The sequence below is a fragment of the Cebidichthys violaceus genome, unplaced genomic scaffold (genome assembly GCF_023349555.1).
Source record: "Cebidichthys violaceus isolate CVI_PGR_0920_01 unplaced genomic scaffold, fCebVio1.0.p SCAF_10, whole genome shotgun sequence".
Lineage (NCBI taxonomy): Eukaryota > Metazoa > Chordata > Actinopteri > Perciformes > Stichaeidae > Cebidichthys > Cebidichthys violaceus.
Window position 1 is genome coordinate 13432660 of NW_027176263.1, and position 72089 is coordinate 13504748.

General features: G+C 44.6%; 1 protein-coding gene across 1 annotated transcript; it reads right to left on the reverse strand.

Moving 5' to 3' along the window:
* Positions 1-1079: 1079 nt before the first annotated feature.
* Positions 1080-54860, reverse strand: LOC137878470 (adhesion G protein-coupled receptor A2-like). The gene is made up of 13 exons (XM_068718792.1): positions 54523-54860; positions 40216-40287; positions 29872-29943; positions 27631-27702; positions 27383-27454; positions 26880-27043; positions 20484-20697; positions 10861-11025; positions 8020-8218; positions 6841-6990; positions 5679-5840; positions 5138-5377; positions 1080-1785 (listed from the first exon to the last, which is right to left on the reverse strand). Exons 1-13 carry the CDS (start codon positions 54741-54743, stop codon positions 1732-1734), a joined length of 1857 nt encoding a protein of 618 aa, XP_068574893.1. The 5' UTR covers positions 54744-54860; the 3' UTR covers positions 1080-1731.
* Positions 54861-72089: the final 17229 nt, after the last annotated feature.

The window sequence follows — 72089 nt, forward strand, 5'->3', positions numbered from 1 at the left end:
ATCCGTTGATCATTGAGTGCAAGTGGACGCTTGTGCCAAATTTTAAAAAAATGTGGCTCTTGGCGTTCCCGAGATATCGCGCCGACAGGAATGAGACGGCCGTGTGGTCACAGTGACGTTGACCTCTGACCTCCAAAATCTAAATCAGTTGATCCTCGAGTTTCCCTCAAGACGTTCGTGAGATATCGCGTCGGACAACCTGAAAATATGTCGCTTTCGTCCACGGCGGTCGTCGACGTGGAGGCATAAAAAAATAAATAAAAGAAAAGATTCATGATTATGTGATGACATCAAACTCTTCGCCCTTCTCTTCTGCCCGTCTGTATCTTTGTGCTATCTCCTTTGCTCAATAACAAGCGGTGGTGCTGTGTGTCGGCTGCAGCCTTCACAGTGTGCTGTTAAACTGAGCAGCGTCAGACAGACTGACTGATGAGTCATACGGGAGTGTGCGCGTGCGGAGTGTGCACGTGCGTGTGTGCGCATCATGTGCTCCTGATATACCAAATGTATTGAGTTTGAACTGAACACACATGCCTCCTCGATGGTGGGAGGAACGATGGCTCCTTTCACACAGCAGGTCTTCACCTCAGAATGGCTGCTGGTTTCATTTGAATCTCTGACGCGATATCTCCGACCAAGACATCTATACGCTTCGTTCCGGCTTTGAATCGGATGCATCCTTTTTGAAGGCCAGTTGGTGTATAAGCTCTCCTTCATCCCCAACTTAACACTGGCTTAGGCAGCCTGCTGCGAGAGCCACAATTATGAGATTTGTCTCAGCCGAATGATGTGCGCTTTACTTATTGTCATGGCAACACACACGCACTTGATGGTTTGAGCATTCAAATATATGATAAGGAAAAAAATGTGAGTCGAGACACCCTCAGCCAACGCTATTGTGAAGCATCAGAAGCAACTCACTATGGGGGTGAAAAACGTTTCCATCCTGACTTTCTTTACTCATTGTTTGAATTAATTGTCATTCAATTTCAATGAAAGGGATCCGATTTGTTTTGTCAAAAACTATATCAGAAGGACACACACACACACACACACACACACACACACACACACACACACACACACACACATAAATACAGACTGACAGAGACTCTTTGTCTTTCTAGTCAGATACAATTCAAAATCAGATATGAATTATTTCTTAAAACAAAGCCTTTCTGGTCACATTAGTCTCATGCAGGCCGTAGCCCATAAAGCAGGAAATATTCATAATATTTTTCTTTTAATATTGCATCCGGCACAGCTTGAGCCAGACGCTCACCGCCCAGTTGAATCTTGACTTTTGCATTATGCAATTAAAATGGATTATTCGTTTAATTTCAGTACGTCGCACCCACACCTACACTGTTTAACCTCTCGATTTGCTCAGTGTGTGGGAATAATAATAGAAAATGAATAATAAGTGCATTAGTGAAACAGAGGCGACCGCAGTTCTTGTGTCGACATGAAGCTGAGCAAACGTTCAATCGGCAAGATCTTCAAGTGTTAAAACCAGAACTTTCTCTGCTGCTTTTCGGTTATCTGGAACTCTGCTCCAGATTACATCCATCCAGATCTTCATCTGGGCCGTACATCGCTCCTTCGCCACCACCTGTTTCTCCTTCGCCACCACTCGTTTCTACGCTCAGCGGGGGGGGGGGGTATTTCGGTACGGGCCATCCTGCGGTGGATTGGGTCTCCTTACATATCCCTCCAACGTTTCCTCTCAAATCAAAGCACGACTCTTTTGTCTTTCCTGCTTTGAAATGGTTTCACAACACGCGGCTGTAAAAAGACACAAGAATATGTACTGAACATGTGACATCGGAAGTGAATGAGTGTCTTACAGTTACTTAGAAGGACTCCTGTTGAGCGACTATTTCCAGACCATTTGGTTAAAATATTATGTCAAAATATTGGGACTCTCAGCAGCACAAGTCGTCTGTGATTGAGACGGAGCATCTGCTAAAGGATTCGTCCTGAGAGACGTTTCTCGTATTATCAGTAATTGGCGAAGTCTGTCCCACATGCCCTGTGAACGGTAGAGAGAGAAGGGGGGGGGGGGGGGGGGAAGATACCTTGAATAGATTAGAGCCCTTTTATAGGCTGTTGAAGTCACTTTCGTGTCCCTCAACAATTACAATTAAAGTGCTCTCTCGCTCCTCACCCCACAACTGTTCCAGAGGGGCGGGAGCTGTGGAGGCTGGGCAGCTCGTAGGTGGGAGGGTGTGAATCGCCCCGGGAGGACGAGCTGTGTTCATTCTGCATGCTAAATGAGCTGGAAACAGTATTACACTTCTTCACCTTGCGCTTTTCATCAAAGCTGATGTTCATTTAGCGAACGACGGTCCCATTTAGAGTCAAATAGACCATAAAGCAGGGCATGCTTTAGGGCGGGGCTACCTTGTGATTGACAGGTTGCTGCCACTGCGTTTTTTGTCTTACAACTTTATCCCTTCCATAGTCCATAGTGTTTCCACTTCATCAAAGTTAACTGTAACCATTTGGTCATATAAAACTGTCTCATTCAACGATGTGTTGCACTCTCTCGTGTCACTACTGGTGGTAAAGAAAAACAAGATGGCGACGGCCAAAATGAAGAACTCAAGGCTTCAAACCCCGGTGACCGCGTCCCACCTCTTGTATACAATCCCTGGACTGTAACGAATGAAGGCTCGGCCGCTTTATGAGAAAGACTCTCCCTCGAGGTCAGGCAATGATTAGAAGCCTTGGAGAGCGTTCTCTCATATTTCCAGTTTGTGAAAAGACAAATCCATCGACAGTTTCAAACATTCTTCTCAAGGACCCGCGGTGCCAAGACGAGCACGACTGTAAGAGTGCAGAGAAACCTGTCAGAGCGGTGAAGTGCAACCCCGGAGATACGCTTTATTTTAGTGTGAACCAAGAAAAATGTTTTCTCCACATTTGCCTTTGCTATTTGACAAAGTCCATCTGGAAATCATTTAGTGATTTAGAGCTAATTTGCGCAGCGGCCTCTAGAAACAGCAGTGTGATGCAGCCGACAGCTCAGCTTCCAGAAACCCATACATACATGCATACATACACACAGTACATACATGCATACATACACACACACACACACACACAGTACACACATACATACACACAGTACATACATACATACACACAGTACACACATACACACAGTACATACATGCATACATACACAGTACACACATGCATACATACACACACACACACAGTACACACATACATACACACAGTACATACATACATACACACAGTACATGCATACATACACACAGTACACACATACATACACACAGTACATACATACACACACACAGTACACACATACATACACACAGTACATACATACATACACACAGTACATACATACATACACACAGTACATGCATGCATACACACAGTACATACATACATACACACAGTACATACATACATACACACAGTACATACATGCATACATACAGTACATACATGCATACATACAGTACATACATGCATACACACAGTACATGCATACATACACACAGTACATACATACATACACACAGTACATACATGCATACATACACACAGTACATACATACATACACACAGTACATGCATACATACACACAGTACATGCATGCATACACACAGTACATGCATGCATACACACAGTACATACATGCATACACACAGTACATGCATACATACACACAGTACATGCATGCATACACACAGTACATACATGCATACATACAGTACATACATGCATACACACAGTACATACATACATACACACAGTACATGCATACATACACACAGTACATGCATACATACACACAGTACATGCATACATACACACAGTACATACATGCATACATACAGTACATACATGCATACATACATACATGCATACACACAGTACATACATGCATACATACATACATGCATACATGCATACATACACACAGTACATACATGCATACATACAGTACATACATGCATACATACATACATGCATACACACAGTACATACATGCATACATACATACATACATACATGCATACATACAGTACATACATGCATACATACACACAGTACATACATGCATACATACAGTACATACATGCATACATACACACAGTACATACATGCATACATACATACAGTACATACATGCATACATACACACAGTACATACATGCATACATACAGTACATACATGCACGCACTCTACACACAGCTGGGAGCTGGAACTAAGGCTGCCATTGCTGACAAAAACCGCAGATACTTGACGCACGTCTCACCAGAGAAGAAGAAGATGAGGGAAATTAAATATGCGCTCAGACTGAAAGACAAAACACACACCAATGGACCCCCCTTCCCCCTCGATACGCATTAACATGCAGAGACGGGGTACGCTCACGTGCACGCTGATGAATTCATCAGCGGAGAGAATAGCTAGAGGGCGCAAACTGTTCACATGTTGCAGAACTATGCCACTTCAGTACCAGGGGAGCCGAATGTTTCGCCTGATGTCTGCAGATGAGACCCCCCCCGCCTGTCGCCGTGGCATTTGTCTTTTGGAACGGCCACAAACGGAGCCGCAGATGATTTAAAGTGACGGGGACGCAAGGCCATCTTATTCATCACAGTGGAGTGGGGGGGGGGGGGCTACTTTCATTGAAGGCCCTGCCCCCTCTACGACCCCGCCTATCGTCGGCTGATCCATGGCGTGCCAACAAAGCCAAACAAGGCGTCACCTTGCCGGGATAAATAGGCGGCAACAGACTCCGGTGCATTTGGTAATCCTTCCCGCATGCTTCAACCTGGAGAATTCATTTTACCGAGCCCACGAGCGGCTGTGTAAGCCGCTCTCCCCTCTCTCATATTTTATTTCTCTCTCTGTTAGAACATCTTGCCCCCTTTCTTCTCTCACTCCTGCATTTCAACACAGTGTCAGGAAATACAAAAGTGTGTGGTCTTTCAAACCCGCTGGGAGTGACAGAGAGAAGCAGTCAGAGAACGCTGTTTCCTGACCTCGGGCTGGATTCGGTGGATTTTCGCCAACAGAGCCCCGGCGAAAGAACGGAGCGGCACATTTTAGAAAGTTTCACACCATGTATTAAACCGGCGCCCTACCTTGCTGAGCTGGCCGGCCGGCGAGCCGCTGTTGTTGACAGTGTGGCATTTGAAGTTGAGCAACGACTCCCCCGCGGCGTCGCGCTCTCGTCTCGCGTCCTTGTCGGCGCGGGAGCGGCGGTCAGCGGGGGGGGGCGAGGTGGCGGACGAGGGGGAGGGCCGCTGGAGAGCCGTACAGGACAGGCCGAGGAAGTTAGACGGCCGGATCAGGAAGGCCTCCAGAGCGATGTTCGCAGATACCTGGGGGGGAGGAGGGGGGGGGAGGCCATAAATCAGGAGTTGGGCGGCGGCGGAAGAGATTTATATATCAGTCATTAAGCAGATGCTTTTATCCCAAGCGACAGCAGAGAGAGGGAAAATAATAGACAGGGGGAAGCGAGAAGAAACAAAGGAAGCAATTTATCTTTCTCTCGCCTTATTCGAAGCCAAATTAACTTCTCCTTATTCGAGGCTGCGAGAAAATAAAAAGAAGGCAAGGCTACGGGACATTTAGTCAGATAATCGACCTTCGGCCCCGACCGAGTGTGTGCCCGCCATGTACCTTGGAAATGACCTGGTTGTCTCTGCTCAGCGCCAGGTCGGCGATGCGCTCCACACACTGCACGATGCGGGTGCACGCTCGCGCCTCGTTCTGCGCCATCCACAGGATGTGCTCCTCCACCAGCATCATGTTGCTGGCTACGTCCGAGATGTAGTCCCCCAGCTGTGGAGACGCAAAGCAGACGTGTGTCGCAAAAGAAGCGGAGACAAACTGTACTGTACGAAGCCCACACACACACACACACACACACACACACACACAAACACACACACACACACACACACACACACACACACACACACAAACACACACACACACACACACACGCAGGAAGAGGCAGACTCATCATGCACATCAATCACATCCGCAACAACAGGCACATTTATAATCTCCAGTCAGAATTGGGAGGGAGGCAAATGGTGGCTTCATTCATTATGGGGAGATTTAATTTAGATTAGCGGCTCCGATGGGGCCTAATCGCTTCCCTGGGATGGCAGTTCGCTATTTACTTACTGTACTTCTCATTGTTGCTTCGTTCGACTGTTCTTTATTGGATGAATGAGGGTGGTCTCATCAGCATTGTCCCAGGAATGATAAAACATTAAGTATCTCCTCATAATATCTCCTCCCAGGTGACCCATGATGAGTAATTGGACAAGTGAGAGCTAATATTGATTCTCTTCACCGACTTGAGCTCAATGGCCTTCCCCTCGCACAGACGGCGTGACGTAAAGGGAGGGAGGTACGCTTGAGGTAAAACTTGCTCAAAAAGGGATGCGTCTTCATGACCGTGATCGGCATTCTGGTCCAACGCTGTGGTGGGCGGGAGGGAAAGGTTAGGAGGTGAAAAGTTAAGCCGTCTGGAATCGATTGAAGGATTGGAGCCAGAGCGGCAGCGTGTCGCTGCGTCTTGTTTTAACGCAGAGGTTCACTTAAGGGCCCTTTTCTGCTTTCGCTCAACCGAGGCTCTCGAGAAGCCGTCGTCACCTCGGGAAGGGATCAACAGTTTTCCCGATAAACCTCATCAAACTGCAAAGCATCGCATCAAAACAGGAGCGGCAGCTAACGATGTGAGTACAGTAAGTGTGCTGCAAAGGAAACATCTGTCTTTCATCCTGGTCGTGTCTGGATCTACGAGGCGTTTCTCTTTGCTCACACTCACGTCTCTGCGTTTCTCCACCAGCCTCGTCAGCCTCTCCACCAGGTGCGTGACGAAGATGACGTCCATGACGTCGGTGAAGTGCGCCGCCCTGCTGGTGAAGGCCACCAACTGCCGGCCTAAAGGCTGAGCGTTGGTCGCGTTGACGGTTATCTGGAATACAAAAGGCAAAATAACTCAGAGAGGGCGACGAGTGTTTCCCCTACATTCATTGTTAAATTCACACACACACACACACACACACACACACACACACACACACACACACACACACACACACACACACACACACACACCGTACTGGTTACAAACACTCTGATGTGCTGATGGATTTGATTTTTTTGTGTGTTTTTCTTGGTTGCCCTCTTTGATTTCCGTGATGTTTGCTAAGAGTGATGTAATGTAGCTCCGGTGCGTTTCATGTGAGCGCCGCGCCAGACTGAATTTCAGAAATTGCCTTTTAAACGCTACACTGCTCGTCAGCGATCGGTCACACGGTAACTTAGGAGGCAATTTGGCCTTGTGTGCTTTGATTAATTTGGCATGCAGTTAATACACCAGTCGCCCTGTAGTTTTTAATGAAAAGCCAACTCCTGTTGTTCCTCACCCTGTTTAGGAAAAAAGGAAATGACAGGAGTAACAGGCAAAGCAGCTTTAAAAGTGACCTATTTTTTAAGTCTAATTCATGCCGATGTGGAGAGTCGTTCAGATGGATTTTTGAAAAGGCAACTGAAGAAATTTGAGGCCAGATTTTGGTGCGGCGGTAGAATGAGCCGCCGCCATAAAGCAGTCCACTTAGAGAAACACGAGATGATCACACAGTCCGTCGTCACATAAAACAGCTTTGACAACATGATAAATTATAAATCACTCTCACTGTTATTTCATGTCATGCGTGTAGTTTTGAACTTGGAGGCTTTAATGTGGCGCTGTATTCCCACGAGTACCGCAGAACGAAACGGGCTCGCCGCCTGTCGGCTTGCATCATGTACATAAAGGCCGACGCGTACAGATGTGCAAATACCTGCAGGCTGCGGATGAATCGCTGGAGATGTTTGTTTCTGTGTTCTAGGAATACAAAGTTATCGAAACGCCGGCAAATATGTCAAAGTCGACATGCCGAACGTCGGTAAAAATTGGAACGGATTCACTGACAATGAAAACAAAGTGTGGATTAGATACCTGTGTGAGCTCGTGCAGCACGCGGGTCAGTTCACTGGCGTACGGGCACTGAGTGTAGTCCTCCTCGGCCCAACGTCCGGCGCGGTCGCAGCTCCGCCACGCCTTCTTCGCCTTCTGGCCGGAAGAGCGGGGGGCGGAGCCGGAGGCGGCGGGAGCGCAGGGCAGGAAGGCCAGGATGCCGGCCAAGGTCTTTGGCCACCTGCCACACAAGACATCAGTCAATGAAGCGAGTTTGGGAGTCTTCACTCGCAGCACCAGATGGCAATTTCATACTCCCTGTGCTTAGGAAATTATTAATTTGCATATTTGATTTACAGCTAGCTCTAATTACTTTTTTCTTTTTTTGCAGAAGACTGCAGATTCTGATACTTGATTGTGTAACAATGTGTTGTCTTGGTGATGCCTTCTGACTTAATTAACTTTAACAACTAACTTTAATAATCAACTCTGTTGTGTTTACACTTTGTGCACAATGGAACTTCAAAACGGGGAGTACTACTCAGCCCGTGAAAACAGCTGCATAATGTATTCTGTGGCTCTGAAGGAGCTCTCTAAAGAGTATTTCATTGGGGTCATTTTTTTGGTTATGGCATGGAATATTTTTTAACAAACTGGGGGCATGTAGGGTGAAAGACATGGGAACTCAACAGCCCGGGATCTAATTGAATCGTGGGAAACGTAGCTTTTGGTTTTGGAGCTCGAGTCCCACAGCTTTATGAAGGCGAGCTACCAAATTGCCACAGATGGAACAAGAGAGAGAGACAGAAGGAAAAGCTGCTCCTGCCTGTTCCTTCCTGAAGGGGAGAATTCAGCCTAAAAGAGTAATTACAAGTGGTGTTCGTATGGCCATGCGAAGTTCAATGAAGTCTCCTCTGAAGCAAGAAATGAGACTTTGTCAATAACGTCGTCAAGAGCCAAGTCCTGGAGCTGCTCCACTGACCAACCTGTGATGGGGGGGGACATTTTCATTTTCCGGGTGATGCCTGTTAGTGTTTCAATGAAATAAAGCTCATTTGAGTGTGAAAAGTCAACCAAACATTCGCACTCCACTACATTAGCCTCCATTTCCCAGATAATAAAAAAGAACTACAGGTTTTTTTGGTTTCTTTGGAGCTGGTGTAGATGCCTCTGCGGCCTGAAGGAAAGAGTTGTTTGTTCTCACACATATCGATCAATTTGTCTGCAATCAGAGGAGAAACATGCTTCCTGCGTTTTGTGTGATTTTCTCCTCAAGGCGTCGTCCATAACCCCACCGCAGAGACGTAGCTGAAGTGATGCTCATAGCGGCAACACTTTTGACTTCGTCTAAATGAAAATAAAGGAGCTCCGCACTCAGGAGGCAGGTAATCTGTTCTGAGGCGCTGCTCCTTTACCCATTCTCTCTCTCTCTCTCTCTCTTTTTTTCTCCCCTCCTCTCTCTCCATCCGTGTTGGTTCTGCAGCAGCGGCGGCAAGCAGCTACTTAGTAATAAATGGCGTTAATTTCGCCCCCCAACAAAGTAGGGGGCTCATTTTCCAGCCCATTACTCCAGTGCTCCGGCAGAAACAAAGCGCTGCGCTGGAAGTGGGCTGTAAAGTACGGCGGCTACAAAAGGAGTGTACGCGATAACGGCGAGCGGACAAGAGAGTGTTTTGTTACGACCACGAGGTTTCAAGGTGGTCACGAAGAGCGAAGGACAGGAAAACAGGAGGATAGATGGAGGGCGAGTCACAGGAACAAGTGACCTTCTTTTTTTCTTTTTTTTCTTTTTTTTTTACAGTCTTGCTATTAAGCCGAAATACATTGAGCCATAATGTTTGTGGGAGTTTTCATATCACATATCCAATTATTACTAAACCCTATGAACCGTCCAGGCTCTACTGTACGCACATAACTCCGGTCCTTTTTTTTTTTTTTTTACGATTAATGAGCCACATCTGGTGCGAGGCCGACCAGGTGTGGCAGATTTCTGTCAGGTGGAACAAAAAGCAGCAGCAAGAGGCAGACTCCTCGACTGCACTGTACATGTAGAGATAATGGCAGAGAGAGTGAGTGCGCTGATTACAGTCTTAATTTTTATACAGTACACTCCGTAATTAGGACTGGTGACTAAATTATAGGGCGCACTATTGCCTTATTTTGCTGGAGACCTCCTGGTCTCAGCTTTGAAAACCGGCGATTACTGTCCGTTACCACTAATTACACTGAACTAGTTGGTAAACGAAAGCTACACACTTCTGACTCAAGGATATGGTGTATTTATAGACAGATGGACAGACAGCTAGTTTAGCTATATACAAAAAAACTGAGGGAAACAGCTGGCCTGGTTCTCTTTGAGGTGGCACAATCTGCCAAACAACACCTTTAAACTCTCACTAATTAAAAGTGTGTATCTTGTTTTTGGCAGGTAGAGATGACACATTGTGGTTTGATGGGGAGTTTTGTGCTGTAGGGGGATTTTGTGACATTTGGACTGAGCCACGCTAGCTAGTTTGCACCTGTTTCCAGTCTTTGTGCTAACTTGGTAGTGCTGCAGGAATGAGTCCTAGAACCCGTACATGGGTTAGCATTTCCTGCACTTCCTGTTCCCTCGTCTCGAAATAAAGAGTTTTGTGGTTGGATGCCTGAAACAACATCTGTTAACGCAGGCTTAAGAGATTTTAGAGTTGTCTTCTACGACATTAAACACTTTCGGGTCGAGGGAACCAGTGCGATGCCGACTTCCGGGGTTGGCCTACGAAAATACGTCACCCTTTCAGTACTCTAATTACCGTACAAACATGAGAGTTTCATCAATCGGTTCATCGGACTCTTGCCAAGAAAGTGGATAAGCGCATTTCTCACGGGTCGAGTGTGACTCACCTGAAGTCCCCCTTGTTGTTGGCGACTCTGTCCGCGGGGCAGTACGGTGCCGACGTCTCCAGAACCACGATCTCCATTTCCTGAGAGGCGTTTCCACGGGAACTGGTCACCAGGCACTCCCAGATGCCAGCGATGCCCACGTCGATGTTGGAGAGGATGACCTCACTGGAGGAGAACAGAGGAGTGAAACTGAGCGTGAGCGTGTGGATTATGGTTCTACAGTACAGTGTGTGTGTGTGTGTGTGTGTGTGTGTGTGTGTGTGTGTGTGTGTGTGTGTGTGTGTGTGTGTGTGTGTGGGCGACCTTCTTCCTATGTGCTTTAAAAGGTTTGGACAAGGTGCTGGATTGGGATGTGGCCTTGAGTTTAGGGTTAAATGTAGGTTGAGGATTATCTATGTGTAAAGTCTTTAATTTAGGGTGGTTTGGATTATTATTATTTTTGATTAGGCTGAGGATTAGAGTTAGTCATGCATTGGTGAGGGCTAAGTAACAGTTTAAGGATTCTGCAGTCAGCGGAAGCTCCTCATCAGGATGGGACCACGAACATGTGTGTGCACGCTTCACAAATCAAGTTCCTACGGAGAGCCTCGTGCACAGGTCGTATGCAGAGGCTTCAGATGTTGCCCGTGACTCAAGACGATCATTACTCATGCTTATCTTTCCGACTTTGTCACAGCGATTCCTATCTCAATGGAAAATGCCTGATTAAACAACGGATGGTGAAACAGTGACAATGAGCCAAAGCAGGCCATTTGCCAAGGCGACTAATCTTTGAGGATTTTACTCCTTATGAAAAAAAAAAAAAGAAGATAAAAGCTGCCGGGGATTGCTAAGCAACGCGCATTATCACCATGGAAATATTACCTCCTTGAGAAATGCCAACTGTTTATTTTATAAAAAATATACTCTTTGCTTTGTGTGTACTTGTGATTTAATCAAGTTGTGTGTTTTCATGATTAAAAAAAAAACACAGTATACCCACACAATACCGTAAAAAGTACTTAAATGAGAGTAGGGGAAGAACGCTCGGAGGAAAAGGGAATGTAAGAGAGTTGATAAAGTGACAGGCCAGACGAGAATCTGCAATGGTTCAGAGTGAAGATGATAAGTGGCTGAGAGGCTCTCATGTGGAGAAGCTGTAATCTCAGAAAACCTTTTCTCAGAGGATGTGAAATATTATTCAAAAACATGAAATGACTTCATTTTGTCTGCTTCTCTCTCGCCTCCCGTCTCTGTCTCAATATGCTCATGACTACTACAACTATTTTAGACACGGGCCTGTCCCAGAATGCACTGGGGGAAAAGGCAGGGGAAACCCTCTAGCACATCACTGGACCGACACATGAGCACAAACACGTTCACACAGTTGTGAAGTCACCGGGCCGGCATGTGTTTGGACTATTGAAGAGAACTAACGCACATCGAGGTGGAGAGAGACAACCATGACTCAAAACATAATGTTACTTGAGACTGCATTGCATTCTGGTCTATTGAGTGCAAAACATTGGCATCTCTACCGTGGATTTCTCCCCGTGTGACTTTTGATCATCAGTCCCGAATAGCGCACTTAGACTAAAATAAAAACAAATTGAATTTTCGGACTGATGATGGCGCCAGATGAAATGTTTGTACAGTTCTTCCTGCGGGGATCATGGATGTCGGAGCCAGATTAAATGGCGATCTATTCGATAGTTCTTTAAATAAGTTCAGTTTGGATCAAAGTGGAGAAGCACATGACTGAAATTGCCATCCCCAGAGACACACTGCAAACGTGGCTAAAAATGAGAATATACGGTTATCAATATTCCCGTGTATCTTTACTGCTCCTACTGGGCTATCAGTCCTAGTGGGAGTGAGTTACATAACTACTGTAGTACAGCTAGTACAAGGAACTTTCATTTGTTGTTGACTTTGCTGGTCCCTGCGGACAAAAGGAGTTTCTGGTAAACCTGGAGGATTTCGTCCAATTTTCGCGCGCAATCCGACCCGATGATACTGATGACCAGCATTAGGAATAAGTACATAGAGACAGCCAGTCTTCTCTCTGATGGTCTGGTTTACTTACGTAGGTCATACAGAGGCATCAGTATTTAACTGACACTGTTCTAAAACCAGTTAAAAGTCCCTCACCGTAACCTGAAGTAATCACTTTGTAAACCTATGCACCAAACTAATCCAATATCAAATGTTCCAGAAATACAACAATCTAAATGCATTTATATATACTTGTATTTATTTAAGACAAAATAAGAGTCAAAAGTACATTTAATTCTTTAAGTAGTCCGTCAGTCAAATGCTTTCAGACTACAGTGTTCTGAATCTAACCTGTACCTGAAGTCACATTGCTCAGGTTTGAGGAGTGAACTCCACTGCTGCCTGTTTAGTCAGAGAAGACGAGCAGAAATCAGAACGCTGCTGACACCCCCGCCCTGCCCCGCCCCCCCGTACCGAGCGGACCCCGCGACTTTGCTCCAATGAATAAAATAAGTCCTGATTTCATCTTCTGTGTTCCTCTGAAGCTCTGTTTTCTGATTGCTTTTCTAAAAGGCCCTCGATCAGATTTTGAATGCTTGACTGAGATGATGACATTCTTGGCCACAGAACAAGTGTGTGTGTGTGTGTGTGTGTGTGTGTGTGTGTGTGTGTGTGTGTGTGTGTGTGTGTGTGTGTGTGTGTGTGTGTGTGTGTGTGTGTGACTGTCTGTGAACACATGTGAGGGTTATTGCGTGTGCGTATTGTCAGTTGTCCTCAAAAAAGATTTTTAAAAATCACTCGTTCTTTAAAAAAAAATTTGCACCAATGGTAGTTTGGACGGGAGCGTTTTTGATGTATTGTCATTAAGACGGATTTCCACAGAGTCTTGACACACAAAAGCAGAAATGAGTCACTCTCAAACTGTGACGATGTCCTTAACCCTTACCTCTCTTTCACACGTTTATTCGGCCTCACGCACACACACACACACACACACACACACACACACACACACAATACCTCACACTCTTTCTCCCCCTCCCTCTGTGAAACGGAGCACACGTTGAGTTGTGAAGTGTGGACGGGCTTTAAATTGAAAGCCTCTGGGCTCAGTGCAGCTGTCAGCATCTGTGCAGTGCAACAGTTATATAACGAACCCCGATGAGGACGTACGTCGTCTAATAAAACCTAATCTAAACGTGACATATTGCAGGGTTATTGTTAGTCATGCTCATCACACTCTTATTTGCTGGACTGCTATTCCACAGGGAGACCGCGGTAATTCATGGGATACCCCTCAAAGTGATTTTCATCGTCACGCAGGATAACGATAATGGTAGCACATCACTTCATGTCTGTGTTACAAATACTGCATGTAAAGCCAACACTTCCCACTTTGCTTACTGATTTAGCAAAGCGGAACTTGAGGGATTTCAGCATTCGAGACGTTCCTCTACAGACTCTGTTAGATTGAAAACAAAAAAAGAGCGGATCAGTTGCAGGGGATTATTCGTGAGAAACCCAAAGAATTGTGGGTATATAGGCAGCGCTGGGGCTTTTTATATATGAGAAAAGCCCCACTGTAACCCCACTAATGAATGACCAGGCGCTTGACCTTCCTGATTCTGTCTCTCTCATTCCGCAGATCATCTGGTTCAAGATCGTCCACATTTCTATTGTGACCTTCTATGTACAGGAATCACAAGGGTGAGTTCACGATGCTGACATCAGGCACGTTGTATTAACTTTAAAGGTGTTTTGAGGAGTTCTCTTGTACACAGTACTTAACAGTGTTAAGGCCTTTGAACACCAAGTACGTGTTTTTCGTACAAATATTTGGAATCCCTCATCCGAAGAAAATTGTTTAAAACTGAATAAATAATGGGTTCAATGGATAGCACTAGTCCTAATTGATGCTAATGAATGAATGACATTTGCTATTTTTTTTTACCAATAAAAAGCGAAATCATTGTCAGACGATAGCCGGTTGGTTCCCAGAATGCATTTCGGCCAATTCGTTTCACCTCTTTTGCTCTCCACACGTACGGTTCACCTGCGTTCAACCAAAGCCTGCTTGAACGTGATTGGTCCATACTACTCGGACTTCAGATGGGGAACCGGAACGCTTCCGATACCAACATCTTGTCCTGTTGCCTACGGTTTCTGCATATTAGTACATTTCCTTTCTCATAAAACATCAGAAAGCTGGCTATTTTTCAAATTTGTGAAATCTTTAAACGCATTTTCATCCATGTTGACTTAAAAATCCGTCTTCTTGCCTTTGCTGGAGCATTGCTGCATCACGGCCACCTGTAGATCAGCGGAATATTGAGAAACAATTAGCAGTGATGTGACAGTTGCACGTCATCGTGCACGAGACCCACATATTGGAAAAAGTGCTCCATAGCCCTTCCGGAAGTCAAAAACTCCAGAGCTCACACTAAACTGCTTTTCACTTTGCATTTCCACTTTGGTGTCCTGGCCTCATTCTACAAATGCGTCGCTTCATCATCCATCACCGAGGTACAAGAAAACTGGTGAAAATGAGAAAGTGGAGGCAGGCATCGAGAACAATGGGGAGAGGCCACCTGTGACGTGCTACAGTAATAAGCCCCTCTGGTGCTGCTCACTGCTGGCAGGGCTGTTAGCGTTGGGGGGGGGGGGGCTGGTTAACTGGAGTGGTTATGAGCAGGACTCACTAAAGATGCTACTTTTACATTTACTGAAGGATGGTGTCTGTCTGTGTTGCCTGTTTGTAGAGATAGGATCTGCCGTTTTCTTGTTTTTTTTTGGCTATGCTCTCTATAATTTCTCATTCTGTCAAAGTTGACTGTTATCTATTTCTGCGTCTAGCTGTTTTCCGTCGGCATTTGATGTTATAGTTACAGTCTGTAATTTTTCATTGTTGTGTTTGCAGAGGGCAAATGATAATACGCTCAATGACACTACACATACAATCAAAATGTCCACATGATGATGATGATGCTGATGGTGGTGATGATGACGATGCTGATGGTGGTGATGATGATGATGATGATGGTGATGCTGATGATGATGGTGGCGGTGGTGGCGGTGGTGGTGGTGCGGGTGGTGGTTTGCATTTGTACTTGCCACTGTGTGATTCAGGCGTGTACGACAGAGCTGCTGCACTTGTCTCTTCTCAACCATGAACGGGCTGCAGAGAGGACAGTTACATCATCGCTGAACATGGGCCAACTGTCTGAATGCTGGGAAACACACAGGGAAATACCCCCCCCACCCCAACACACACACAACTCTCCTCTCCTACTCCCCCCCCCGGCTGCCTCGCGAAGGAAAACTTCACTACAGGAGGCGAATCCTGCTGCAGCCTGATCACAAACGGCCCTGGTCGAACCGCTGCACCCAGACAAAACAAGGAGGGCGGAGGGAAAAGCGCTCCAACAGCCGGTCCGGTTTACAGAAGAAAAAAAAAAAGGGTCATCCTCACGTAAATAACCGTATGAGGGAAGAAGGCCCCGGTATGTGGAGCGCGGTGGGGCAGGGCCACACAAAGCACTGACCTACATCCACAGCAACACTGCACCATTGTAGGAGCGGCTCCCCGAGGACTCATTAGGGAGCGCTTACGCTCGCACGCCGATATTCAACAATTTGTTTCCATAATGTCGCTTACATTTTCACGCACAAGCTCGCTGATCGCGGTTGGTTGAATGCGTGGTCCGTCACAGTTTGGGGACGACGACGTGTTAACCTACGCTAAAACTGATTCCTTGAACATTTAGATGAGGAATGCATTCTGCATCGACGTGCACACAGACGTACACATTTGGGTAGAATTCACTCCGATATAATGACTCTTCGGGTCCATATCAAATCATCTCCTCGTCTTAACCCCCTCTCTCTACTACTCTGCTCAGCACATTCTCCTAAAGACTGTTAAATCATTCACATCTCGCTGTGTCCTTTGTTAAACTTCAACCTGTGCAACTGAGCGCTTTTATTTGTCTTCACTGACTGAAACAGGCATGCAATAAAAAAAAGGATGAACCCGGAAAGGTAAAATTGCATATATGTGGACATAATCAAATTTGGTCTCCTTGGCAACTGGTGTTGCACAGAAGCTTGTAAACCGACCGCTAAACTCATGACAGAAAAGGAGGGGAAAAAAAACAGAGGCATGGATTTTAAGAAAACATAGTAGAATGCAATAACAGCGGAAAGATATGTGGGTAGAGTTTAATGAAATTACAGTTCATGTTTGTAAGCAGGAGCAGAGATTAAAGCTTCAGAAAGATCACCAGCAGAGACACGGAGGAAGTGGGCAGAGAGAGAGAGAGACATTTCCCTTTTTCCTCTGCCTTCAGTGATACTTCCAAAACCAGGTTCATCGTTTTGTGCAAGATTAGCCTGATTAAAAATGGAGAGGATTAAGTAAGATACATCCAAAGTGTCCTCCGTAGCTAGCTACAGGGCTCTGAAATGTTTGATTAATGAAACATGAATCACAGGCTGGTCCCACGGCTGCCGCTAGCATAGCTAATACCGGGGGTTTGGCTTTGACACCATTACTCAGCAGGAGTCTGGCCCGCGTCGCGGAGCCATCGGGCCTCCTGGGGCCCCCCCCCCCTCCTCCTCTGCTTCTCACTGTGAGCAATGTCAACGGATCAGCTTATCGGCCCACCTGCGCCAGCGAATAAGAGGCTATGATGAGAGAATACAGTACAGTACGACAAGCTGCAAACGAACAGAAGAAAAAAATGTATTCCACAGCATCGGTAAGCGAGGATCACGTGATGTTTTTGAGTGTCTAAACTGGCCGTTTGCCCGACGCAGCCTGAAGCGGGATGAGCGGGATTCGGCCGAGAAAAACAGTCGCAGAGCATTTTCGGGTTCACCTTCACAGAGGTCACTCCGCCGAGGCTTTTGGCATCTCCGCTCGCGTTGCTGCAACGCCGCGCTGCAAATCCAGACGAGGGCTTTAAGCCGCGCGCTAAATCCTGTGTGTTCAGTCTCTTCCCTCCGGCGGGGCGTGCGGGGCGAGGCTGACTGACTCGGAGGACACCCGTCCAAGGTGAACGACACCTTGGACCACGCTAATGGCTCATGCGATGTCCACTGTGGACTAAATAAGCACCGACGTCGTCTGGCACGTCAAAGGCCAAAACATTTGTTACTTTTTTTGTCTGATCGAGCGTTGGGCCAGTGAGATCGCAGGGCTTTAATCCCCCCCTCCCCCCCTGCACGTCTCTGTCAACGCTGCAATTTAAGACAGAGCTCAGGGTTGAAGGGTGAAGTTCAGAGTGTTGTTGTTGGACCGAGCTCTGTTGCACACTCATCAGCTATGGAAATGATGTCTGCTCTTTGCTCGCTCTCTCTCTCCTGGAGGGAGACATTTCAGGCGCCAAGAGCAACATGACCTGATCAGGTTCTACATGGGGGGGGGGGGGGGGCTGCGAGGAGAGCGGCAGGTGATTGCTATGCGGGGGCCCCTAATCAGAATGTGAGCAATGAGAAATTCATCAAGTTCCGTTGGGACGCTGAGCTGGAGAAGCAGAGTCAACATTATAGGTGACTGTTTTTTTTAGGGGGGGGGGGGGGCGCAGTGCAGCTTGTGCTGATGGCACCGAGGAAGCAGAGCGGCTGGAACGGGAGCCGACAGTCTCTACGCAGCCGACACAGAGGGCCCGTTGCATAAGGAGTTCTACTTACAGTACAATGATACCAACAATAGGGCTTCATCTCCACAGTCAGTATCAAGCCAGTGACTTCACACCCAAATGACCCGACTGTTGTACGACGTTATGTTTGATATTAGTGAGTGTTATTGTCTACTGTCTAATGTCTGCTAATAGGCTGTGTTGAGAGTGATATTCAGAATCTCTATGTGGTTATAGCGATGATGAATATTATATGCAGTCATAGATTTTCACATTCTACAATCTATACATTCCTTTATGTATAGCAGCTATAACCCAGTATAAAAACGCTGCATTACAAATAATAGTCCTGCGTTTGAAATGTCATTTAAACTCGCATTCATTTATCATATTACATATATCAATATCTATAACATATTATCGTCACGATGTATGCAAACTCTTCTTTTTGGTCTCCGCCAACTCATCAGGAGAAATCTCGGGCTCCTTAGGAGTTAAATGTTCAGCTAGTCGCTAACATCGTCATGTAGAGTTATTGAGCTTAGTTGCTCAAACAGCTGATGCTGTTGCGAGCCAGAAGACCAAAACAATTAGCTGAAAGACGCTAAAAAGAGCAATATTTCAGTTTGTAATGTAGTGAGGTAATTAAGTGTAAGATAGCAAAGTGGTGAATATTCAAGTAAAGTAAAAGTACCTCAAAATTGTACTGTGAGTGTAGTAATCCAGTCTCCAGTTGTTTTTAAATCTTTTGCCTTATGTTTTGATGCTTTTAATGCTTTTATGTGAAGCACTTTGAATTACCTTGTTGTTGAAATGTGCTATACAAATAAACTTGCCTTGCCTTCAGCACTGTTGATAATGGTAAGCAATAATAAGTACTGAATGACAAAGTTTTGCACCGACCCCAGTTGATGAATTCATCAATAAAATTGCCAAGGAGCATCACTGCTGACATACTGAAACCTCACTTAAAGTTCTCTCTCTAGCCTGTAATCTCATTATTCAAGGCAGTGCTTTCACGAGGGGGGGGGGGGGGGGGGATCACCGAGAATGTCAAACAGTGAGCTGGTACATAATGAAAAGAAGAAGGAAATATTGATATCGGTGGCGTACGGGTATACCTTCCCCAGAAACGGAGCCGAGTAGTAGCTGGCATTCTTGTTGCCGAATAAACAACAAGAGGCGTTGTGGCCCTGTTGACACGGAGATACATATTTCTGTCAGCGCTCCAGCAATATTTATGTTAGCGAGGCCGAGTCAGAGCAGGCACCAGTTAAACTAATCAACAGCAATGTGCTGCCGCGTCTGAGCCCTGTTGCCACAGTGTTACGTCAAATGCATTTACTATAACACACACACACACACACACACACACACACACACACACACACACACACACACACACACACACACACACACACACACACACACACACACACACACACACACGCACGCTCCTACGCGCCACGGACCACCACGAAAACAAAGACAGGAAGAGAATGGAGGCTTGCGGCTTCTGTCAAAAAAAGAAAAGAAAAAAAAGAAATGTGCCGAACCAGTGTTGCCAGTCTACTTTATCACCGCAATTATGATTCAGCATCTGTTCCCCTTAGCGTGTGATCAGCCAGCGCCAGCGCTCGGGGAGCGGCTAACCTCTGGAGACAAGCCGCAGATTGCTCTGAGGTGTTGGCCCGCCGCCAAGCCAATTCTGTCCTGTCCTCTCAGATCCTTATCAAGGGCGCCGATACCAAATAAGGTAAATCACAGCCCCTATGGGTGAGTGAGGGATAGACAGGAGGACGTCTCTGTGTGTGTGTGTGTGTGTGAGTGTTACATATGTGTCTGTATGTGTCACGATGAGACTGCAGGTTGTGTTTATTTCTGCCTCCATCTGCATGGGAGGACTTACAAACACCCTTGGACGTATGCTTGTCAGCGCAACCGTCCAGCAAAAACAGCTCATCAGCTCTCAGCTCACATCCCCCTCCTCTGTCCCCCCTGAGCGTATACCTGGTGAGCAGGCAGCAGTCGTGGAGCAGGGTCTCCTCCACGTAGACGCCCCGGTCCTCCTGCGTGGTCACGCCGCCGCCGTTGTGACGCCAGTGCAGCTCCACCGACGGGTCCAGGCGGGAGGCGGTGCACTGCAGGGGAAGCCGGTCTCCGTGGAAGACCAGCTGTCTCTGGGAGGGGATGAGCTGGAAGAGGGGCATCTCCAGAGGTCCGTCTGGAAGGAGGAGGAGAGGATGAAAGAGGGGAAAGGTCAGCTTGTAAACGTTCACGTCCACCCAGCCAGCAGGAGGGAAGGGCGGAGGAACAAATCAGAAAAAAAAAAAAAGACGAGAGGCAGGATGGAGGGTTTTAGGGGGTCGCTATTGGCTGGGATCTCGCAATTGGTGTTAAAATCTACAAAAGCAGAATTACACGCATGGATTGAAATCAGACTCGTATCAAGCCTGCAACGCATTCTTACACCGTGCACCTACACACACACACACACACACACACACACACACACACACACACACACATTCTGTCAAGGTCACCCTCCTCCCCCGTCGTTCCCACACGTTGTTGCCGCTGATGTGCGAGATGAACAGCGGCAGATAAAGACGAACAGCCTTGAGCTCTCCCCTGGACTCTCCTTGACTCCTTACATGTTCACAATAGAGGCCAGTGATAGGATTACTTACCGAGCAGCTGGCTAAGTCCTCAAGCCTGTTTTTTTGCCAGAGAATACGGCTGCGATAAGGATTGAGATTAGAAAACAGGGGAGAGTGTTTAGTCCGCTGGCAGAATATGGAAAACGGTTGTTGTTTTTTTGTGAAAACCCCTCAGGACCTGACTGACCTAATCATACTGCAGATGTAATACATATGTAAGACAATGCGATGTCTCTAATCATGAGGAACCTGTGGAGATGTTGTATGTTGCCTGGTCTGGCCGTGTTTTTATTTTTTTGATCCAGGATTAGGCCGGTGCCTCTCCGGCTCACAGTCCCACCTCGGGAATTAACTTTCGGAGCACCTTTTCGTTCATACGAGACATTTCCTTGGACGCGCTCCAAAGAGCAGCGTAAGCAAGCGCTTTGCCTTCGCTTGTATTCCAATCAATTATGGGATGTTGCCGCTGACAGGCAATTCGATACATGGCTCATAAAGTTTTTTTATTGCTCTGTGCATCGGTTTGGGAAGAAAAAAAGAAAAAGAAAGAAAAAAAAAAGACTGAAAGATCCATGTCAGGTGCTTGAACGTCTCCAGCCCACAACTCAACACGGGAAAAGAGAGGCGAGCGCGACTGTTTATGGTAGCACATAACCCCGACTCCACAATCACGGCTATTAACACATGCAGAGCTGCGGCCTCAATTTTCTACATAAGTAATTCATAATCATAGGTGCGTGATCAAAAGGCCCCACTTTGGAGAGCAACGTTAAAAAGCTGTCACTACCAGCGGAGCTTCCACGACGACAGCTCTGTGTAATTACTCGAGCTGACGCGGTGCAAAGGCTCTGTGATAGTCTTCTGCGACAGTAAACCTCCTGCGGGTGAAACACCACGGGGGGGGGGGGCATTGACTGTTGACTTGGCTGATGCTGATACTGTTGAAACAACACTTTGAGCCAAGGATCAGAGCGTGGCTGCTCGCCTTCGGCCGTTGTCCACTGCCAGAGCAAAATGCAATTATTGGTTGTTTGTGTGTTGTGTGTGTGTGTGTGTGTGTGTGTGTGTGTGTGGTGTGTGTGTGTGGGAGAAAGGAGAGGAAGAGAGACGGAGGCATAATGATATGTGTGAGTGCATTAGCAGCGTGGCTCAGTATGTGGAACAAACATTGATGCTCCCTGACGACCGGGCCTTTGTTAGGATGGAACATATTCTCAACGGAGCCTGCAGCGTGATAATTAGACTTTCTTTCTTTTAGTGTTCGATCCAACTAGAAAATTCTTGAAAATCCTTCGATGTCGGATGAATCGATTTTTCAGACCGCCTTTGTACCGCCTGCATCTGGTGCATTTTCATCTCGTCGATAACGGCCTCACGGTTTGCCGTCTTCACAGCATGTCAGAGCTAAGTCAGGTTACCGCTGACGCACATTGAGCGTCCGACGAAACGGAACGGCTCTTATTGTGAAGCAGCCCACAGGAAACGTAGCGGCTTTGGTACCGCGGTTAACACCGACCGCGTTCGTTCATCCAAAATGTGTCGACAGAACAAAACTTTTTGAAATTTTTTAAACAAAAAACTTACACAACCTACGTTTTGCCAAGCAATACGTATATTTATCTATTCTATTCTCTTTAAATTATGAATTGTGATTGAGAATAGAAATGTTTGCAGGATTTTTGCTTTGTGTTATTTGATTTACTCAATTGTACGCCTATCACACACCAGCTCACGTTCATACACATATCGTACTCATCTTCATTTGTTTCTTGCTTCAATGTTTAAACTCTTTACCATTATATGTATGGATGAGTGTGACCTGAAAATGTAAAGCTTTGATTGGCCAGCTGTTTCAGCAGGAATCATGTGTGGTTTGAGGCCAATCCTTTAAATACAAATTAAATTCTTCAATCTTTAAAAGCATTTTAAATCTACCAATTTATTAATTAAAAGCAATCATAACGGTCTACAATTATTCACAAGCCAGGCTCCATAATGAGTTACAATTAGGGTAACCATCACAATTATGAAGACCTCTAAAAAAAGAAGATTATAGAGGAGTTATTTAGATTTTGATCAATAAAGAAACTAAAACAGCAGACATTCTCATTCACAGACTGACTACTGTGTCTGTTTTTATCGTCTTCATAGACTTCATTATCCCTTTCTCAAAGCAACTGGTTTGAAAAGAAAAAAAAAGGTGTGTGACTGAACTTCAAAGAGCCATATGACAGACTTACCTTAAGTAATATTTCATGATGTTTTTATATCATTAAATCACCGGAGGCGCACCACGGTCTTAAAGACATGGGCCTGCATGTGAAATTTAATTTAATGACACAACGCCCATAAAGGGCAATTGCACTGCTGTGTCATCATGCAATAAATCCTCCGCTACAGAGAGCAGAGGCTTGTCCTGCAGTGAACGACGTGTTGGCTCCGGGCTCTGTTGTCTGCGCTGTGGCTCTCGACCCAGCGGTGTTAAAGAACCGGAGGGGCCGTGGCTAGACGAGCCGAACAGACGGCCGCCCTGACCTCGACACAGGAAGCACCTGATCATGACAGGAAGCTGCACGCGCTCCTCCGTTCCCCCTCATTTGCGGGCGGTACCCGACCCATATCAGCTTTAGGGACACGGGCTCCCTGCTGGAATGCACGGCGCAGACATCTGCTACCCATCAAGCTGCAGCCGCTGCAGGAAGTAACAGATGCATCTCTTATGACACGTCTTCATAAAAAACTATGGGACGGGGGGGGGTATCTCAGCGGAGAAATATTAATATTTCAGATGTCATGCGGGTGTGGAAGAGGGATATTTTCACCCTGTTCCATCATTTTTCTTGATTACGAGAATCTGGCATCAGGTGCTGAGCAACATTCCATCCGCAGCAGCCTTAACAAGGTCCTGGCTTGCGCGCGCCGCTGTACGACACTCCCTTACAAAATGAAGCCACGTGAAAATAGCAAACATCGAATGACATTTAAAAAATACGGCTGTTGGAGCACCACGCCGCAGCCAATTGAAAAGTGCTGGTTGCCATGTGAATGAGTGAGGTATTGCAAGACGGAGTGGAGCTGCGTAGAGGCGCACGGCGAGAACGTTGTAATCCCACAGAGGTTGCTTTAGGGTCTGAAAAGAAGCGCTCCTCGCCCCGCCACTGGATTCCCCTCGGGGGCTCAGAATTAGCCTGTAATTGCTTTGGATTGTTCCGCGCAAATTAAATAATAACACATACAACTAGGATTACATAGAATGACTCTAAAATGTCTGTGTGTCAGGACGGTGGTGTCTGTGTGTACGCGCAAAACCGCAGAGGAGAGCATGCACAGGCCGCAGACTGGGACACACTTCTTATCCTAGCTAGTCCTCTGCACACTGTGTCACATCTTCATATAATGTGTCCCCCCCCCCCCCCCCCCCCCCACGATTCACACATTCCCACGTGTGCACAAACACACCCCGATGATTTTCTCATTCTGGAGCAATATCCCCAGCGTGAACCAGATGTAAGGAGAAGAAGAGGATGATTCTATCACATATGAGATACAATTCCCCCGTGGGCCGCAGCACGGAGCGGGGAGATAGAGCATCGGAGGGGAGACGGAGAGGGAGGCAGGGGGGAGATTGCTTGTCTGTAACAAATCTGTCAGAGAAAGAGAGAGACAGAGAGAGAGAGGGAGGGAGGAGAGGAAAGACTCTTGGATTCCTATTTACTGACACCACTCTGTTTTACTTAAAAACTCTGTTTGATGCACCCACTGCTGATGGACACCATACTGCAACAAAGTCCTCAGACTCATTTAGTCTAAAAGTGGCCAATTGAGAAGGTTTCTGCTGAGCATACCGGATTTTGTCCACCAACGTCTTGCTGCACATTCAGACACTTCCACGACTGCCCTCCTCATAGATAGCCTTCTACCACCGGCCACTGAGCAACGTCAGTACAGCAGCTACCAGCTCAAGTGTTATGCGCTTTACTGAATGCGCTTTGACAGGAATCCGAGAGGCAGGAGAGAGCATCGCTCATTTATTTTCACGGCACGGATTTCTGTGATCCGACGTTTTTGAAAGAGCAGCTTCTGCAGAGCGAGCTCCCTTCCTCTGGCTTTTAAACACGGGTGGCACGTAGGACATAATAGGGCGAACACCGCACAAAAACTGTATCATGAGACCTTTTTTTTTTTTTGCCTGGGGCTTTCTCTCTGAGCAATTTTGCTCTAAATCATTCCCTTATATTAGGATTGTCAAACAGTTCACGGCAAGTGGAGAGATAACAGTGGAGAGGGAAACCTATTATCAGAAGAGATCTACTTAATCATGTTCTCATTGTGCTAACCACTTGAAAATGCAATGTTGGTGAAATGCTAATGAAGAAGTCTCAGGAGGTATTCCTCAAGTGTAAAGATATTCCTTTGTGTTATCGGTTACTTTTGGCTCAGCAAAATGTATTTGAAGAAACAATTGGATCTGGATGGGATATTTGCTCCTTCACTGCAAACACGTCAAATTTAAGTGAAAATATTTTAAGATATTTGCTTAATTTTGCTTGAAAAAAAAAAAATCTAATTTGTCAGTCAGCGCATTAAGTGATTTTCACTTGATAAGATTTATTAAAATAAGTCAAAAGTCTCAGCAACATCAAATGACTTAAAGTAAGAACAGTGCTATTATAACTGAATGTTACACAGAGCCTTGCATACTCACGCAAACAAAAGTCTAAACCTTTACATTATATATTTACATACAGAGTTGAGTCGTGTCCCAGCATACCCGGGGTCCTGTAACAGACATGTCCCTGGTATCTATGCTCCATCTCTATCTGAATTGCTTCTCTTTGAGGGAAAATCCTTAAATCTCATGGAAATCGAGTCACATCACGTGCAATATTCACATGTTAAGTAGGTAAGTAAACACTGATATAATTACACAGCCCAGGCATCATTCTCTCAAATACAATGATCCACTTCAAAACCTGTTACAAGTAATGTTAATTTCTCCCTGAGCTCAATTCCTTCAGGAGTCGTAATAGCTTACAGCTATTTTTTTTCCTTACAATTGCAGTTTGCTTATCTTCAAAAATCAAGATAAATGTACCCAAAATGTATTGATTTATAGGCTGTATTTTGCTACAAATTCAGTCTGATGAAGAAAAAATGAAGTACTATTATTATTATTATTATGTTAATTTAAGTTTCCATTAGACATAACACGACTTAGGAATAATAAGAATAACACTGGATATGTAAATAACATAACATTTACTCTCGTTGTAGCCCACATTGTTTTATTTAATCGAATAAGTGAGTATCAATGACGTGTTTTGAGCTACATGCTATAAGTAAATGGGTAGGCTAAATCAAACTTTAGCTAAAGTGGTATGTTTTTAGTTAGTACTATTAGTAAAACAGCTAACCCTACAGCTACTAGTTAGCTAGTGTTAGCTAGCTGGGTGTAAAGCTAGCTATGTGTAAAACTAGTGACTAACAAAAAGGCTAACCCTACAGCTATTGATGTCTAGCTAATGCACAAGCTAGTGCTAGCTAGCTAGGTGTGAAGCTACCAACAAAATGCAATTAACTGCAGGAATGTTAATGAATAATGTGGAATAACTATTTTAATTGTTTTCCGTATCATATGTTGGACACTTGAGCATTGTCAATGCTACGCTTTCTTAACACATGTTTCCTTTTTAAGAGCGCCCACTCTATGTTTACCTCACACCGTTATGGTGCTCTAGGTCCTTACCACAGCTGAGCTGCTGTTCGCGGAGGTTGCGTAGCTCCAGCCCGTGGAGGTGGGTGGGGAACACGCACGCCGTGTCGTTGCCAATCCTCACCGAGTTGCTCCGGGCCCAGAGGAGCAGCCACTTCAGCTGACAGTCGCAGAACAAAGTCTCGGTGCCAAAGTGCCTGGCGGGAGAGAGAAACCGGCACACGGTTACAACCTGTGTTCTTGTGTCACTGGATTTGAACGCCTTTCATTCATCCATTAGGCGGACAGCAGGCTTTTTGGACATGTCATAACAGGAGAAAAAAAAACACAGGTGTAATTGATTGAATTAGTGTGGCAGCTCCGGGGCACAGGTATTGTGCATGCTGACTCACTCACACGGAACGGAGCCAGCGTTAATGTCATTAGTCGCACCTGTGCCTTTCCTGCTATAATAAGTCCAAAAATTGAAATGATTTAATTCTCAACCACAACTGAATGAATTGTGTACATGGTATAAATGTGTGGGTTTGCCTTACAGCACTCTGAGAGCCACGAGGTGCGTGAAGAGTCCCGCGGTCAGAGTGGAGAAGATGTTCCCGGATATGTTCCTGTCAGACAGACGCAGACATTCATCCAGAAACGGGTCACTACACACACACGCATCAAAGCCAAAACCACTGTAGACATTACTAAATCCATATCAAATGCCGTGTTTCTGTAGAGACTGTGCAAGTTGGGCACAAAGCTGTGCAAACGCATGTTTTCAATTTAGGGGATTACTCACAATTTTGAGAGGCTGCCCAGATCGAGAAACATTTCAGGCGAGAGACAGCCAATCCGGTTGTTGGACAGGTCTCTATGAGGACCAAAAACAAAGTAAAGAAAGAAGAACATTTGAGTTCTGAACATCCATTCTACGGACGTTATAGTCAGAACCCGAGGCACAACTTGCAATATGTTTCTGCATTAGTATCTGTGTTCTTGCATGCTCGCCTTGTTAAAACACAGAGAACTTAAACAGCTGTGAAAGGTGTTAGAAAAGCATGTTCATTCATCGGCTCCACTTCCTGGAATAGCTCTCCTGACCTTCTGTAACCTTTCACTCCTCATATAACCATCGCTGGCACACACACACACACAAACACACACACGCAAATACAGCGGGCTTCCGCATGCGGAGTGGCTGAGCGCTGTTGCGTCCGTGGCTCCATGCCCTCGCACTCTGTAATTAAAGAGCTGCTTTGCTGGAGCAGCTGTGGGAAAATAAGCAGAGCACTCGAGTAATCACCAGTTGGGGAGCACTTAAATTAGCACTCTGCTGCTCCCCGAGCTTGGCGCACACGCGCCCCGAATCAGCGCGGCTAACTCACCGCCTGCATCCCTGCCAGCCCACATCCCGCTAACTATCAGGCTGCAATCATGTCACTCACTCTGGAGGCTATATGTAGAACGCCCGGATGAGAGTAATGGACGGGAAAATGACTTGAGTAGAAAAAAAACAAAAGAAAGCAAATAACCCTCATACGTTTTTGTGCATGTTTATATTGCAAGTAGGATCATGGGACATTTCAAGTTTTATGTCATTTTATAGTCAAAGTTTGTTTATAGTTCATAAAAACCAGAAGATATAAAGAAGCCAAATCAAGGGTGTCGTGATGTACTGGTTTTGACAATAAACGTGATATAAAAAATTTTTTATATCGATATCATGTTAATAATACACGTATGAATTATTTATGTAAGTAATCCAACACCTCTAAATACATGTATGTATTCCGTAGTTGAAACTTTCTCTCTACACCTCCCTACACTCATATTTTGGGTGAAAGCTATTTGTCAAAAAAGCAAATAAAAGCACAATAAACAAAAGTCAAGATTAATTTGACTGAAAGAATTATTTTCAGTATTTCATTTCAAATTTTCTTTCATGATAATATCATCTCATGAAATCTTTTGGCCTAGTATATCTACATAAGAAGCAGGTTGTCTTCCACGGAGTCCGCCATCTTGCACCGCCATGTTTCTACAGCAGGCTAGAACGGACATTCGCGTTTTACGTTATCTGAAGGTAGTGATGCGTTCCGAAACCCGGTATTAAACGGCCCCGAAGCTAAATTATTCAAAATCGTAGTATTGATAAGCCCGGAGCTTACTGGTGTTTCTTATTAGTACTTTTTTATGATTTGGTATCATTTATTATCTCTCTGCAGCTCGCATTTGCTCTGCTCTTTCTGTTGGGCTGAGCTCTTCCAACTACACACACACACACACACACACACACACACACACACACACACGCAGACATAAACACACACACACGCGCACGAAGCGTGAGCAGAGCGGCCGCTGTGGTGAAGTGAACCAGGTGAAGTGAAGATACTCGAGTTGTCGGCAACTACGCTTGTTACTGTAAGTGCAATAAAATATTTGCGAGTAAAAAGTTAATACTTGTTTAATACATCTGTGAACATGTAAACAAAAGTGAAACCTAATTCAATCGGCCACCGCCGCTATGTTTACACAAGCACAGCACGCTTGATCGGCCAAAAGCATTTTTTTAGCACGTTTGGCACCTTTAAAGCGACCGATTTAAGGATGATGGGAGGTGGAAAAAAACCCCAATGTACCTTTAGCAAAGGTTACCTAGTCGTGCTCTAACACATAACCTGTCAGAAGATCAGTGGGTCTAATCCCTAAAATCCCAGAGGAGTAAGTGAATGACAAATGCTATCCCCTTCCTTAACACCTGCTGATGTGCCCTCTAGCAAAATCCTGCAGACTGTGGTCACACCAGGAAGCTCCCGCTGGCAAATGTGTCTCTATTAACGTGAAGGAAGGCCATTGTGCCTTCACTAAGCATTGCCTCAGAAAAGGCTGAAATAGTAGTTTTAGTACTTTCGCCTCAGCTAAACCTTTCAGTCCTCGCTTCACTCTGTACTTTAGACTCTCCTAGTTGTCTCTAAAGCCAGAGGACTTGTCCCCGTGTCCCTTGGAGAAGGCTATTAGAGGGCTTCATCATACTTACAGTCTTCTTAGAGCCAGCAGACCACGGAAGGCCCCGGGCTCCACTGTACTTATTAAATTATTCCTCAGGTCCCTGGAGGAGAGAGACAGAGAGAGACAGACAGAGAGAGACAGAGTCAGAGACGACAGTTAAGTCAGTGATTACTATCTATTTACATATATATATATATATATATATATATATATATATACACATCTGTCTGTCTAATGCTCAAGCATTTGTTTTGAAAGCCTTCCGAGGAAACATGACTAATTTGAATGGGGACGAGGATGTTTATGTTGTTCACACAGCAGAGCGTAGTTCACAGGATGAGGGTTTGCTAGTTGGGAAAAAAGGGAAGAATGTCACATGTAAACAAAAGCATTCCAGGTGACAACTGAAGTTTAAATCTTAAATTGTCCTATTTCTAAATGATAATTGGGAAATACTCATTCATTGCATAACTTGCACCTGTTAGCCGGACAGCACTGACCATTTCCTGTGTGCTCAAGACCCAGAGACCACATCCAGCCAAGAGGCAGAAAAACACACACATGTTGCGGTTTTCAGCCAGGCCCTCCTTTGTCCAACCCGACCGCTCACCCCAAAACCTCTGACGCTACTAAAAATGGAATCGCAGAAAACTCTCCTCTCTGGTTTTCTCTGCGGGCCAAAGAAAACTTCCTGAAATTGTGTCCCTGGTTTCCTTTAACTTTGTACTGCAAGTCTAGTGTGATGTGAATGAGAAGAAGGGTAGTGCCTTTTTTTTTTCTCCCAAATGTGAGCAACAATGTAGCTCGACTCCCAAATTTTTGTTCCCCCAAATAAACAGCCTCACAGTACAGACAAGGGTCAGCCAAAAGAAACTAAACAAGACCAATAGGACTATCAAAGACACAGCCGTTGTCCCGAAGGGAAAATAAAAGTCATGCTAAAACTCTTTTTATTTGACACGTGTGGCAGTTTTGCTAGCAAAAAGCTCCCGTCTACCTAATCAAAGCCTCAGCTAAAGAAGTCACCATACTACATCCAGTACAGAATAAAAGATTTAAAGGAGCCATGCAGTACTTCAGCTGTATAGTACACAAATACTACTGGAGTAGATGTTCTGCATGAAAAGCCTCAAACTCTTGTTTTACAGTAGCTGTTGTTCATTTGGCCAATGTAAAGCATTAGTTACACATGTGGTAGACAAGACATCATTAGCAGCAGAAAAATGACTCCCATCTGGGGTTAATGATCTGTATCTGGTGCTAAATGGTTCGACCCATGCTGAAAACACACTGTGTCTGCACCATTAGGAGTCCCCAACAGGCCACCAGCCAGGTTGTGGCCAGACGTCTTCTTGCAAAGAACGATGTGAAAATGGCAGGCAGCAACCTCCAGCTCTGGAAGGTGAAGCCTTTCAATGCATTCTCTCTACCGGCCATCAGGGGGCGCCTCCTCTGGTTGCAATAAGAAGTCTATGAGAAAATGACTCTACTTCTCACTTGATTTATTACCTCAGTAAACATTGTAAACATGAGTTCATGGTCTCAAGCTCTAGTTTCAAGTCTTCTTCAATTCAGTATGATGTTCATTTAGTAAATTATGGTCCCATTAAAATAGACCATAAAGCTAGGGTATGCTTTAGGACGGAGCTTCTGTGTGATTGACAGGTCGCTAACACAGCGTTGTCCGTTCTGGAAGTTGTCTTAGAACTTTTTACCCTTTTTAACAGTTTTGTTCGCCTAAAAATGTCTTCCTCCACCCTCTCGTGTCACTTCTGGTTGCTAGGAAACCAAGATGGCGACGGCCAAAAAACAAGATGGAGACAGGCAAAATGCCAAACTCGCGGCTTCAAAACACAAGTCCACAAACCAACGGGTGCTGCATGGTGACTACGTCCACGTCTTATACACAGTCTATGGTAAATACTTAATTGATGCTTAATCACGTCTTTTTCTTACAGTGATCTGACTCGGTTTTTACCTCAACACCTTGATATACACCAGCTCTCTATTTCTGCTGACTCTTCACAATCAGAATTACTAATGAGGCTTTCTGCAGACACCCTGTGGTCGTTCGCACGGCAGCAAGGTGCAGCAGGTCTTAGGAGGGGCGCTGAAGTTGCCTTCCTGACAGACTAACCTCCTGCTCCGGTCCAGGGCCGCCTCTCATCTCCGCTCTCCTCCGAAGCGCTCTTTGATCGTGTACAATGTGCTACAAAAGAGCGGGCGGAGGGTGGAGGTCAGAAGGCCGTCCGTTGCGCCCGCAGCCTCTCCTTTTATCCTGCACCGTCTCGCAGGTCCCTGCTCTGACCCGCTCTGAATTTGCTGAATGCTCAGAACTTTATCGACTGACTGCTTTATCAAGGGTCAAAGGTCGCTGCCGAGGGTGAGTCTACGTACAGGAAATAAACGAATGTACAAAGAATATCAAGGAACGCCGTATCCAGTTCAATAATGTGCGTAAAACAATCAACAGGGACACCTTTAGAAGAACTCCAATGGCCTGAACGATCAGCCTAAACTAAGAACATCAATAAACAAGACATTTACATTGAAATATTAAAAACAGAGATGCACACACACACACACACACACACACACACACACACACACAAACAAGGGCACTGCCATGAGTTCCCGACTGGGATCCATACTTCTCCTCAGTCATTAAGACAAAATCCACACATAAGCCACTTTAACACACATTCAGATTTATTCTCATCCAGCCCGTTGAGGATCACAAGGAGCCGGAGTCCGACACACAGACCTGCAGGGTCGTTCGAACCTGCTTGTGTTTGGACTGTGGGAGGAGGACTCCGCAGAGACTACTTCAGGGGGCTGGTTGAACCAAATCCAGAACCACTAAGGTAAGTGATTCACACACAAACAGGATTCTATAACTGCTTTTACCAAAAAACCCTGTAAATAAGACTGCTGCAGGGATGACGTGTTTTTGTCGGCAATTTTGTATTGTTTTTATTTATTTGCTAAAAGACACTTTCTCTGTTTTTACCTTCCACAATAAAAGCCCTCGACATATGTAAATAATAATATATGTAATAAAAGGCCTTTCCGAGGAAGAGAGGAGGTTCTGCCACCTGAGGCTTTTAATGCTAAACAAATACCAAAAGCATTGCACTTGCAGTAACAGAAAAGCGCAACAGGGAGTCTTCTAAATACAGTGTATTAAATATAGAACAGGGGAAGTAATATCTAAGTACTGCCTCTGATAACAGTCTGTCTCAAACAAAGACCTGTGTCTCTCTTCGGCCGAGGTAAAAAAAAGCCCTGGCCACTAATTGAGAATGTATGGCGCACACACACACACACACACACACACACACACACACACACACACACACACACACACACGCTAACAAATGATAACTACCTTTGGGGAGACTCGCCCCACATATCCACTGTAGATACAGCTGGAGCAGCTCAAATGAGGCTAATGTTTAAACAATAACCATTTTCTACTCCCCCAGCCCTGCATGTTTGAAGAGCCGGAGCAGCCCTGACTATAAAACTCACGACGTTGGCGGTAGATGTTTGAAAAGCCACTGAAGTGCTTCCCAATTAATCTGAACTGCACTGTATATTCCAGCCTGCTCAATTTCTCTCGAGCCGCGCGACCCCGAGGATATCGGCCCGCTCGCTGTGTGACACTAATGGGCAGAATCCTTACAGAATCTGGATGATTACCACATCGCACAGCCGCACTGACCACACACACACACACACACACACACACACACACGTCTGCAGGCACTGCTTGGAGACAGAGCACTGCTTTCTCTTTGACAGCAAACACGACTTAATCACGCAGAGTCTCATTCAACAGATCTTGGTGTTGATGTAATTATCAAAATCAGATTTCCCAAAAAGGTCAAACTCTACACGAAGTGCATGAGCGAATAAGACTGTCGCTGCATGCTGCAAGGCCACTTGGGCACTCGTCCAAATGGAAAGTGATGCTGCGTGATGTGTCCCATTGCACGCGCACACTTAATGAAATGAGACGATGACATGCGTTCATTAGTGTAACTTGGATCATATTTCTCAGCGGCGTGTCGGTGTCTCCAGTGGGTGAGGAGCACGTAAAGGCACCTTGTTTTCAGTAAAGTAGGAATCTCTAATAATCAGGTCAGAGCATTAAGGACATACACACTCAAACAAACTACATCCAAACAAATTATTGATTAGTTGTTTGAGTCCAGGAAAAATGCTAAATATTTGCTGGTTCTATCTCCTTTAAATATGAGGATGTGCTGCTTTCTTCTCTTTTTTCGCATCAAATTTCTATGACATTTTGTCCAGACATTCATGGTTACCAGAGGATGAATACTGTACTTGATTCCCTGCCACCATGAAGTTGACATTTGTGGGGGTTTTTTCGTGAAATATCTCAACAACTACTGGGTGGATTGCCATGGGATTTTACACATGCATTCATGGTTACCAGACGATGAATCCTCTTGACCTTGGGGATCTTCTGACTTTTCATGTAGCGCCACTGTGAAGTTGACATTTTTCTGGGTTTTTGTGAAATATCTCAACTATTGGATCGATAGCCATGGACTTTTATACATATATTCATGGTTATCAGAGGATGAATTCTCTAAACTTTTGTGATCTTCTGACTTTTCTTCTAGCGCCACAAGTTGACGGTTTCATGTATCCGGTGAAATATCTTGATATTTAGTTAATTGATTGGCACAGACATTTTGCATTTACATTCATTGTTTCCAGATGATGAATCCTACTGACATCCGGGATTCCTTGACTTTACCTTTAGCACCACCTCCTCAGAATAAATTGCATCAACTTTTGTGATTTCTTAACTTTTCAAACAGCGCCATTATCAGGTTGAAATCTGAATTTGTCCAATTGTTTAGTTTATGACTAAATAAATGCAGATCTAATAACATTCCCATCAGCCTCAGCTGTACTTTGTGTTTGGGGCTAATTAGTACATGTTAGAAGTCTAACAAGTTAAACTACGATGGTGAACATGATGATCACTGTACCTGCTAAACTATAGAATGTTAACACTAACTGTGAGCATGTTAGCAAGAGGATGTTAGCATTTAGCCCTAAGGACAGCCACACCGAGCCGCTAGCATTAGCATGACTGTAGACTCTTTGTTGTGTGTGGAGCTCTTTGTGGACAAAAACTAAATCATGAATCAAAAACCTAATTCAGAGATGAACTGAATGAAATGAATACTTGCAGCCTGAGTGGAGATACTAAGTTAGAGGCAGATACAGTATCCACTTCATATTTTTGTTTTTCCCAGCAATGCAACTGAAAAGCGTGCAGCAAGTCCTTTCCTTCCACACCATAAAAGACTCTAATTGACTCTGTCATTAACAGGGCTAAGTGTAACATATATTGGCACCAACCTTGATGCTAATGTGGAATCTGTTTATTAAAACCATTTATTCACGCGTTAAATATTCATGGGTCAGTTTGCAGATGCTTTGAGGGGAGGCCTGGCCGCACACTCTGAATTAAAGCAAACACTCAGCGAGACAGACAACCACCTACTTGTAAATTAATACGTGTTGAAAGCTCACGGAGGAAGGGGGGGGGGGGGGGGGGGGGTGGACACTCGGACAGTTCGGTCCAATTAAACAGACTCAATGTGTACGTATAGTGACAGGCTTGTAGCTACTGCTGCCAGAGCCTCAAATCGCTTTCCCTGTGTGTGTGAATGCATTATGGAAATATTACTTACAGTAGGGCCTGAAGGCCTACGGCACAGATTCATTATTCAACCTTCTTGGCAAGACATACAGCCCAATCAAATCTGTTTTTGAAACAGTCAACGCATATCAATGAAAAACTGGTCATATTTTGCTAACAGTTTACAATCCATTGAAAATCACACAGGTTTTTCAATAAAACAAAAGGGCCTTTGCCACTTAAACGTCTCCACAGCCTGAACCCGGTAGGGACGACGATTAACATTTCTCAAACACAGCTGGAGTGCAATTTATTCCTAGTGGGTGGATGAGCAGTGCTTATGGGATATGTGGAGCCATTTTCTCAGATTTCAGAGATTACAGAAAGGAGTGGAAAAAAAAAAGGAAAAGAAAAGCTAATAGCTTTGGTAGAGACGACTTCACTTCAGCCAAACGCGCAAAATTAAAACATGAAACCAACAGCAGCATTTTACCAACAGATGGAGGGGTAAAAACAAGCTCTGAGAGACCCTGAACTGTGAAGAAGACGCCGTCTTGGTTAACGGCGCCGCAACAACTGTGTCCTATTTTGGAACTGCTGTTCTCATCAGTGTGAGATATTTCTATCAGAACAAAGCACAAGTTCAAGGAGAGTGTGAGGCGAATTCTTCCAAGAGACGCTTTTGATGCACGGCCTCTTGCTCTCTTGCTATTTTTTTTTTTTAAATAGCATAACAAAACAAAACAAGAAATAACTCCCAATGCTCCCCAGATGGAAGTAAATATCATAAGTCTTTCTATTAAATTACCAGGTTTCCAGCATCCATCTGCTACTTGTTTTGTGTGTGTGTGTAACTGTACGAGACAATCTGTGATAAACAGCCGAGAGAAGTGAAACACAGGGGAGACGAAGAAGAAGAATCTGTCCTCTCCGTCTCACCAAACTTGGTCAGACAACCCGGTACACCCATGGTGCTCGCATGTTTTTCGTCCTCGACTGCGACCCAGCAACGGTCTCCTGTGAAATAACAACAAAAGCATTCACATTTCAAGACTGCGCTTTGATCCATTTAAGGCTTCATCTTACTTCATGTTCTCTCAAGTAAACAGATACAAGTAAATGTACGTAGCAAAGTGATATCTAGATACTTCACCATTTGTGAGATAACTGCTGTCCCAACACCAGAATCTACAGTGGAGCATGCTTAAGCACAATAACAATATGAATGGAAATATGACCTAACGCTCTGATACAGACGACATGACCGTCTTTAAGACTGTAGCGTCCCATTTTTAAAGTCTGGAGCCGTTTCGACCAGCTGCTACAATCAAACAATATCTGCCAATATGGATCATCAATGATCGTAATTAGTATCAGCAGGAAAAAAAAACATGATCAGGGATCTGTAAAAGTTATATTTGCTCCCTTTTTTCTTTTGTGCAGATGCGATCCGTGATCCGATCCGTGTGTTTTATGATCCGTAGCGCCACCGTTAATATACATTGAGCGGTCTGCTTTAATCAAGTGTTATCGACTCCGCCGGGTCAATGATACTCTCGTTTTTCTTGCCGTCCCTGTTAATAACCTCTGACCTTTGACCCGCTGAGGATTACCTCAGGGTCAGTTCTGGTTCATGATCACGTGACCTTTTCTGCTCCGTGACACATTCTCATGCCCAACAAGCCAAAAGGACGCGTCCTCCAGCTCATCGATCACCTCCAGAGGAGACACATTCACTGGGATAGAGGGACTAAACGTCCCGCCTCCAACGACGGGACCAACAGGAGCGGCTAACCTTTTTAAAGGGACGACGCAACGCTCGCACCTCTCACATCTGCTTTTCAGACTGAGCAATCGCAGACGCCTGTCTGAATTCTGATGCCGTCGCTGCCTCGAGCTGAAGGTCCACTCTGTCTGTTCAGTAAATTCCTCTGGCTGGATGAATAACGTTTGGTCAAATAGACCCGCTGCACTCGATAAAAAAACCCATTTAGACAGTCTAGTGAGAATAAATCTCCTGTCACATCCACGGCCACAACAATAAAAAGAACCACTACTGTAAAGACACCAATAGGAGTTTGCTTGTTTCAAGAGCAGTGCATCGGACAATCTCAAAACACTTATTGTTGTATCAATACATAATTCGGAGCTGTGGTTTTAATCACATAACACTAAAATTAATCTTCGATTTTATGCGATTTTATCCTGAGTGTGCAAGTTGCCGACGGCAGCACATCTTGGTCTGACTCTATCATTCTACATGATGTATGTCTACTGAGAGATAATCTTCAACCAAATGTATATTCAATCCAACATGTCGATGACAACGTCATCGCACCACTGTGGTAAATTGGATGGACAAAAAATAAAAAAGTGGCAGTGTCATCCGGTTCACACACTTGGTGCGGTGGGAACCGATGATGAAGCGTCAAAAGCTACATTCAGGGCGCTGACCAGGAGAACAGTGACGGGCTTTGTTCCCGCTCTGCTCCCGTGGGACCCAGTTTGGCTGATGGTAATGGGCCCGTGTCCATATGTGGGGGGGATCCAGGCCATCTTGCAACATACAGGGACCCTTCATTAACACCAGGACCCCCAAGACGGTCTGACAAGCTGCATCTTTACATGTTTGATGGTGTCTGAAGCCCACAACGTACTGAGATAAAAAAAAAGTGAATTTCCAATGTAAATTGGCACGGAACATGTGATCCGTGTTATTTTATGTATTTCCCAAAATTTCTACTAGCTTCATCAAACAAATGCTTTTTTGAAGTGCTTGTGAACATCGTGATAAATGAAGTCGCTCAAGTGCTTTTGACTTGAACGCCACGGTGATGGTAAGTTATAGGATGGAGGACCTAGTGATTTTTGATAAGTTATAATACTTAAAATAAAATGATGACATATCATGGAGGGCTTCCAGCTTTACAACCTTATGTAAAATTCCCCCATTACCCATAGTGCTATTTAAACATGCGAGATATCCAGCAATGAAATCCATAGTAGTGAATAATAGTAATAATAGTAAATAAGAAAATTTGTTGTGGAATTTAAAGATGGGGTCGGTAATCTTGAGAAACTAGCACGCGAGTAAAACCCATCCCAAAGTAGCTAGCAGCAACGACAAATCGCTAAATCTAGCATGAAAGTCACCAAGTCAGAAACACTGATGGCCTCCGAAGCCAATCCCTTATTATTTAAGAATGAACGCAAACAACAAGCATGACTACGAGAGCTCACAGCTGTCAAGATAGAAGCTTGTAGAAGATAGCGTTTTTTTAATTCTTCTTTTTTTTTGTCAGATTATTTGATTCCTTGATTGCTGTCAGGATGTAGTGAGAATAAAAAAATAAATTTAAAAAAAATAAAAACATTTTGAAGACGATTACCAACCCTACCTTTGAATGAACAGAACCTAATTCAATTTCCATTTCATACTAAGAAAAATCTGGGATCGCCACGTTTCCAAGCACGTAGTGCAAACAAACAAACAAACACAGAAGCGTTATTAAGCTTGTCAATCAGCTGACATTTCACCATAACCCTCACAGCCAGTCAAATCAGGCAGGCCGGGCAGGCGGTCGGTGTGCCGGGGCCAGACGAGGGAACAGCTGGACCGCCACTTTTCCAACTCGCTGAGGCTACCTGGCTTTGGCATCCACCACCTAGCGTCTCTCTCTGCCAAATGCTCGCATGCGGCAGGACGGATGGACAGGCTGCACCAGGAGAGGGAGGAGAAGGAAAGGGAAAGGGGGCTCGCCAAACGCTCCGAGAGGTCAGCCTCGACCTGACCTTTGGCTGAGTGTCCTTGAAAGCCTCGCAATCATCTCTCCGTCACCTCTGGAGCCCTGAGGGATGGCTGCAGAGCGCTTCAATGATCACTAATAAGGCCTTGGGGAGACATGCGACACAGCCGACCCCAAAAAAAGGAGCGGTAGAGGTGGTGGGAATGACTCCTCTGACATTACAATCTGAATTTAACTGTCGGGCCGTCAGGGAGACGGTAATAATATTCAGAGCAGTCACTGATCTAGCTGGTGTGTGTGTGTGTGTGTGTGTGTGTGTGTGTGTGTGTGTGTGTGTGTGTGTGTGTGTGTGTGTGTGTGTGAGCTTAATACGTGTGCTTCTCAGTACATCTGAGGGTGATTGACTGAAAGGGAGAGAGAGTCGTTAAGCCGTCCTCTCTGTGTGATTTCAGCCACTCGCTGATTTCCTCCTCATCAGCCAATGTCAGCGTCGCCGTCAGGTAGAGAGGTGCCGAACGCTGGACGGAGGTGAAGGCAATCAATAGTTTGGCTTCAGAGGGGGGGGGGGGGGGGGGGGGGGGTGTTAGGGTTAGGGGGGGAGACAGCCATCATGGAGCTCATCATCAGGCTTTGGGGACATTGTATGTGACGCGGGGACAAGGCGCAGTCTGTCCATCCGTCAAAGCGCACTGCATTAGGCCTTTATCTGATGCTATATATTACCCCCTTTAGGACACTTACTGTGGCAATTGAGGTGAAGCACGAGGTCTGAAAGGTTGGAAAAACTACCGGCGAGCTTTGTGCCGACAAGGATCTCCTAATTCCCACCACGTCCCAAACCTTTTTTTTTTGCCTTTTCTCATGCTACGGAGCGATACGACAGCTATTAGGACTCTGTGGAGGACAATACCGTAAAAGAGAGCTTGATTTAAACACTCACAGTTTCTCCAGGGCAGCCAAGCCATAGAAGGAGCCGTTCCTCAGCAGGGAGATCTTGTTGTTACTCAGGTTTCTGTGGAGGGGATAGAAGACGTGGACGGTGAGAGGACGAGGTGAGCGATGCGACAACGAGTGAAGGGTGGAACGTTTGTAAATGTCACGACAGTAGGGCCGCGGGACCCAACTAGAATTACCGCCTTGCGGTTGTATGCACTTTAACATCCATGTCTGTCCAAAATGTCATCGCTTCATCGATTTATCCTCTTAGACACGCGTGTGAAATTGTCAGAATTAGCAAACTAATTCTTAAGTTATGGCCAAAAACGTGTTTTGTGAGGTCACAGTGTGGATGTCTGTGAAGCCAATGCTGAAGTGCCTTAAAGCTGCATTCCTTCTAATGGCCAGCAGGGGGAGGCGGCTCTGCAAAAAAGAAGTCTGATTGTATAGAAGTCTGGTCTAAAATGACTCTACTTCTCACTTGATTTATTACCTCAATAAACATTGTAAACATGAGTTTATGGTTTCGGACTCTAGTGTCAAGTCTTCTTCATTACAGCATGATGCTCATTTAGTAAATTATGGTCCATTAAAATAGACCATAAAGCTAGGGTGTGCTTTAGGGCGTGGCTACCTTGTGATTGACAGGTCGCTGCCACGGCGTTGTCACAAACACAAGATGGTGACGGCCAAAATAGCAAACTCAGGCTTCAAAGCAGCAGTCCACAAACCAATGGGTGACCACTAGTTATTTACAGTCTATGTGACCCATGGACGGCCATAGCTGTAGCCGGTGTTACTTATTGGAATGTCTGATAAATTGCTTATCCTCTGACTGTCAATATGTTGGCCAAAGCTAAGGATTTACGTGCAAGGAGATTGCGTTGTGAATTACCCATCCCGGCCACGTCTCTGTCTTGTTTATGGCCGTCTGTGCTCAAGATGGGTAATGATCCAACCCCCCTCCCATCCTCCGCTCTTCCACGTCAAAATATCAGCCTAATTGCATAGCTAAAAAAAACAAAAAAAAAACGCCGGTTCAGCACAATTCTATCATCCGTTTGCTCACATTACAACAGCAAACAAATCAATGAAACGCACCGCGGGGATCTTTAAGTGATGAATAAATATTCAGAGGCGATGCAGCGCCTCCGATTTTGAAGATTTCAGTAACAGACGTCGCCGTGTTTCCTTTTACTTCTCTTTTTAAAAAAATATTCAGTTGAATTATGTCCGCGCTGAACTGTAAAAACTATATGTCGCTCAAGTGATGCATTTGTCTAGCGAGAAAGGAAAAGTGCTTGCACGGGACTTCCTACTGAGTGTGTTACTGGCAGGCAAACACACACACACACACACACACACACACACAAAGTCGTGTCCCATTATTCAGCACGTTGGGCCTTGAGCTTTCCCTCAAATCGCACCAGAGTGAAAACACAGACAAGAATACAATCACGTAGAAACACACTTTACTACTCTTGTGAGGTCTTTCTGTTGAAACAGTGGTATTTGTTCCCTAACCCCGACTACCTTAATTCTCAGCTCTCTATTGGTTCATTTGAGCCTAACTCCAAATAAACAAACTTAATCTTGTAGGTATGAGAATGATAAAAAAAGGTCCTTAACAGGAAGTGTAACAACACTAAAAAACACACACTGGAGTGCAAACAGTGCAGTCCGGTGTTATGATCCCACGGTGACTCGTTAGAGCACATCAGGCCAGCTGTGTTACCTGCTGCTCGAGTGCAAGAGACATTTCAGACGCTGGACCAAGTCTACTAATAACGTGCACTCCGTTTGGCCGAACACGGTGGTCCGACAGGACGTTACAGGTGGTGAAGAAATGTTTTTTCTGTGAGGTTATTAGAGGCAAGGGAAGCGACATTTGTGTAAATCCTTTCAAACAAATAATAATAAGGATAAAAACTAAAGGACATGGAAACAAGGAGTGAAGTTAGATTGCAGTCATGAATTAGTTTAAGGATGATGAAATATATTTCCTAAGTCGGCCTCACACTACGGGTGGCGGGGTCCTCCGTGAACACAATATTTTCTGCCGAAGTTGGACCAGTTTCTCTCTAGAGGTTTCTTTCTGTGCTTGTTTGTCGGAGCTCATCTCACTGGTTTGGGTTCAGTTAGACAGAGGCACCAATCGGTATTCAAATCGGTATTCAGATATAAATAAAACATTATTTTCAGTCAAAATGTCATGACAGTTGTGAGGTTGCTTCTTACGCCTTCAGTCCACTGTCAATCAAGTGTAATCAAACCACGGCGACACAGTCCTGATAATGCAAATGACCTGAGTCTGGGGGTTTCCAATTCTTAAAAAAAAGCCTACCTTTTAATTATGTATTTAAATGTTTTATTTATTTGAACACGTTGTCATTCATTTTCCAGAGCAGGTGCCTTTGTGATATTTAGGAGGTTAGGAGCTAAATGTTTCTCTTGTATAGAGAAATATGGTGGGTTGATATATGGTGTTAACTAATGCGTACACAAAGTTACAAACTTGTTAGAAATAAAAAAAAAGTGAAATGGCCTCCATTGTATGTTGATTTATTTTGACTGTGTGACTATGAAGAGAACATATATCAATGAAAAAAAAACTTAAAAAGTGTGTATTTTTTTATACAATCATATTTCTTTTAAAAATTAAAAAAATATATAATTTGTTTTTATTTCTTTAAATTCGAGCAATTCCATCTTTACAAAAATTACTTATTTTGATTATTAATTTACTGTTCATTCTCAAACCAAAATATTCTGCCTTTTCTCCAAAGCTTGGCAAATCAAAGCTGCTAGAAAAAAAATTAACAAATCGGCCTGCCTAAACTTTGAAGCTGTACTAATCTATACTTTTATATCAACAATGGATCAGCTGACTATGAGTAATGAGAAAGAACTGTACCCGACCCGACTGCAGTTCCCCTCAGTTTACGGAGCGTTTTAGCATCTTTTTACACTTGTGGTTTTACGACCGTTATTCTTCAAAGAAGCTACTAAACCCACTTTAGGTGGCCGAGCGTTCAAACAGCACACAGACAAAGTTAGAGACTAGCTGGGAAACACCAGGAGCACTCAGAAACAGAGCAACACTCCTTCAAATGCATGCTAGTGTTGAAACTGTTGGTCTGTGTAATAACGCATTCACCATCTCAACTTTATAAGGTAATAATATGTCAGTGAAATGGTTGCACTGCCACCAAGTGGACAAAAAACATAAATTAATGCAGGTCCAACTGAGTAAATAGGCAGGAATATTCATATGCTTGATATAAAACCAACTTTTCAGGAGCTTTAATCAATTTAAATAAGGCTTGGATCAAAGTAGCTTAGTAGTAATAGTACTAGTAGCAGTATTAATAGTAGTAGCAACACTAAACATTTCAAAAGAGTTTCAAAACTTCAAAACAACAAGGAGAAACGTTGAGCAGATATGAAACTATTGGTCTTGATATTTGTTGTTGAAAAGTTCAACTTGGCAAAATCTTGCATTCCCTCTTCTCACACACACATACACACAATTGAATACAACGCCGTGAGCTACAGTACAACAGGGCGAGCGACTAATGATTTATATTGCGCTTGTTCTGCGGCCCAGATCCACATCACTTTAAATACACCTCGGACGGCGTTTCCAGATTTCATATCTGCTAAGATATCGATCGCTTCAGCCGGCTCTTAAATCATCCACTGCAGGGCTGCTCCTGCTCCTCGACGCTCCGGATCTTCTCTGCATGCCTGATAGATGCGTATCTCCTGTCAGCCCACGACCACACACACACACACACACACACACACACACACACACACACACACACACACACACACACTCACACAAGGTCAGATCCCTCCTTCGCCCCTCCCCCACCACCTTCCCACCTCCTCTGGGAGCGACTGGTCGGGGTTCAGGAGAGAGGGAGTCATTGGGATGCGTCGCCGGTCTCCTCCGTGACGAGAGGGCGCTTGTTATGGCTGCGGAACGCACACTCAATTTCAACCCTCGGATTAAGGAGAGGGATCCCACAATGCATTGTGCTGAACGGGGCTGGGCAAACTGCTCGTGTGCGCACTGAAAATGCCGACTCGTGCGCTGCACAAACAGACACACAAGCTATGACCTCACGGGAAAAAGAACACAATATTTGGACACGAGACTGTATGAATATTTTGTATTTTTCCGGAATATTGTCTTACTTTAACAAGCCTGCTGGTGCGTTCTCCTCGGGGAAAGTCCCCGTCTCTCCCTGGAGCGACAGCAGTTGTCTTGGCACAAGAAGCAGGACTGAAAATGAGGAAGTCCCCTCTCAGCGAAAAGGCCAGGAAAGACACAAACGTTTCAGCAAAATTCATGTCAACATCCAAGACCGTATTTACATTTGGGTTGACTCTTAAAAGCCGACATGTGAAAACGTCACGACTCCATCACGTCAGGATTAAACGTATTTACAGAGAACTAGTGGCCACATTTGTCAGAGTGCAAAAAGACCAAATCAGCAGAGCCTGAACAAGATACATAGAATACACAGGAGATACATATAATAGTATCAGAGGAGACAATTTGCTGACAGTGCAATTTACAGTGATAATACGGGAAGATTCACCACTCAAAATTAGCAAACAACAGCAACAGCCGACGGCTTCACCAGACTGTGTTCAGCTGATTTGTTTTAGTAGAAAACAGGTAAAAGCTGTATTAAATAAGCATGATAGCTAACTGCTGGATCAGGCTGTTCTCATTCACCGTTTGTACTTATACCTTCACAAAAAGTAACGCAGTATAATTAGTAACTGTGAGACAGGAAGTCAGGTGACGTAGAATAAAGATAGTCCGCGTGGGGGAGGAGGTCGGGGGGGATATTTGGGTCAAACAAACACGGGACCCTCACCTGGGCCGTAACCACTTTTGTGCCTACTTAACTTCAAGACATACAAACAACGTAAGTTACGCAACAAGTAGTACTTATTTTAAGCCAAACCACTTTCACTTAAACCTGACCAAGTAGTTCAAACATAATTATTTAAACCCTAAAGAAAAGAGTTTTCTCACCTAAACAAGTTCTGCGCTGCAGTTCGTGTTGCTGGACATTCGTAGGTGAACGCACACAAAAAAGAAATCAGAAAATAACCTTTCGTAAGATATTATACAAAGCGTTGTAATAGGATACTTGACTTGGATAATATGCTAAGAGACAGAGGCTAAAGCTACGTGGCCAAAAGTCATCCTCACTAGATGGTGATCCGTGTAAAAGACGTGAATTAAAGAGAACCGTTAAGCTGTTAAAGGACGAGCAACATGGTGGTTAGAACTACGCTTTGATGTTCTTCATTTGAAATGGCTTCAGTTTAATGAGAGAAAAGTGGAGGTGCTGGACAAAAGAAAAACGATTGCTACCCTAACAATACACAAATAACCCTTTAACCTCATAATAACATAGTTTGTCTTTGGCTACACTGTTAGTAAGAAACAGCGGGCAGGAATCAGACAGGTGGGGGCTTGTAAAACTACTCTTTCTCCACCAAACGATCAGAACACATAGGCTGTGAGAGAATGGACCACTGGATTTACAGCCAGCCGTTTAGCGAGTGAGCAACAATTCGTATGGATTTTTATTGTTGCCGATCCAGATGTCAATATCTCACTGGGGTTTCTGTTTCGTTTTCGGATTCGTCTCCGATACGGAGCTCTCCGAGAGCAGAAGAACCAGCAGGAGAGTCGACTAGGACGTGGTGAGAAGCTGTAACTGAACGGGTCTGAACACAGATTTATCGAAAAAATAATCAGAAATTCATAATGGCTTCAGTTCCAGAGGGCCGGTGGAGTTTATTCTTTCGCTTCCAGGGCTCATTTATTTAAAGCCACATATGGACGGTGCGATGAAGCGACGGCAGTCAACACTGAGATCATGAGATACCAATGCTGTCGCTGGGTTTTGTCCCGGGTCTCCCTTCTGTTCCCCGAAAACCACTACACCTCCCTCTGCGGACGGACGTCCCACTCAGGGACAGGCGGCCTCTGTTTGTGCAAACTCAAGCGTGTCCTGTGCTTAGCTATGCCATGCCGCGCGTATGTGTGGGTCTGTATGTGGGTGTGTGTGTGTGTGTGTGTGTGTGTGTGTGTGTGTGTGTGTGTGTGTGCGTCTGCTCGCCGACCTCTGCGTGCCTATCTCGGGCTTCTGCGTAACGTCCAGGAAATAGCAGGAAAAACAGAATTGAACATTGTGTAAACAGCCCGGGACAGACTTCTGGAGCGTCCGTCCAGCTCTGTATTTACATTATCAATTATGCCGCTCTCAGCGAGGGAGGAGTGCACACCGATCCAGCATTGTCTCTGTGGGCCACAGCAAATGGTTTGTGTCATTTGGGCCACAGCCGGACATGTGTACATACAAGACCGGGGGTGGGGGGGGTGTTGCACTTTCACAGTCCTCCCATTTGTGTGAATTTGGCTTCTTTTTTTTTCTTCCCGTGAGCTCAAAATTACAAGGTCGCAAAGTTCATGTAGTTGGATTGATAAACGTATTCAAAAGTAATTTTTTTTTCAAGCAATATAATAAAAGGTTCGCTAATGTATTGCTTGATTCAAAGAGTATACATTGTTGCCACTGAGTCTCATCAGCTTATCACACAATCCTTTAGCAAGAAGTTCATTCTCAGCTAAAGGAAAATACCAAAAAATTGGAAAACGTTGGAATTTATTTTGAAAAGAGACTGTATGCATGCAACGAGCTGCCCTCGACATCTTCAGAGCTCTAGAGGGGTACGTAGAGCGGCATGACGTCAAACTTAGCGCCTCTGACCAAGAGTCGGTATTTGGAGTGAGAACGCGTCAGAAACTGGTCGCCTACGGCAACCTATACCCTCTCGGCTGAAGCCATCTGAAAGTGTTCAGCTCACCACCTCGTGATATACATCAGCGCCTCGCATTGATCTGAGCAACATGCGGACGAGGTGAGGTGGCATTTTGAGAGACAGATATACAAGCTGATACTTGCCAAGACCCCATCTCCCCAAACTAATGTGCTTCCCACTGTGATCACACCGTGCGACAGAAGCAACACACACTGGGGTTTTAATCACCTTGTTTTACAACGAGTCAGACGTCAGGGGAGAGACAACAAGTAGTGAGTTACCCTCCTCTGCCCTCAAATTTATGAGCCTTTAAGTAACTTCAGTATTTACTCAGCGGTGTGGGGGAGGAGGGATAGGATAGTATCCTTGGCAGACGCTGTATTTATCTTTACCTAATATTTTTAGTCTAGGTTTCGACACATTCTTGTTGTTTTTTTCAAGGCTGCAGAGCGGTTTACAGACTCCCCCCACCCCCCTCCCCTCTCTCTCTCTCTCTCTCTCTCTCTCTCTCTCTCTCTCTATCTCTCCCCCAGCGGTCACGAACTCTCCCTCGGCGAGTCATCATCCGCCGTTTTCTCAAAAGCTCACCAAGTGAATGGTCGTTACGGCGCTTTTTGGGGCAGCACAATCTCCGACTGATGTATCAATACAACGTCCACAGAACCCCCCCCCCCCCCCCCCCAGAGAGAGGAAACCTTGACCAAAAATGCCCCCCTTCGCCCGGTTAAAGGGGTGGACCAACAGCTGCTTATTGAGGAGGCCGGCCCGCTTGACCGCGGCGCGGCAACATCATGGATCGGCCCCGACCCCCCCACGGTTCCTGAGCACACGGAGGACTCGAGGGCAAACGTTCTCGGCTTCAGGATCTAAAAGTTTTACACCCTCTGGGGGTGAAGACGACTTGATGTTGGCTCATCTAAAGATAGACCTTTTTTGCTTTCTTTAAATCTTCCGTATCGCCGGAGATAAGCTTGAGCGAAGCCAGCAGAGGGACGGGGAGCGAAGGGGGAGAGAGAGAGAGAGAGAGAGAGAGAGAGAGAGAGAGAGGACACCTCGCAGGGTGAGACCATCTGGGGTCACCGGGGTCACGTCTCTTTAGATTAACAGCCGACTGTACAAGCGACACACTGTTCAGGATGCTTTACGCTAAGAACACGCGCGGACGCAGCGTGGTCCGTGTGTGTGTGTGTGTGTGTGTGTGTGTGTGTGTGTGTGTGTGTGTGTGTGTGTGTGTGTGTGTGTGTGAGTGTGTGTGAGTGTGTGTGCACGTCGATGAAATATTCATGTACAAGTACTCAGAAGTCTGAAGAAGGGTAGAGCACAAACAGCACCTCATCAGACGAGGAAAAAGCCCCCCCGAGGAATAACAGAGAGGGAAAATAAGGGGGGGGGGGGGTACACAGAATTATATTTATAGCGATAAAAAAAAAAAACAAGATGAAAGAGGAAAAGAAAATGAATTGTGTTCCGACATGCTACGTTTGTTCTCACGGATCAATACCAGAGGAGATCACTAACTGTGCTGCAGCACGGGACGTAAAAGCAGCTGCTGTTTCACAGCCATGCTTCTGCACCGACACAGCCCCACCCGCAACCTCAGATCCACCGACGCAAACCTCCTTACCCCCCCATACTGTCAAAGCATCAGACCTGGGGGGGGACAGGGCTTTCTCCCTTGCTGCCCCCTCCCTCTGGAACTCTCTCCCCCAGCACCTCAGACTTCTCCATCACTTAAAAACCCATCGGTTTAAATCTGCTTCTAACTTATGACGCTAGTCACAGTATGTGTGTTTGTGTTTTTGTTCTTTACCGTTATGTCATATTTTTTGTTCATATTGTAATTGCTTTTATTGTTTCTGTTTTTACCATGTAAAGTGCCTTTGAGTACCTTTTAAAACGCCATACAAATAAAATGTATTATTATTATTATTATCATCTCTCAGGAACATCGAATTAAAAAATAAGAAGCAAAAAACACATTTTACTTTTCATGAATTCTAACAAGCTGTACTGAAGAAAATAACTGCTGTGTTGTTTTAGGCCATTTGCTTTCTTTCCAAGTAGAAAAAAAATAATAATCTAATTAAAGAGTACCCTTTGAAGATGATTAAACCTATGACAATGTTCAACACCAAAAGCTTCCACGATAATGTCAATGACAGACGGATGAACAAATAAAGTAATTCATGTTTGGATGGAAAGTTTTCGCGTTTGCAGCTCCTGATTTTAATAAAGCGGATCCTCAGCTAACAGAGAGCACCTCTTCCTCAGAAGTTGATTCAGCCGCTTGGCCTGTTGCCAGTTCCTGGAAACACATTAATGACTTAAACGCATGCACAACCCCACTAGAAATCACGGAAGAAGTGGCAACAAAACAGCTGGAGAAAACCATCCAGCTGTTCTGAGCTTCTTTGCTAAAAACACGGACCATGAGAGCAGTGAGTGAGAACCGCGGGTCATGAAACCAAAACAAGGAGCCGAAAGTCTTTAAAAGCCTCTGATGATAATTCTCTGTGGCTTCATCACGTGATGAGCTGTTAAAGGCTCTCTAATCAGCCTCCACTCCCTGTCACGTTAACACTGTCAGCACTGTTAGTGCCGCTGTCACCGTTAGCAGCGAGCCGCCGGCTCAGCAGTCACCATGTTGAGAGCCGTACGGAGGCAATACATGGTCTGGATCTCCTTACCCAGGGTAGGAAGTTTACATATTTTTAGGGGGCAATTTTTGCCCCCACTGACTGAAATCCAGGGGCATTTAAAAAAAAATTGGGGGCTTTTTGAAACTTGTGAAAAATAATAAATATACTTATTTAGGCTTACAGTATATGAGCAATTGTCATCAAATGGCAATAATAAGACTATTAGGCAGTAGTCTACAGATTCAAAGTGTTTTCTTTGATTTTTTGAACAAAAAACAAACGTATAACAATAAACAATAAATCATATTAAATTGTATTCTTATTTCTTTGTGGTTATTTATTGTTATTATTACATTTTTTAAACAACTATTAACAATTATAACTTTTCTTTCTTTTTTATAATTCTAACTTATTATATTTATAGATTTTTTTTGTTACCTTTTAATCATGTTGTACCTACCTAGTACAGGAAATACAGATAGGACAGACAAAACAAAGAACAAAAACATATAATGGCAGGTGCTCCGTGAAACGCATTTCTCAAACCCTACCAGCATCATTCCCCCACCCCGATGCTCGCTTCGCCCACATGTCGGCCCCCACATGTCACTTCCAGCGCATGCGGTCGGGCGGCGTCCCCCCCCCCCCCCCCCCTCCGGTGTCGTTTGGCTACCTGGTTGATCCTGCCAGTAGCATAAGCTTGTCTCAAAGATTAAGCCATGCAAGTCTAAGTACACACGGCTGTTACAGTGAAACTGCGAATGGCTCATTATTTTTTATTTTTTTATTTTATTATACTATATTTATCCCGTTAAGGGGGAAATTTGTCTCTGCATTTGACCCATCCCTGTATCAGGGAGCAGTGGGCTGCCCATGACAGGCGCCCGGGGAAAAATCATGAAATCAGTTATGGTTCCTTTGATCGCTCTAACGTTACTTGGAGAACTGTAACAATTCTAGAGCTAATACATGCCAACCAGCACTGACCTTCGGGCATTTATCAGACCCAAAGCCCGTCTCGGGGTGTCCCGGCCGCTTTGGTGACTCTAGATAACCTCGAGCCGATCGCTGGCCCTCGTGGCGGCGACGTCTCATTCGAATGTCTGCCCTATCAGCTTTCGATGGTACTTTCTGTGCCTACCATGGTGACCACGGGTAACGGGGAATCGGGGTTCGATTCCGGAGAGGGAGCCTGAGAAACGGCTACCACATCCAAGGAAGGCAGCAGGCGCGCAAATGACCCACTCCCGACTCGGGGAGGTAGTGACGAAAAATAACAATACGGGACTCTTTCGAGGCCCTGTGATTGGAATGAGTACACTTTAAATCCTTTAACGAGGATCAATTGGAGGGCAAGTCTGGTGCCAGCAGCCGCGGTAATTCCAGCTCCAATAGCGCATCTTAAAGTTGCTGCAGTTAAAAAGCTCGTAGTTGGATCTCGGGATCGAGCTGATGGTCCGTTTTTCACAAGTTCATTAAATTATCATTATTATCAGAGGAAATTATGGGGGCATTTGTTGCCCCTCTCCTAGTGATATCAGGGGCAACATTATATTTCTTAGGGGCAGTTTTGCCCTTTGCCCTTGTGTATTTCCGACGCTGTCCTTACCCTTACCTTTAGAATAAAGAAAGTATTGATGATTGTTGCATTAACATACTTTTAGTCAATCTGTTCTGCTTGATGTTCACTAAAGGGACATTACTGTAATAAGTTCATACGTTTAAGCTGCTCTTTACAAAGATTAAACAATAATTCAGGTGCCAAAATGTGCACTGAGTTTTGTTGCTCTAAATGTATTTTGATTGCAACATAGGAGAGTACCACTTCCTGTGTGAAAGTCAATTGAAACCCGAAACACAGGCCACACTCAGCAGGTAAAAAATAAAGCAGTCCGAATATTATGCAAATGATGCAAAACAGGTCAGCGAGAGGGACGACGGCATCAGTCGTAGTACCTTACAAGAAGTTCGTAGGGACTTAATAAAGTTTTCGGTTATGTAAGTGCACAGTGTGTCTGCAGTTTCCAGCAGCGAAGACACTCAGAGGCTCGGTTACAATCAGTAACCCCCCCCACACACACACACACACACACACACACACACACACACACACACACACCCCGACCCGACCAAACAACCAGTTAACGGCAGTCACATCATCTCGATCAGCCTCTTGCTCGGCCGTTACATGTTTTTAACCAAACGCTTCCCATCCCTCGCCTTCCCAGCATCCTCTCTGTCACTCCCCTTCATTCCTCTAATGGCTCTTTCACTATATGCCCATCTTCACTCTATCCCCTTGTCTCTTCCCATCACAAGCTGCCCCCCCCTCCCCTCCTCCTGTTAGAGCACTGCCTGAGACAACAGGTGGCGGGCCCACACTCTCAAGCTGCTGAATCCATTACACCAGAGAGGTTCGAGGTCAACGGAGCTGTCAGAGCTCCAAAGCCGGACGAGTAAAAAGAACAAACAGTCGTTTAAATCCAGGCGGCCGTGCTGGAGATCGAGAGCTACCGAACACACTCTCATGCACACTTCGTTTTCAGCTTCCTGATTTACGCTCTCCCGTGAGCTTGTGAAGTTGTTTTTCTTGGCGTTTTGCGAGGCGGCGCATCATCGCAGGCTTAGTTCCTCGTAAACATTTTATAGGTGCGATAGTAAAAAATAAAAAATAAAAAAAAGAAAAGCAACAAAGCCCAATCTGCCTCCTTTAATTAAAGGCGGCATGTGGAATCCGGGTTGGCGCGCTAGAAACGAGAGAGCCGTCGTTGAGGGAACGGCTCTACGAGGACGAGGGCGGTGATATCAGGGGAAGACGGAGAGAGTCGGGGGTGGGGGGGTATGGGGTGGGGGGGGTATGTGCATACATCCCCTGATGCATCTGTTTATTTGCACAGCACATCCAAACAAAAGAGCGAGCGGGGAGGCCACCTCGGCCTGACTAAAGGTCACATTTCCTAACGCAGGAAAACTGCTTCCTGGCCGGCCGGGGCTCGGCCGGAGGGTCCGTCACACCGAGGGACAGGGGCTGATCTCAGAACAGCGTTTCTCCAGTGAACTGAAGACAAAAAGGGGGCGTCAGTCTGAGAGAGAGCGAGAGAGAGAAGCTTCACCTTGCTGTTATTTTGATCCCTACTGTATATTTCTAAAGTTCATCTTTGCTCTATGACAGATGGTCGAACGCAAAAAAACACACAAAGCCTTTTTACCATTCCCTACTTATAAAGGACCCCCCCCCGCCTGCACGGAAGCAAAACAGCGCTCCAGATAAAGTGACATTAATAAACCGGGCCCTCGGTTCAGAGAGTCGTCTGCAACCTGTCGAGGGCCTCGACGTCTCCATGTTTGGCTTTCACTCTCGGGAAAAGACAGACGTCAAGTTTCCGAGAATAAAACGCTCTATTAATCTATCAGTCGATCCGCGCACCTGCAGAGAGACAGAGAGAGAGGAGGGGGGTGAGGGGTGAGGGGGGGAGAGTTATCAACCCCTCGAGCGTTTGAAGTGCTATTTCATCTACAGGAGAGGCGCAGGTGAATACTAAAGGGAGGGTTTCTCAAAGTCACCCGTCGACGCGCAAGAGACCTGTGTTTGAATAACTTTGAATGCAAACGGCGTCCCCCCCCCCCCCCCCCCCGAGGAGCAGCAGCTCACGCAGGGGACCACCCAGGGTCCAACGTTTCCATCGGTGATTCGGTAGCAGGAGCGAGATTCTACAAGGACGTCCGGTGCAGATGAGTATGGTGGTCATCCTGCGTGAAGAGAGTTCGGTCCTCAGCAGTAACAACAGAGCAGATCCCAGACCTGGTTTAGATGCCAGTAGATACTGAATTTGCAGAATTTTAATAGGATTAATTAAGATGACTTTTTTTTACATATGTGTGTTATTGTTCCTGACACTGTTTGGAATTAATAATCTCAATTCTTCTGCCGTCATCGGGCTTTCTTGATCTTGTCCTCAATGACATCTAGATTAAATAATAATAATAATAATAATAATATTCTTAATTGTCTATAAATCCGTTGATTATCTTTTTGATAACTTGTTTGTCTGTTCTTATTTTGTCTGAGCGATAATCTGAAATGTATTCCATTTGAAATGATATACAATAAAGAGAAAGCAGCTTGGACTGTTTCCTTTATTAAATGACTGGAACAATAAATCAATTATCAGAGTTGTTGGCAATTTGTTTCCTGTCCTGACTCATCAATTAAATGAGTAAGTGTTTCAGGTCTTATAAACAAAGGATGTAATTACTAATTATTGCCAATTATTTATATTGAATCCGTAATGTTGGTGAATTCTATTTTAAGAGGTTCCGTTTGTTATGTTATTCGCTGACTAAATAGTTATTTATTCTGTGTTTTGCTCTCTTGAGGTATGACCACAGTACTTCTATACTATTGTTGTTGGGGAGTGATATTTGTATTCTCTGGCCAACATGTGGACCTACTGTATATTATGTCTGTAGATTAATATTCTGTGAAATATAAGCCGCTGTTTACTGCTTTACTTGATTGGTGTGGAACCCATTCATCCTGGATAAAAGAGCTCCTGATGAGTCGTGTCAGAGCTCTTTAAACCTTGTGGACTCAATTCAGAACCGGTTCAAGCTCTCGCCCGCTTGTTCAGGGTCCCCTTAAATGGGGATCTAAGGATCTCCAGGGGCCCTTTAAAGGCGCTCAAGGGCCCCATCCTCTAGACGGGGTCTCTTTGAATTCAAGGACAAAAAAATAACTTTTGACTGCTTACTGTAATCGCTTGTCAAACAAAAATAAAACAACAACAAAAAAGCACACAGTGGAGGATACTCACAGGGACACGGTTCTGTTGGGCAGGAAGCTGGTCTGCAGCGTGTCCATCAGGTCCACGTCCTCGCACACCACTTTGACTCTGCGGACGTGCTGCCTGCTCAGCTCCTTGGTCCTCTCCGCCGAGCAGTGACAGCTGTCAACGATCAGGTCCGGGCAGTTCCTGTTGCTCAGGCTCGACTCCCACAGCCCGACCGCGAGGCACAGCAACGTCAGCGCTCTCATGGTGGACTGAGACTCTCTTTTTATTATTATTTTCAGGTTATTTCCTCCCAGGTTCTGGGACAAGTCGGGACCATTTCACGTCGTCGCCCTCCGGTCGCGTTACAGTCGCGGTCCGAATGTCACCTGCTGCGTCCCCCTAACCGCCCTCTGCCCCCCCCCCCCCCCCCCCCCTCCTGGGAAACTTTCAGCGGTTAAACTCCGAGAGGAAAGTTAACCATCATTGGTGGGGAGCTCTGCATCTTTGCCTCGCTGTGATAAAAGAAGTCCTCCAAACTGTTCTCCCGTTTCGGTGAGAGAGAGAGAGAGAGAGAGAGAGAGAGAGAGAGAGAGAGAGAGAGAGAGAGAGAGAGAGAGAGAGAGAGAGAGAGAGAAAAAAAACTTCCGACGGCGCGCTTTCAAAGTCCGGATAAACTTTACTGCGACACATCCTTTCCTAAGCGGCGGCGCGAGCGAAACATGTGGCTGAGGTAGTTATGTCGTTACTTATCATCACCGGTGCTACTGCACGCCGTTCGGTGCTGCCGTTTTCGCTCGTCCATCATCCACTTCTTGCGCTCCGGCGACTTGTTGCGCAGCGTCCAATGAAAGTCCCTCCTCCCCCGCCGAGTCCCGGCAGACTCGCGTGCGCACGCCAGGCCACATACACCAGTTGGATGACACGTCCGATATCGATAAAACCACAGTGGGTGTTTCCTTTTTTATTCCAGTTTAAAGTCACTGAGCAACAGTGAATTATAGTATTGTCCCAACTCACAATGACATTTTCTTCACTGTGCCACTCTCCTGAGGGGGGTCCCCCGAAAAGTCCCCCCGGGCCCCACTTTGGACGTCACCGGGTGATTTAAAAGGTGTTGCGGTTTGTTTTGCTCCCCTCGTTTACTCAGGTGCAGCTGTGAAGGAGCTGTTTGTATCGTCTTCCTGTTGCCTGTGCACAAAGTGAAAATGATGACATCCACACAGCTGTCTCACCACTTTGATGTTCTCCATAGTTGTCAAATATGTCCCGGTTCATTTCCTGTTGCAGTGCACGTGAATGACGTGAGCTGACAGGAAGTAAATACGGACCCAAGCTGTCGACTAGCAATGCAATTATTTTATTCGAGTGTCCTACAAAATAAAATGAATACATTATATTTTACAATGTATTGCAGTGTCATGCAACTTGCATATAAGTCAGACAATTAAATATAATATATCCCAGAATTCACTGAGGGTACTTGTATTGGTCACTGAAGTACAATATATTATATATATGTATATACCATATATATATATATATATATATATATATATATATATTAATGCCGTTTAAAAATCAAACCCATCTCTGTTATGGTTGGGCAGGCAATCAGTCAGTAGCAATCTATAACGAAACGATACGCTTATTATACCTAAACGATGTAAATAAATCAGAAAGCACTATTCAATTATATGAATAATTAAAATTTTATATTTAATCTTTTTTGGTATATTGTCATATGAAGATATGCGATGATGTCTGCTTGGTAATGTGTAAGTTGATGTTGTCCGATGTCTCTTTTTGCTCATGTGACGAGACGAATGCTCTGTAAGAAGGATGACGCATTCAAAGCTCCGCCAACTGTTTGATATGGAATACACTTCTTGTCTCCTAAGTGGGCGTGGACATGGATGGCATGTTTGTCAGAGTGAGGTCTCAAACAAAGTACATTTTTCTTCAGATTTGTCCATCTGAAAAATACAATTTTAGTGTAAGAATTCTAATTCTAATTCTAAAAAAGGGTCTAATATTTACTTTTGTTACAATGAAGCGAAGGAATTGGTCATAGTCTGTGTTCAGCTTCACGTTTCCCATTGGAGGTAATAGACTCAGCACCTGCTGCCATAGTCTCTTAAAGGGGCAGGGCAGTGGTGAAACCAGGCGGCAACCTCCGGTTCTGCCGAGTGAAGTCGATGCGGAAGGGTCTTAAAACTTGCATTCTCTTTACTGACCAGCAGGGGGCGACTCCTCCAGTTGCAAAAAGAAGTCTGATTGTATAGAAGTCTATGGGGAAATGGTTCTACTTCTTACTTGATCAGTAAACATTAAAAACATGAGTTTATGGTCTCAATCTATAGTTTCAAGTCTTCTTCAATACAGCATGATGTTCATTTAGTAAATGATAGCAGGGCTGTCCTTCAATCAGAGGATTGGTGGTTCGATTCCCCGGCTCTGGCTCCACTAGTTGCATGTCGATGTGTCCTTGAGCAAGACACTTAACCCCAAAATTGCTCCCGTAGCTGTGCCTACGGTGTAGAAATGTGATAGAAACTGAATTGTAAGTCGCTTTGGATAAAAGCGTCTGCTAAATGACTGTAATGTAATGTAAATAGACAATAAAGCAGAGTATGCTTTAGGGCGGGGTTACTGTGACTGACAAGTCACTGCCGCTATCAGAGCCATATCCGGCGGCATTACGTCACTCCTCCGCATTCCAAATATGGTAACTGCAAAAAAACAACAACATGGCGACGGACGTAATCCACGATGGCGACGGCGAGATCGTCGAACTCCAGGCTTCAAAGCTTCATTCCACAAACCAATGGGTGACGTCACAATGACTACGTCCACTTCTCATATACAGGTCTATGGGTGAAACCCAGGTGACACAGATACAGGAAACTATCTGCAGGCCTTCCAACATAAAAGCAGAAGTAAGAAAAGACACAAAAGAAAAGAACAGAAGGGTAGCAAAGCTCTTTAAATCAAGATTCCTTTGGCTTCTTTTTTTTGTCACCCCCCCACCCTCTATGTGTGCTTCATAACCAGTAACCAGCGTGCACTGGGGCCCGTCAAAACTACCGTACGCCACCAGCTGCAGGCATCAGGCACTATACGAGCAAAGCCGGACCGCTTGTAAACCTGATGCTCATTTAAATGAAGGCAATAAATAAAGAATATGAGCTGGAAGGTGACCAGGTGGAGCCACTCGGGACTCGAGGAGATGAATAACGTCTCGCTTCTTTATGGCTGAACCTTAAAATATTTCAACCCGTGTTTACTCAGAAACGTCTCAATGTTCTTGCGGCGATCGAGAAAGCGAGGGAGACTCGGGAAATCTGTCGCTGACCCAGACGTTATCGCTCACTCTAAATCGGAGATGGGAGTTTTTGAACAGCCCACACACTGTATTCGGGGGACATCCATCATGTCCGTTGATGGTGGACCTTGCGTATTAAGTGTCTTGCCCCGGGGAGACAGAAGCTGAGACAGCTGGCTGGTTGGGTTCCCCGGGGCCGAGGCGAGGTGCTTCCCCTGTGTGTGTGTGTGTGTGTGTGTGTGTGTGTGTGTGTGTGTGTGTGCACTGCAACCCCGCACCAAATTCCTCCCTCATTATCCACATTGTCTCCGACGCGGGCCGGAGAGCACAAAGGAGGATTTGAAGCCGCTCCCACTAACCCCGCGAGCAGCCCCGCGATCCCCCCCCATCTCCCGTGTTGACAGGCGAACACTCTCTCGCCCTGCAGGAGCAAACTGTCCCCCCTCCCCTCCGCGTTCATCCGCATATGGAGGCCTTCTTTCCCTCCTCATCGCGCTCCCACGGCGCCCCTTATTCGACCGTCACTCACGCACATGTTGACACAGATGTATGTTTTACCACGTGGACGCAGGAGAGGAGGCGAGGATCCTCCCGCAGCAGTGCCTGACGTTACCATCCGAGGCGGATCCATCTTTAATGAAGCCCGCCGGAAAAAAAACTTTCCCGAGCTACTCGTACGCTCCTAATGGAAAACAGATCCATGAACACGAGTCCGGTTCTCTCTCTGGCAGAGTGCTGTGATTTCACACCAGCAGCCTGTTTTTTTTTTGTTTTTTTAAAGGATCACTCAATCGGAGCAAACTGCGTTATTTGAACTATAAAATACTTAACGCGACCGTTAAAATGACTCCAGATTATAGCATTAAACTCAAGAGCAAGACTCGTTAGCATACGGCGGAGGGACGGAGTCAATCGCATCGGCGCAAGCAAACAGTGTTCCTCCGCAGAGCATGTTATCGAGTATCCCATCACCCCCCCCCCCCCCCCCCCCCCCCCCCCGTCTCACATTAGTGTTCACCGCTGTCCATTATTTCTCGGTGACAGAGATGAATAGGCCATGGCCGGCAGCAATCACGGTCCTCACTAAATATTTACCTGCTCCACTTGAGGAGGCGGTATGACAGACTCTCATTATTACTCCATGACTTTTGGGATAAAGGCCAGCAGCGTTTTTTTAAAGTTCTTCTGCTTTTATGGGCCGCGTCGTTGATGTAGCACGAAGGTGATGGCTGTTGTTTTGGCTTTTGGCAAATGTGACAGGTGGTTTCTAGTTTTTCATGGCGCAGTCATTAACACCGGTGTTATCTGTAGGGGGTGAAACAGTAAAAAGAGACCATAACGCTGTCCTCGGTGGTTCAGTCCGAAGAGAGCCAGCTGACATTTAAATTGCCCCCGCAAAATAAAAAAGAAAGTTCATGCTCAATATGGGCATTTTGTTTTCTATATCTTTTTTATTGTCTATATGTTTCACTTCATTTTAAAGGTGGAATGTCAGCTTATGTAAAACTGCATCCAATAACCAAATGTGCGTTTGTACAACATTTACATATTATTGGATCTTTTTCTGAAAGGTTAGTGAATGAACTTGCAGAAATATTAAATGGCCTTAATTCATACTTGTCTAAAAACAGTGAAATTAAAAGCTGCTCTAATCATGTTTTTGTTTTATTACCAATGGATTAAATGACTACGTGAAATGTCAAAGGGGTTATTCGCAGTAATGAATGCACGACCAATCATCACCCAACCCTTATGGCACTTACGACTTTCAAAGTTGTCAGATTATTGTACTGATCACATGACACTACTGTCTGTCTTTTCAATGGGGTGTCTTGCATTGTACATCCCACGAGTGATGGGCAAGAACTTCCAAAAACTGTCGCCGCATGGAAAATCAGGGCTAAAGTGTAAACTCGACATTAGCTGTGCGGAGCGTTTAAACATCCTACAACTCACTGTTTCGCTTTTACAGCTCGCAGCTGTAGTTTTGGTTCAGTCCCACGACTCTCATCAGCGCTGATATTGCGTGCACCAGGCACTCGTTTGGAGGAAAAATACATAATAAGAAAAAGACCTCTGCACACTCCCTGCCCACCAGAGCGGAGCATTTCGCAGCTATACAGAGCCTGGTATTTCTCTCAGGAGTCGGTGGAGACCAAAACAGAGCTGAAAGGAGAGAGAATATTGGACTTAGTTTTGTCAGGTGGTCACAAACATGACTCCAAATGGATGCTACGGTAATGTTGCTTCTGGATGTGTAAATGGAAACTGTTTACGAGAATGCATGCCAATGCGGGAGTGCAAAAACATCTGTAGTTCCTCAAATTGAGGCTCGAGGCTGGCTCCAAAAGCGAGTCAATCCCCATAGACCCCCATGGTAGAATTCCCAATTTAAGAGCAGAAATAAACATGTTGACAGCCTGGTACGAAAAGCTATTTTGGAGGCTTAAAGTTATTATCACAACACCTCTTCAGAAACATGTGGTTGATGTCATAGAGGCTACTTCCTTATTCAATTTAGACATTTGTCGATGGTATGTCAATGTTGTGTTTACAGCTTTTTGCATTGCCCCAAGTGGCCAGAAAAAAAAAATACTGCAGGTTTTATTGCAGACACAAAACTGAGGGCATGACCTCTTTGCCAATTTTTTTCTTTTTCTGTTTCTTCTTCTGTCTAAAGCACCTGGTCAGTATTTCACCTCCACACCAGCAACTTGCTGCTTTTCACAAATGCAACCTACTAATCTAAATGAAGTTATTCTAGTTCACTGTGTCCATTCATAGCAGCTCCAGCTGTGAGAACAGAGGCGGGTTCAAGTCCAAATCCATGAAGCTCACAACCCATTGGTTTGTCTGTGAGTCAAACATGAGCTGTCCAGACAGTTAATCAGCAGAGTCACTCACCCCTTCTTCCCCCACGTGTTACCATGTGCTTGTGGACGTTTGACGGAATGTGAGCGGGCACCGGACACCTGTGACAAGTATCGGTTTGACGCACTGAACACCAACATGAGCCTGTGGCTTTTAAACCAGCTTTGAGCCCAGAGGATGTTGGTTAAGAAAAGTCAGGTCAAATCAAATCAGATTTATTTATAAAGCACTTTAAAAAAAAAAAGAAACCTCTATAGAGAACAAAAGAAAAGGGGGAGACATAGTGTGTTACTCCACCAACATCAGCGCGGTATAAAAAGGCTAATTACATGTTGTGCGCTGGACAATCTGGCCTCAGTTCCTGTTTAAAGGGGGTCCTGGATTGAATTTACCATCAATGAACCGAGACGGGCTATAATAAGAGGATTTGGTAAACCAGTGCTACTTTTAAACTTGAGAATGGAGGACGGTGTGGTGTGAGCTGGCACGTTAGTGCACCTACAACGGTAGGGTGGACCCGCTAACCACCAACCGCCGGAGTACGGCACAAGGACTCCAGTAAAGGTTTGGAACGTGTATAATGATCTCAACAGAGACGACTGGAATTAATCTGCCGAGGCCTCTTTATGAGAGTTATTCGCCTCCACAGCTGTCTTCCACTTTTCCCCTCACCCCAAGAATATCAGCACTGCATCACAAAGGTGCCAACAATGAGTCTGAGCTCCAGTCGGTTTTTCCCACCTCATTTACAACCGGGGCACGCGGGCGCTTTTTCACAAAATTGTTTTCGAGGGAGGCTGCGGACAAGAAGTCGAGTGCATTCATTTGTAATCACCGTTTCCCCTCAAGTCTTGTAAACGCGTCGCACATAAACTCCTCGGGCCGCTTTCACATCTCGATGCGATCATCATGAAATTTCATCAGACCGCTCGTTTGTCATCGTTAGCGTCGACGGGGGTCACTCCGCCGCCGCCCGACGATCCTCGACAATAAGTTTGACACGAAAAAAAGCTGTTCTGGCTCCTGGGCTGTTTACTGTGGCTTTTATTTTGTTGTTTTGACACGGGAGCGTTGGCAGAGAGACGTTTGCCCAGCTCCCGTCTGTGCTGCAGTGGTGAACCCGGCCTTATAAGTATTCCGGTCTCCATCCGTAATCCGGGCCTGCGTGAGTGGGAACCCAATGAGGAGATGAAGTACCATGGGAACGTTTCCTGGCAGAGGAGAAGGGAAGGGAAGGGCACTGCAAGAGAAATACTATTTCAACAAGTCATTTTTTTCTTATCATGTTCCCAGTCTTAAAATGAGCTTTTTTTTTTTTTTATAAAACAAAACATTGAAAACAATCTGCCAGCAGGGCGCATGGAATTCACTCGCACCTTTGAGCTTATCTCCGTTCTCTTTTAAAACAAGGAGCAATGTTTCGAAACACATCACGCCGATCCTTGGAGGTCTTCCTGTGGCTTTTACTCCTTTTAAAGATTTTAGAATAACAGATTTATTTCTACTGCCATATTTTGTTGCAGTGTAAAAAAAACCCAACATTACTCTGTTGACATTTACTTGCCATGTGAGATATTCTTGGATTAGGTGCAGTACTGTCTGGGAAAGGGCAGGATAGATACATGCACACATACACATATGGAGAAAGAGAGACGCATGGACCAAACAGTCCCACCAGTGTGATCCAAACATGGGAATTAAGTGGCAATATATGCTGAACTATTCTGTATAGTAAATGAGGTCCAAAAAACAAAAAAAGGGTTTCATACATTGGTTTCCACTGTTTTATAGTACAAACAATGAACAGGAAACGGAAAAGCAGAAACGTGTTTTAAATAAATGAGCATATATATAACCAGAACCTATTTTGGACTCATTTCAACACAAAGATGTATTGTCTGAATTGGTTGGATCTAAAAACAGCCTCTGAGGGGCGGCTTTGCGTGTGAACTCTGACCCCGACGGCTGTAAACTTCAGAATAGCGAGGGGCAAACAGGCAGGGCTTCCATAGCCTTCCCTATCGCGCCCATTTTTTTCAGCATAATTGCTGCTTGTTCTCGGCAGAGAGATAGATCATAGCAGAGTCCGGGCCGACGCTCTCCGGTGGCGGGTATTTCACGCCTGTCGGTGGATCTCTCTTCATCTCTCTGCCTCCTCTATTAAAAAGACATGCTTTGCCTCGTTTCTGGGGGGACGTCGTTTTCATAGCTGCTGAGCGAGGCTTACAGCTGGACACTTTGGCTCCACTGCAGCATGAGGCCAATAAGTGCTTCTTTTTTTAACCGTCCTTAATTCACTGCGGATCCACTCCTCTTTGACATGGCCTTCATACAGAAACGTCTCTTTTCTGTTTCTCCACCACCACCACCAAAGAGGATGGACAGGAGGAAATCAAGAAAGTATATATCTCTCACCACAGGAAGCTTCAGTTAAGCCCCGCCTCACTGAGGGACAGTTCGCCAAGAGAGTGAGGAAACTCTGGGCTTTTCAGCGATGCATTCTCATTGGATATTTCACGGTCTGGGTATGCTGGTGGTGGCCGTTTTCCCGCTGCCCCCGCCGCCCGCCTGCTCCAGCGCTTTTCGCAGGTTCGTGAGCCCCTCGGTCTGCCGAACAAACCGAGCCCTGCGCCCAAAACGCTCTGTAATTGGTCTAAACCGCTTATTTGGCTCGTGCGCTCCGGCCTCCCCACAGAATGCTCCGCCGCTGCTCTGCCACAGCAAAGACTGGGAGGATGCAGCGGGCTGTGGGCACAAGGAGGAGGGGTGTGGCTGGCATCGCCAAGAAAGAGAGAGAAAAAACCTAAAAACAGAGGGTCATGTATGGAGTGTTCCCAGACGAGCTAAACCACAGATAGCCCTGAACAGCAGACCTCACTAAATCTGAGGGCTTTTGTGAGAACCTAGTTGGTTCTTATTACTAAATTACAAAAAAAAGTAAATTTACTAAAGTGAATCGGTGACTGATCCTGCAGCTGGGAGGCAGAGCCAAAGCGTTTTGACTCCCAACTCGTCTAATACCGCCGCTTGGTCAGTTGCCATGTTTCAAGCTATGGCGCTTTACTTACCACTCACGCATCAGTTCTGTGGACATGTCAGGGATGGGATGTCAGTTTCCGTTTGTTACATCCATAGTTTCTTTTCAAAATAAACTTTAATTTTCACAGGAAACATACAGTTTCTGCTTATTACTTGCGTACAGTCTTTTTTAAATTGGCTTCCAACGTAGGTTTACTTTGAGGTTTACTTAGGCAACAAAATGATTGGGTTAAGTTTTTGGAAAAGATCCTGGTTGGGTGTTAAGACAGAACGTTTGTTACATAACTGGCGTTAGCAAAGTTCAAAAGTAATGTGGCAAAAACTAGGGTAAACACAAGACACAACCAGCTGTCTCCTGGGTAAAAGTCTGTGTGTGTCTGACTCATCCAACCCCCCTCCATTATACTACGTCAGTTGCTCAGAGTATGTTTGTTACTTAAAATGAGTATACAAGTTACGTAACTGCCATTAGTTAAGTACGGAAGCTACGTATAGCTACGACTTAAGCTAAAATAAGTCAACGTTGTTTCACACGGGAACAAAACAGAGGTCTACTAGGTGAAAGTCACGTGTTGTTCGACCCATCCAACCTCTCGTCCCTCCCTACGTAGACTCTCTCGTTTTTCGATGAGCTGAAAGCCTGATGCGTGTCACACAGACCCTAAAGGGTACCTTGGTGCGTCGGTATCCAAGCGTTGGTGTTGGATGAGTTTGTAGTGAAAACGGGTTGGCGGAGCAGCAATCATACCTGCATTTTATTAGCTGCCCCTGTTGCCTCTTGACAAGGTTTCACAGAAACCCAACATATATTGCAACATAATATATTGCACGAACAAGTATCACCCAAACTGGTAGAACAGAGTAGATCCACTTCCAACACAGAGATTAGATGGTGTCTCAGACTATCCCAGATTACTGCACGAAGCATGTATTTGGCAACTGACTAAGTAAAAACAGACTTGTGCGCAGTTGTGAATAATTCCTTTATTCTACTTTGAGTTCAAGATGGAGATTTACCAAACTGGGTAAATCCAGATAGGGTTAGGTGTGTTGCCGAACAGCAGAAAATGTACCCCAAAAAAGTACTTTTTGTGATAGTCTAACTGTCCTTTGCGGGACATTTCCACCCGTCTGTCTCCATTTACTAATTTGCAGCTGCTATTGACCCTTGTTTGGGTTTCATTCTTCACTTAACAGACCGTTGACATGTTTTATTGACTGAAATACAACAAGCTTTTTATTGTTCATGTCAATAATTCACTTCACTCTACAAAATATAGACATGGAACTAGGCAGGGTTTCAAATGAATATATCTCTCAATATGTTCGGACTTTATGGACAAGTGCACCGGTGAAATAGCTACATAAGTTTAACACATGACTACACAGGGGATTTATCACCTTTATTACGTAACTGTCATGAGGCAATAAAGATGTCAGACCTCCAATTTTTTGGATGTGGTAGCAGAGGGGCCTCTGAGCAACAGCAGGATTTTTACGACTGGTGTTTGCTGGAATTATCGAGCATCTCTGCCCCCGCTGAAATGTTAACGTTAATGGCTCACATAGCACTTTTAACTCCACAAGGGAAAATGAGTCCTAATTCGGTCCTGTACTTGGCGAGCAAGAGCGTTAATGAAGGACGGAATGCAGAGGGTGCTTGAAAAGATGGGGGGCTGAGGTCATTGGACTATAACAGAATCAGCTGATGGTGTTCTGCTGCCCTACAAGGGCCGAGAGCGGTGACTAGGCCTACAGAAACTGTGAAATTAAAAATTTTAGGCTGATTATTTTGCCCTCCAAAAATAAAAGCCCTACACTGTATACAATTCTTACAAAACATGCAGATACTGCACTATATATTTGGATACTCTTCACAGAGAAAATGCAGCATTTACCAACACAATTTATTTTTTAAGCTTTCTCATCCATTTAATCAGATACTTTCAGAAAGTAAACTTAATTTTGATTATTTTCAGTCCAGGGTTTATAGGTTTCTCTAGGAGTCTGCTTTTCCGTCGACTTATATTTATATTGAAAACAAAATGACAGATTCATTTAAGTATTTATGTAGCTATAAAGGTTACTTAATGAATTCCACTAGAGTCAAAACCTGAGTTGGCAGTTACTGCTATTGTGCTAAGTTCGTTAGCATTAGGAGGAATTTAGCTAAGTTTATCTCCATCATTATTGGATTTAGCTTCCGCCTCTTTCAATTATGTGGGCCAACAAACTGAATTATAAAAATGTCAGCTCATGAAATTGGACATTAGATAACAGCTAGGGAAAAAGCATTTAAGAAATTGAAATTTTTGCTTTAGCTAGGGCTAATTGTGGCTACCACACTGGCTAGCAAACACTTATAATATCATTATAATGTAATCAGCTGTCTAGTCTGTCTCTTAGAGACAAAGTGTATTTAATGCAGACTGGGCAGCAAGGCAATGCCAGAAAGCACTTTACACCCAGAGTGTAAACTGCATACGTAAACACGTTGTTCGCCCATGAAAAAAAGCCTATTCCATTTGCATTAGTAGTCAATGCAAATTAATTTAATTTGATTTTGACCAAATACACATATACAATGCGCTATTGACTTTTTTCTTTGGCTGAACTAGGACGCTTCAGCATTTCCTCATTTTGTAATCTTACTTCCGCTATAGAGCAGAAGTGCGATTACTTTTCTTAGCGTTGCTACCATCTCTGTTTAGATTCACAATGTGTGATCAATGTATTTAATGAAAGCCTATATTTGGAAATGTGTGGACGTTTTTGGAGTTGTGAGGAGCTGCTGGCTGTGTGGGACCGGCTGTGTGGGACCAGCCGGTCGGCATACAGAAAGCACACGTCTGCAGTGTTTTTGTAAGTACTCTCACTGCCAGAGGGGGTGGACACGGATCCGCACTTCATGTTTAACCATTAATAAATACTAATAAAAGAACCTCCAATTTGGGGATTATCTGACATTAAACCGCAGTGAAAAAACACAGAGGGGAGGAAAACAGTATCTCTGTCTCAAAGAAGAGGGCGTGCGAGAGCCCACGGGTCGGGTTTATGCTTGTTCTGTCGTTGCTCTTCTTCTACACTTCTCTTCTTCTTCTTATATTTTGCATTGACCACAAATGTAAGATTCAATATTTAAGCTTAAAAATGTCTCAAACAAGGAAATATGACCAAATCAACAGCAATTCAACGTCGGACAGGTAAAGTAACCTTTTTGTGTTTGTTGTTCTCTTTATACATCCGTTACACAGACTATCGCGGAATCTCACGATTTTCGGGGGTGGCGCTCGCGAGCGCTCCGCTTCTGAAACGCTCCCGGTGAAGCAGGTCGGTGGGGCAGATCGCGGTGCACACGCTCCCGGTGAAATCAAATATGTACCTTACCTATGTGTGTGTAAAGAATGCTGATATGAAATATGAAAAACAACCAGTAGTCAATGTACAAGCTGCCAATTGAATGGTGATGTAAGCTACTCTAGCTCATATATTTGTAAATCTGATTTATGTAGTGTGCAGTCAGTGCTTCACCAGTCACGAACCTCACCACACGTCATTGGTGTTGACATCAGGGACGTGCGGTCAGGCAGGGCCTCCCCTGTCATCATGAAAAGTAAAAAACAATTAATGCTAAAATAAATATTAATATGTCTCTACTGATCTGTGCTGTAAATGTAATTTATGTATGATTCCAATCATTTCAAGCATTTTTATAATCAAAATCGCTGAATTAGCGCATGTCCTGTTCAAATAGAGAGGAGTCAAGCGAGGTGAGGCAGCGACGAGCTGTGCCTCACCTCAGATTGCGCAATCCCTCACTAACTGGGTTGAGCGCATGCCTTTTGTTTTGTCATTGTTTGTCACCACTGTAATATTTGGCAGATGGCAGTGCACACGCTCCCTGTGGAATCAAATATGTACTTTACCTATGTGTGTGTAAAGAATGCTGATATGAAATTTGAAAAACAACCAGTAGTCAATGTGCAAGCTGCCAATTAAATGGTGATTTAAGCTACTCTATTGGGTTCATATATTTGTAAATCTGACTTATGTAGTGTCAGTGCCTCACCAGCTACGAACCTCACCGCACGTCACTGGTCGACATGTACTTTTGTATGCTGAGTACGACTGGCGAGTGTACTGATATTTTTGTAGCCTCTCTTAGCAGAGCCATCTACACCAATAGACACTCCAAAGTAATTTAAAATGACCTCATATGTGATTTTAGACAAGTTTCATATGTCGTCCTCCCAGTCACTGATGGCTGATAGATACTGTAAAACCATCTGCTGTGTGTAGCTGCTGAATGTTCCCAAATATCATTTGTTTTTTACCACACTGCTGAACCGGAAGAACTAATACAAATGTGTTTAGAAATGTAAGTGAAGTAATGGATAGGGCAGTATAAGGTGAACATGTTGGTAAAATGATTTTTAACTTAAAAACTCTGAGTGCCTTCGATGTTTTCCACCCAACTACCACCAAGAACTTTCTTCATAAGTAAGCCGGACTGTCATTGTTATATATTTAAACTTATTGTAGGTAGTTGGCCTACGCTCCTATGGAGAGCAGATTAACCCTGGTGGAAGTCAACTCACCCGAAAGGGTTTCTCATGTTCACACATACTGTACTCTCCAGGGAGGTCTTGGAACAAGACGGATGGAACCTGAAGCTCAGTGCCGGAGCCCTCGGACCCCCGAGGCCGGCTAACCTCTGCTCCGCTGCTCCCTACTCTGCTCGGCCCTCGTGTGTGTGTGTGTGTGTGTGTGTGTATGTGTGTTTTCTCTTTCTTCACTCGCTCACTCTCCCCTGATTTCCTGGGCTTATTGAGTCATGATTGCGCACCGTCGCCCAGTGACAGAGGGTGTCAGTGGGCTGTCAGGCATTCGGGAGACTCCAGCTGAATCAACACTTGACGCACAGAAAAGCGCATGCACAGCATCTCGGTGTCTTTTGTATATATACGTAGCAGAGAAGAGCTTTAAAAAATATATGGCTACAAAAATAGACAGGGAGGTATTTACTACCTCAAATGGACATGATGGAAAAAGCATAACCTGAGGCAAACTGTATGTTGTGAATGACTTCAGAAGCTGACGGAAGACCCTGGCTGAGCACACTGCTCCCTCTGGCCGCTCTTATCCTCAGCAGACGGGGCCCATACGTCTCAGTGACGCACTGCAGGAGTTAAAAATATTAGCTCTTTTTCCTGTTGCCTTTTTTCTTCTTCCTCCTCCTCATTCCATTCTCTTTTTCCCTTTTTTACTCCCTCCAGTTCATGACACTGGAAGCGCGCCAAGCAAAATGTTGACCCTGATTCCCCCGGCGTCACTCGTGAGGCCGGTCCTGCAGGGCCTCGGCTCCGGCCACAAGCAGCCACCATTGGCTGCCGAGAGCCAATAGGTAGCGTTTCTTGTAGAATTTGCTGGTGTACAAGGAAAGGATTTTATTTTTGATAGGACAGAAGTTCGTTTTAAGCTTGGGAAAAGCATTTTTCTGAATTCACCTTAAAAATAACTTTCGCACTGTTTGTCCCCCCCCCCATGGTCCAACAGGATTTATTTTCAAAGGGACTTGACATATCTAATGTGCCTGCTGGTCTGTCACCAAGGGGTCAAGCCATTCTCAGAACCTCCAGTGGAAAAATAATAATTCAGCATCAAAGATGCAAAATTAGCACACTTGACCTCCTTTCATTCATCTAAATTGACGTGGCAAATGTCACTAAACATTCAAAAATGAACAGATTTTTTTCACAGAGAAGTACCCAGCCGCTCTAAATATGGATTGAAATAAACCATCTGACCCCTTGGATTCCTCTCCACTGGTTTTGCATGAGCATTTATAAATTCTTCATCTGTGGGTAACTGCCATGGTCACCGCTGCACCCCGATGCCAGCGGGCCCCCAGCCCAAAGCGGCCTGCAGCCTGGGGAGACTGGTACTGTGTGACATCACTTCCTGTCATTGTGTTGAGAACGCTGAGCCGAACAGACGAGAAAGCGGGGGCCAGTAACATCCCAATCAAGTGTCTGGCTGCCTTCAGACCGACAAGAAAAACAGAACTTACAATTAGAGGAAAACAACAGACTTTAGTCCAGACGCATGAGTCATGGGAGATAATAGCTAAACAACAGTTGCTTCTGTCTTGGGCTGGTAAACAAGACAAAAATCTATTTTGACTATAAGTGAAAAACTGCATATATCGTATTCTGATTGTCATAAACCATATTTATCCTTGAATGGCCGGGAATGATTGAAACAATTTAATCTCGATGCAAAATATTGAAAAATGGAAGTTGTGTTCTGCCCCCAAGTGGCCAATAAAATAACAGTTATTGCTGTTTCAAGAAAACTGCAATGAATACTGCATGTGTTATAAAAATAAAAATGAAGAAGAATATTAGTCAATTCAGTCAATTATCAGACATTTCTGACCCTCTGATATTATTGATATCAGCCTCAAAAATCCACTATTGGTCATGCTCTAAATAACATTTATAATGTAGTCTAGCAGTTCCCAACCTGGGAGTTGGGATCCCAATCTATATGATTACCAACAATACACACAATTATGTATTTTGTACTGTTCTTTTTTTTGTTGTGAAATATTGCATAGTTCTATCTCACCAGTCCTGTAAAACTAGACAAGAAGATAAAGGAAATCTCTTTTCAGTTCCTGTGACGAGAGGTCACGAGTAGACACATCTAGTAAACATCTTCTAATTTTGTTTAGGCTTCCTACAACTCTACAGCAGCCTGGAATCTCTGTTCTGACTCATATGGATAAACAAGTTTATACCGCGTCTCAGAGAAGTTTGCTGATTCAAATTAGTGAGAAAAATCAAGTCTCACTCCACATTTGAGTCATCACAGCACTGATAAATATGCATGAACTCTTGTGCTGGATAACAGCAGTCCTTGGAAGGCAACAGCTGCCCAAAAACAATGTTTGTGTTACACTGTGTCTGCTGAAAGTCGGTCAGAGTGTCATTTTTAAAAGAAAACGTATTTAATTCATTCCTCACCTGTACATAACTCCTCTACAGCTCATGGGGATGAAAATGTCTGCTTTCAGACACCTGTCAGTTTCAAGCAAGGTTGCAGTTGACAGTTTTCCAACTCAGTGGTTGTCGAGGTATTTTATCTCCCATCAGGCTCTCTTGTCTCTCGGGGCTGGGAGGAGATGTACTTCACTTCTGACTGTATCACTCCAGTGGTGCCTTCAAGTAGGGATTCCCGACCAGGGGTACTTGTTCACCAGGGGGGCTTCTGGACTCGATGGATTGTGGAGTAGCTTAAATTTGAAAAAATTTTGAAATTTCAATTTAATCTAAAAATAAAAGAAGCTAAAAAAGTATCAGATAAAACAAATAGTTTAATAAAAGTAGTTAAAGTTGAAATGGTTACAAGTAATAGTTACATTGCTTAAAAAAAGTAAAGTAAAGGATAATGTGACATACATAGATAAAAGTAATGGATAACGTGAAATACATAGATAAAAGTAACGGATAACGTGAAATACATAGCTAACCGTAACGGATGACGTGAAATACATAGCTAAAAGTAATGGATAACTTGAAATACATAGATAAAAGTAACGGATAACGTGAAATACATAGATAAAAGTAACGGATAACATGAAATACATAGCTAAAAGTAATGGATAACTTGAAATACATAGATAAAAGTAACGGGTAACGTGAAATACATAGCTAAAAGTAACTGATAACGTGAAATACATAGCTAACCGTAACGGATGACGTGAAATACATAGCTAAAAGTAATGGATGACGTGAAATACATAGCTAAAAGTAACGGATGATGTGAAATACATAGCTAAAAGTAACTGATAACGTGAAATACATAGCTAACCGTAACGGATGATGTGAAATACATAGCTAAAAGTAACGAATTACTTGAAATACATAGCTAAAAGTAACGGATGATGTGAAATACATAGCTAAACGTAACGGATGACATGAAATACATAGGTAAACGTAACGGATGATGTGAAATACATAGCTAAAAGTAACGGATGATGTGAAATACATAGCTAAAAGTAATGGATGATGTGAAATACATAGCTAAACGTAACGGATGACTTGAAATACATAGCTAAAAGTAATGGATGATGTGAAATACATAGATAAAAGTAATGGATGATGTGAAATACATAGCTAAACGTAACGGATGATTTGAAATACATAGCTAAAAGTAATGGATGATGTGAAATACATAGATAAAAGTAATGGATTACGTGAAATACATAGCTAAAAGTAATGGATGATGTGAAATACATAGCTAAAAGTAACGGATGATGTGAAATACATAGCTAAACGTAACGGATGACATGAAATACATAGGTAAACGTAAC

What these genes read in the sequence shown, in the direction of transcription:
- LOC137878470 (XM_068718792.1), bottom strand. Translation starts at nt 54,743, where the DNA reads ATGAGAGCGCTGACGTTGCTGTGCCTCGCGGTCGGGCTGTGGGAGTCG. An exon ending in TTGGCTGCCCTGGAGAAACT is followed by an intron (nt 29,944 to 40,215) that starts GTGAGTGTTTAA and finishes TCTCTCCTCCAG; the next exon opens with GGACCTGAGGAATAATTTAA. An exon ending in CGAACAGCAGCTCAGCTGTG is followed by an intron (nt 20,698 to 26,879) that starts GTAAGGACCTAG and finishes TCCTCCTTCCAG; the next exon opens with ACGGACCTCTGGAGATGCCC.